Raw genomic sequence first — 71,472 nt, 5'->3', positions numbered from 1 at the left:
AGACTGTATTTTATTTAGACAAGGTATTTGGTGGGTTTGTGCTAGGTAGGGCTGTGGCGGTGAGCAATCTGGCGATTTCACATCGCAATCACGATCTAAGGCGCCCAACATCTACTTTTCCAGGTGAATTGTAGTGATTGCGGTTATTTTTTTTATTTGTCTTCATGCTTCTGTTTCCAAACTTCACATAACTTCATTGACTAGCAGATCTGTGAGATATGAACAAACCAATAGTGTGATGTAGCCAAATAGATGGCTATGCCGATTGGACAAATACCTTCATGTGGCTCTTGGGGACATATTGTAAACAATGCATTTAAGTTGTGAGTACTTGAAAAGTGTTTGTGATTTATCTCTTGGTTTCTGGTAACAGCTTAAACTCAGGTTTTAATCCCCACTTTGAAATTAGTGTAGTATAAGTGCAATATTTTGTTTTAAAGCAACATTATGTTGTAATTTTATCTTAAAATCACAGCTTTAAAATCATTTTGATCTTTGACTTGTAATAGGGTGAATGGTGTCTCTGTCATTACTACTCCGGGCTCGCCGCACCAGCTACTGCGCTATGTAACACTGGAAATCCCGGGCAGGTCATTTATCATGACAACAGTGTAATGCTTTATGGCACTAAGTGTGGAATGTAAGTTCTTGGAAGAAGCTAGGTCTGTCAGTATGGATATCTTGGAAGAAGCTGTGAGGAGACCTAAGAAGACATCGTAGGATTCGAGGAAGAGAGTGAATGAGCAAAAGACTGGGCAAGAGTAAATATTGGACTGGCTTTACTTGTTGGTGTGAGATAAAAGAGCTGAGAGGAAGCAGGACAGATGCCGAGCTGGCCTTTACGTTGGACTAGTCAGTAATAACTTATTGGGTAGCTGCGTTGGGTCTTGTAGTGTTGCTGTTGCTTACGTCTGCCTGTGTTAGCAAAATTGTCGGCTCAAGAATATCAGCCAGAGGTTTCACAGACAGAAGTTTAGTCTTTAGCTGTAAAGCTCAAGTTGATGTTAGCAAACTTTCTAGATAACACACTCGGACATTGGTTACGTTACTGTAAGTGCTCTTGCTTCGGTTGCTAGCTAGCTTTGTTGGCTAGCTTGTCACCCAAGTTTCAAGCAACATTATTAAGTGGAGAGCTGTGCAGGAGCCGGGCGAGCAGGCAAGATAACCAGGCTCAGCAGCCTCTATGCACATGATATAAGCTAATGGCGGAACAGACCGAAGAGGATATTGATGGAGGAAGCTCAAAGGTGAGAAGAGAGTGACCAAGCAAGAGGCTGCTGGACGTTGGCGAGAGTTTAGTGAAATAAAAGGCTGAAAGACAGACGCCGCGCTGGCCTTCTTTCTGTGTACACAGTTGCACTAAAAAGTCTTGTTACACTTGCTTGATGTTTTAGTGCGTTAGCAAAGTTGTCGACTTGCTTGTTTTTGATCATAAGTAATGTAATCAGAACAAATGCATGTGTACTGCTGTCTTTATTTACGGCAGCAGTAAATCGCATGAGAAAGACAGGGGCACCAAATCTTACATAATGTTGCTTTAATGGTGCGAATGAAGAAATTCAGACTATTTCCAGTCAGAGGCTCAGATATTTTATCAATACTAGCATAAAATTGTTTCAAACAATACCCAGCCCATAACTGATTTTCCTTTTGGGAATCCTTCAGCTGTCAGGGGAATTATCATGCTGTAACTTTTAAAGAAACGACGAGACCTTAAAACTGTCAGTACTTGTTATTTTAATTATTGAATGGCATGTACAGTAGACAGCAGTAACAATGTGTCTGAAGACAGGATTTGACATGCATTAGCATGAGTAATGATGAGGAAGGTGGGGTAGGTACATGGTATTAATAGTAACATTTCTCTCCTCACCTTTTTATTCAAGTACACACCTGATGACAAGAAAGTTGATTGTGTTAAAAATATATAATAAATACCACTGTAAATGTGACTAAACCCAAGCTGCAGCCTCCAGTGTATTACTTTCACAAACATTTCCTTTAAACTGGTGTCAGATAGATGGGGGAGAAGTCATTGCATGAATGTGACCAGTGTTTTGAATGACAAACCTTTTCAAAAGCAGAGTGATCACAGACAGGCTGTCGCTGTGTGTGTGTGTGTGTGTGTGTGTGTGTGTGTGTGTGCGCTAGTATGCAGAAAGAGTGAATAAGGGGGAAATGAATTTTGGATTATACATTACACAAAGTGCTCTTTTGCATGAGTTAATCCACCAAATTGTGTACTCACCTTCACAGAAAACACAGCAGTGTTTTTGACTTTACAAAATTTTGCTTACAAAATGTGATAACCATAGCGATAAATAGTGCCAGAGCAGTTGTTTTTAAAAATAAATGCTTGCACATATTTTGACAATGGACGATTATTACTAAAGTTCACTAATTGGCTGTGCTAACAAGCAGAATTGCATGTTGACACCTCTGTAGAGCTGTCCAGCTTATTGCCCCAGTTCGCTGCATGCTTCAGTCTCATCTCTCTCATCAGCCCTGTTTGCAGCAACTGCAGGCAGCTGTTTTCAGCCAACAACAGACACACGAAATTAATAGCCTTTGTTAGCATGTAACAGGTAAGCTCTCATAGCTTTAAAAGGCAATACTATGTCAGGTTGCTGTTAAGTCAATTAATGTAGCTTTAAAAGTTAGATCTCTACTGTCTTTTACTTATTGTTCCTCTGCTAAATTTGTGTAACTTTGTAAATCTAAAGTTATTTCCTTCAGACTTTAGTTAACTTAACACCACACTTCTTTTCAGTACACATTCCTTTTTGTATAGTTTTATTGTCAGACCCTATTTTTGATTCTGTAGGTGACTCATACTGCTTCAAGTGTGATATTGTACCCTTTTTTTTTTTCTTCTTTAAATTAAAAAATGTTATTGTGACTGGTTGCCTACATGTGGTGATTTAAATTTTCATGTCCGACTAGCGATGCAAGCCACCCCTTTTTTGATAAAATGAGTCATGAGTGGAGGTGGGTGAGTCCGTGCCCTGTAGTACGCTTCTTTCTCTTTGAGAAAACCTGGCACTTAGAGAGTGGGAGGGAGAAAGAGTAAGCAATAGAGACAGAGCGAGAGAGGGAGGGAGGCATGTCCTGCACTGGATTACAACCAGTATGTGTTTGGGAGACGGAGAGTACTGCAACTTTGCAAGGCATTGAGCTTTAATTCAACCTGAAAAGGTAGAAAAAGTTTTCTACTAAAGGTTTGCAGATTCAGCACTTTATACAGGTAAGAGAAGTCAACTTTAGGAATAGTATTTTGTGAGTAGTGGGTTTTTTTTTTTTTTTTTTTTTTTTTTTTGGGTTGAGCTGTGTGCAAAAGGGGGTGTGTCTGAAAAAACAAAACAAGTGTAGGGAAGCGAGACAGTGAGAACTTTGGTCCAATTTCTAGGTGTGTCCTTGTAATGAATGTATTGCAGTTAATTCTAGTCTTAAACACACAAAAGTGAACACTGTCCACGTTTTGTCTAGATGCTTGTGTGTGTGTGTGTGTGTGTGTGTCACTCTCTTTATAGTAAACTTGCCCTGAGCTTCCTGACTGAGCTTACATATGCACAGGAAGAGAAGGCAGTGAAAGGCAGTTATTTAGCGATCAAGTGGTTTGGTTTTAGACTCTGTATTTCACTGTGTGTGTTGTCATTGTTTAAACTTGCTTTATTATGTATAAAATCACCGTAGTAATGCGCTCCTTCAGATATCCAGTATTGGAACAAATTTCAGAGCCTCCCAGATAAGTTGTTAGAAGATCCGGATATCCACCTCAGCGGGCCATCTCAGCTGGACCACGTTTCGGTGTGTTGGGTGTGTAGAAGAGCTGTGGAGTTTATCCACATCTGCTGTTTACTTCTGCTGCAGTTATCTGTTTGGCTGCTGATAATCTCATAAGGAATGTTCAGGTCTGATTTTCTGCAAATCAGGGTTTCTCCCGTCAGGTCAGCTGAGTTGCTCAAAGGTTTCTGTCGTGGCTTCACGCATGTGCCTGCATGTCCGCGGCACTGCATGTGTGGAGTGTGTTCACGTTGACATGACCTGATTTGTAGAGAGTATTTCTTGCCCCAGGCAGTGAGTTTAACCATCACTCTGGATGCAACACACTTTTCTGAGAGCTGCTGAAATGTGGAGATTTTGGCAGAGGTAGCAGGGTGTTGATTTATAAAGTAATAAATATAAAGTACATCAAGACTCAACTTCTCCAGCAATGAGATTTTATGATTTTAGTGCCCGCTTTCGTTCTGCTTGCTGTACTTTTTGGAATCCAGCCCTTTTACGCAATCACATGCTCCACATCTGCCCACACATGCACACACCCCATGTCTGAAGGTAGTGTGTTTTTATCATTGCAGGAGCCATCGCTGGCACGGCAGAGCCCAGTAGACAGGAGGAAAGGGAGGGATCTGAAGAGGAGCGCCCAGACCGACTGTCTACATCACTGGCTTGCAGCATGGTGAGCCAGTCACACTATTCTGGAGGGGATGGTATTGTTCATATGCAGTCTGCTGTAGATTCCTGATTGATATTAAACTAGGTGCTGATCTGATTTCCCTGGTAAAATGGCGGCAAGTTTGGACTATTTCACGCATACACAGGAAGTGGCACAATACTCTCTAACAGGCCTAAACAAAGGGCAGAGTGTTGCTACATGTCTAACAGACTGCTCTGCTCAAAAGTGTGTCACTTTTTTACATGCTAATTTAACTGTTTAAGTTTTAAACTTTTATTTTTCTGATACAGCAGTAATATGATTCTTCATAATACTGATCTATCAGAAATACAGAAGCACTCAATTTTACTTAGAAAGTAGTTGTGTTCTTGTTTATTAAGTGCAGGCGCAATTAAAGAAAATGTGTTTGGTAATTTGTGATGAGAAAGACTAATTTTGATTAGTGATCAACCTTGATTTAACCAAAAGGGGACATTCTCCATCACAGAGGCATCAATCACAATCAGTTTGTTTTTGGGTGGGAAGCCGGTGAGGGATCACTTAATTGTTGCTGCATTAGCGACCCCTACAGGTTGTTCTCGGTGCTTACCCAGAGGGAGGGTGGGATCTTTTGGGTTCAACAAATATGCAAACAAATAACTGGATGCAACAATTTAGCCACAGTCAGCACTGAACAGGGATTTGTGGGACACCAATTAAGTGAGTCAAAGTAGATCGTCCTCAGGCAGGATCTCTCTGCACCCCAGTAGTAGTTTCCTCAGCAGGGTTACAACTTTACTGCATTGTTGGTTTCATTAAAGAATGTGCTGCTGCATCAGTAAAAGTGCTGTATAGCAGGTAACAGATGTTACAAGTCTTTGATGGAGCTCAATGGCACGTGTCTCCTGTACAACTTTGTTTTACACATTCAGACCCTGTTCACCTCCTATTCACATGAAGAAGGTCGTGGTAATATGTGACATTTCAAAGTACTGACTGGAATGTAATTGAACATGTTTATTCAGTGAGCGTCGTACTGAATGTGAACATAAGTTAAACAGCCAAAATGTAAAATAAACTGCTTGAGCTGTAGTCAAGTGGTGAGGTGTGTGCTACAGTAAGTAATGAATTGGGGTCAAGCGGCAACCTCCAGATCTGAAAAGTGAAGCCAGTGCAGAAGTGCTTTAAACCTGCATTATTTCTAATGACCAGTAGGGAAGGAAGTGAAAAGTAGGGTAATTTTGTCATTGACTCAAATGCAATCTGAATTCTTTTTGCAACCAGTGGAGTGATTAATGGCAAAAAGGAGTCCGACCGTTTTTCCGGGGTAAGTACATTTTGATTCAAGCCTGTTTTTGGCTAGCAAAATGAACATCCCAAATATCACAGTTAGCGTGACCCAAGATAGCTAACCAAGCTAGTTTTCTTCACCCACTCGTGTAAATATGGTAATGTTTGGTTCCCAAAAGAAAAAAGACCAACTTGAGGCTTTGAAACGATAGTCCACAAACCAATACGTGACGTCACTGTGGCTACATCCACTTTAATACACTCTATGATTGGGATCTGTCTGTTTAACTACTGATTGCCCTGTAGTGGATGTGACTGGCTATTCAACTCAGATAATACTAAAACCATTAGTCTTAGTATTGCCTCAAACAGGATCATGAAAGTAATTGGTATACAAAGAGGGAGAAGTAATGCACTTCTTCTAGTTGCTACTTGCACTAGTGTTTGAGTCGGCGTTTTTCTTTGGGAATGCAGACTCAGATTTTGCTGTATGTGAGACGAGTAGTGGGTTGTCTGATCATGCTGCAGTCGTGGGCCTGAAGGTTGTAATTATACTGAAGCATAGTAAGTATAACATGCAACATGCAAGACTATTTGTGGGTCACAACTCAAATTTCAAGATTTGCCATGCAAGCTATGTATTTTATTTTACAGTAATTATGTGCAGTGTATTTATTATATGTTGAAAATGACTTGACCAGTGTGTACACAGCCTCAGAAATATACATAGACTACAGGGCTTCTCAAATTAGTTGTTCAATGTATGTTCTTCTTCAGTTTTAGTACAGAATATAGAAAATATTGAATTATTGTAATGTGCGTTTTGAAATTAATAGCACACTTATTCTCTGTAATTTTGGGGAGAACCCCAGGCACAGGATGGCCTGTCCCTTTTTACTCTCAGTCAGTGAATGCACAGTAAATGTATTTCAGTCAGGATAGACGGTACTTTTCAGTGAGGGGAAGCAGTGACCAGATGAGTGACACATTTCTCTTGAAACTAATGTGTGCAGCTTTTATGGGACAGAAATAGGAAGTGTAACTAGAGGATGTGTGTCCCGAGGTTCTGGTCAACTGGGTCCACAGAATTCCACCATGGCCGCTTGCCCAGCCTCTCAGCCTTTTTATGGGGGACACACGGTCAAGCTCTGGGATTAATTGATGGCTCTGCTGATGAACAAATAATTTGCCCACCAAGGCACGTAAAATGAGAATGCAGACCTCAGCTAGTCCTGCGTTAAAGTTCAATTGCATGTGTCTGAAAAGCATATTTTCAGTGGCCTGTCCTTGTTTAGTGTGCTGTACTTCATCTGTGTTTGGGCGTGGACAGAAGTGCACCGTGTTGCACGTTGTAACCACACTCAAAAGTGATGTCAGGCATACTGGACACAACCTGGAGTACCTTTCTACATCACTGCAACAGGTGAGACGTTCAGTCACTGGAGATCAGCAAAACACATTTTTGGAGTTAAGTTACACAATGATTGACAGAGGCACTGCATGCGTAGTATTTGTAACATGAATATGCAGGTATTTTTAGAAGTATGATATTAAACTACATTTGTGGGTCATTTTTAAGTTGCTGTGTCGCCACAGCTAATGATATTTCTATCATTTGTTGTTGATCTAAGAGTTTTTAAGAGACATTTGCCCAAGCAGTTTATTCCACAGGTAATATGATCATTGTAATCCTGTCTTGTGAAGCAGCGGCTAATTGCTTCCCAGCCTCAAGCTTTTTCGCTGAAACAAAACGGGAAGTATTGAGTTCATACTGTTGTCCACTCATGCTGGCGTATTATGAGCAGGATAATGCAAGCATGGAAATGAGGACAATGGGGTTGTTTTTACCCTGCCCTCAGTACCCACAATGCACTGTAATGCTACCTTTAGCAGGGTTGTGCGGACGTTTGTGTGCCAGCTCCATGCAAAGATGGCTGTTTCTTTCTTACATAAGTCACTCTGTATGTGTGCCTTTTCAAAACTTTTTCAGACTAGACACCAGAGGCTCTCAATGAGGGTTGTAGTCAAAGCCAGAGGGGTAATTCCAGGTTGTTGTTACTGATTGACCCTGCCATGTCTGGTTCATTTAGTTGTTTTGTTCACTGCTGTATGTGTCTTTTAGAACCTGCTGACCAGAACTACTCTATGCTTGAGATGTTCTGATATACCATTTTTGATGGAACCCCTGGCAGCCAATCACAAACGTGTGCAAAACAATTACGTGGGTGAGCACTTAGTCAATATGTTGGAAAGCCTACATTTTAATGCTTTTAATGCATCATATTAAGCCAAATCCTACTTTAGGCTGAAAGGTCAGAGTTGCCACAGCTGACTGTAACAAAACACTTCTTACATTTAGGACCACCATTTTACCCAAAACATTATTGTTATTGCGGAAAAGTTAGTTGTTATAGGTTATGGCTTGTATGGTTTTAAGTTGTAAAATGCATGGAAACCACTATTTACAGACACCTCTCAAATGTGCAAATATATTCTGGAGAATAGATTTTGGCTCCATATAGACGCCCTACCTAATGCTTCATGTATTATTCATATCCTACTTCTATAGCTGTGTGTCAACATGTAGGCTGACGCTCCGCGTTGGTGACTGGCTGCCCTCCTTTCCTAAAATAAAACCTGAGACACAAGAGGCCAAATCTGGTGCTCACTTTGCAGCTGATTCAGGCGGGGGCTGTGCAGGCTGAGAGGGGGAATTTGAAGCCCAGTATTTGGAATGGGTTGTCCGTCCGTCCCATTCTCATGAACACCTTGAGGGAAATTTTAGCTAGAATTTCAGAATGAACTGGGCGATTCCAGATTCCACACACATTGACTGGAACAACACAATGCGTAAACAATAACTAGTACGGGCTTCCCTCCATCGCCACCTTTCACTTCCTGCTTCATTCTGTATTTCGAGCATCATCGGAATCATGTGACTGCAAACAACATACTGGTGTGCACCCAGCGAATTGTAATCCTGTGACTCCGTGAATGAGTTTCACCTAGAGCACATAAAGGCTTTGCATCTGAAACTTGATAAGGCTTCACCTGCCTGGGATATGACGTAATCTTTGACAGAGCTGCTGGTTTAGCTTTTACAGTATACATTCCTCTGTCTGTCTGTCACTCACCATGACAACTCGCACAATAATTTGTCCGGAAGGATGTTTTAGTAAAACCGATATATTTGGCTTTAAGGCAATGCTCTATTTCACTTCTTCTTTCTGCTCGAGAGTGGGCGGAAGTCACAGGTTTACCTTGTGACATAAAATTGATTCTCAGTAAGGTTCTGCTTGATTTATGGAAGTGCATTTTGTAGCCATATGAGTCCATTTGCTTGATGAGATGGAAGTCATACTGCATACGAGTACAATGTGTTACGCCTCCTGCAGCATAAGGTTCTCCCTTCTAATATACAGACATACTAAAGATACAAATTTACTAGGCATTCACAATAGTGGTGTTTGTGAATTTAGACCTATAAAATATTTGAGTGTGCTGTATAGAATAAAATATCCTAGAAATTGGTAATTATTCTGAGTGCAATATGCTGATGGATGCTATAAAATGAGCAATATCTCACACTGAACAGTTGTACACACTTTGCAGCCGACCACATGATTGCAGCCGACCACATGATTTCTAAAACTGAAGCAGAATAAAAGATGAGCAAGAAATGCTACTTTTTCCCCCTGAAACAAATGTAAGTAAGATGAGTACATAAACTAAAATAATTTGTTAATCAAAAACTACTCCAGCTACAACTAGTATCGGTTTTTGTGAACAGTAGCTAAAGACCAACCGTAGACATTGTGCCTAGAGCGGCAACTGTTGGATTTGCAGGGAAAATATGTTAAAGCCATGAGGTTGAATGATGATGATGTCCTGTAGTTGTTACTATCATCTCTGTATTTCTAATCCACCAGAAACCTGAATTGTCTGTAAATTTAGTACTGAGATCTTTGTGGATGGCCTGCACGCCATCCACAAAGACGATGCTACAATAACATTTTGCTGATGGCTGTCATTTTTATGAAAATCACAGATATCCTTTCTTCTGTATAAATGACCCTCTGTACAGAAACACTGTATAGATAGTTAGGATTATGGAGATACAAAAGTGAATACATTAGTTGTTCTCCTTTTTGTAATTATAAACATTACATACAAAGCTATGTGGTATCTTTAGAGCAGCTCCCGAGATGTGATAAAATGCTGCTAATAATGAAAGTGGTCAACTGTGGTGATTTTATGCATTCAGTGTTTGTTAGCTTGGAGAATACATACCTACATCTACTAGTACAACCAATATACCAGCTCTCCTGTGGACTTCTCTTTCTGTCGAGTATCCAGGCATAGGTAAATGTGTGCGCCTCATCCTCAAATGCTTCAATATCAGGTCACCTTGCTAGCTACAGACAAATGACATTGCACGCTCACCGGCCATCAGTGACGAAGGAAGCTGGTCCCTCTAGGAAGCAGTTAAACGTGTTTCTTTGAGCTAGATTTGAACCGTCAGAGCCTTGATACACCGAACACTGTGGAAAACTTCAAGTGGAAAAACATATTTGGTTTGGACAGTTTCTTTACATGGATAACCACAATAAATCATTACCATTACCTCACTCCTTCTGAAAATCCATGTTCTTAAAATGAGGCTCTGCCATGTCAAAATTATATTACAGCACCTCCCTTAGTAATAATAATCCTATTTTGATCGTACTGCATGTGCATCCAGCCTATGCTGCATCTACTACGTTATACGTGTTACATAATGTGGGGTCATACAGCTGAAGGCGAGTGGCTGTCACGACTCTTCCAGGGAGGAGGTTGGGGTAAGAAGAGGAGGGAAAGGCTGAGTATCCCCCTGTAGAATAGGTGACACTGTAATACATCCAGTGACCCTCCCTGATTTGTAAGCACAGGAAGGTGCTGCAGCTAAGCACTGTTTACTGCAAAGATGTACTGCACTTATGTCGGACAGTGCCAAGAAGACACTCAGAGACAGAATTTGTGTCTGTAGAATGCTGTGTCACTGGAGATCTCCGCATAGACTCACTCTCCTCAACACCCTCCCTCCTCTCTCTGCCACATATTCGCCTCCTGCACTAGAGCAATTGCTGCCAATGCAACGGTTTTGTGATGGGACACTGTCCGACCACTGGATGGGGTCTCTCTCTGTCTCTGTCTCTGTCTGTGTGTATGAGTTTGCTTCAGGTCTTGTCAGGTTGTGTTCAGCATAGCCTGTCCACACAGCTGCTAGCATACAGTGTGTGTGCTTGGCAAAGAGCCACGGTATACTGCGGCTGATGTCAAATGGGGCATGCGTGGCAGTCGGAGCATCTTTTGGTTGTCGGCGGTACGCTCTCGGCTTTACCACCTTGTTGCTGAGGGAGAAGCATATTTATGAGGAGATGTCGGTGAAGGGTGAACAAGGAGGGAGTGGGGGAGGAGTAAGGGATGATGGGGAGAAATGTGAGCATGTGAATGTGAGAGAGGGAGGTAGATGCGCATGCAGAGGGTGGAGCTTAGCATCCGGCGGTTCCCTCTTTATTCCTTTCTCTCCTGCTCTCTCTTCTGGCAGTTTCCCCCTGTCTATTCGCCACAGTTTAGAAGGCGCATCTGCAGCCATTTCATCACTTTTGCTATTTCCTCTGTTCTAACTCAGCTGATCGTGTGGACTGCTGCTCTTGTTTGTATCTTTATGGACTATCCTCTCTCTCTTAGCAGTGCAACAGGGGCTTCAGACACCAGCGTGCTCTGTCTCCCCACTCTGGGAGCGGTGGGGTGGGTGGGGTGGGTTCCTGAATGAGAGCCGCGACTTGCTTGTTGTCCCACAGCACCTCTTGAGAAGGGGGGAACGCGCAAACGGTGGGGGGGAGGGGGGAGAGGGGCTTTAGGCAGAGGGGTTCGGAGTGGACGAGGGGGGAAGAGGCTCCGGCTGGGGGAAGAATGGTTATGCCGGCTCCTCGTGCACTGGTCGTGCTGCTGCTCTATAGGCTGTGTGTCATTCAGGCACAGCCCTGCCTCTCCTCGACATGAGCCTCGCAGGAAGGGTGTCCTGCTCCATGCTCAACTGCTTTGTAAGTCCACAGGCTTTGATATGGGTGTTCATGTTTGTTTGCATGTCTGGTTTGTGAGGGGTGTGCATTAGAGCCCTCCCCTCCATAACTTGCCTGCTTGTGTGTGCCTGCCGGCCAATAAGTGGAGGGTGGGGGGGGGGGGTGTTGGTCGACACACGTGAGCGCTGCGGTTATTAGTAAGTAACTAACATGGACTCCACACTCCACATACAAATAATTCAATTACCTCAGTGTTTTCTTGTGTGTTTGATGAGAAAGCTTCTTTATTACTCTCATCACTCACCCAAAGGGCTCTGAGCTGCCGGTATGTTGAGTGGCCGGAGAGTAAGACATGTTAAATGTGTGTGCTGCTGAGAGCGAGCACATTGTGAGCCACTTCACAGCCTTAGAGCGGTTCACTGCAGTGGAGGATTGAGCAGTTTGTGTTACTGGGAGGTACAAATGATGTTGGACAATGACTGATGTAGAACAGGTGTTCCTCTTAGTTTGCGTCTCGAGACAGAGTGGTGAAAAGGTTGACGGTTTAGGAACAACACAGGGTGGTCTTAGCCTCACTGGGCCTAAATTAGCGTCACAAGTTAACCTCTCACCTTTTTCAGCTGAACGCTAAATTCTTTCACATTTCCTGCCAGCCATCCCATAGTATTGGTCCACTGAATATAATACTGGACTTTCCTAACTTGTTAAAAAAATGATTTTTGTTTTTTTGTGTAGTTTTGCAGTAATATTCTTAGGGATTTATCTAAGACTGTCAAAACTAGCATCTGGTTACAGTAAAAAATACCCATTCAAATTATATGTCTTGAGGTTGAATTGAATAACCCAGACTTTAGTAGTGCTCATTTGTGTAGTACTTATTAAAATGGTTAAAGGTTTACTGAGTAAAACATAGATATATAGCTTATTTTACTGGTAATTTATATTTTATTACAATACTCAGTCTTCTGCCATGCTAACTATGCTGTGAGGCTGGACCTGGGCACAGCAGTAGGGCTACTGCGATTCATCGAGTAATTGGAAAAGATACACTTTTGCTTGGCGCCCCCGGTACCGGGATCAACTGTGTAACTCATATCACTGGACAACCCAAACTCACGGACTAACCAATCGGAGAGCAATAACAACAAACACACAGTTATACGTTTACAAATAAGAATTGTGCCTTACTTTCCTTGATGCGTAGACTGGATGCTTTCTGTTCATATTGCTGTTGTGGTAGGCTAGTTCAGTTTTACAGTAGATAAACTGTACAGAGTTGTTTTCTATTAACTTGAAATGATCCCATACTTTGGACACTTTCTGTTTGCTTCTTTGGCATTGTCTCTCCCTCCGTTTTGCAATCCGCACCTTCAAATTACTTAGATTAAAATGGCGAAAACAAAGACCTAAAACGGAGGACTTTGAAAACGCTGCCGACCCCGTTTTTAAAACTCCGGAGAGCATTTTAGTGCGGACGGGCAAAAGTGGAGGACTTTAGAAACAATGACACAGACACTCATGTTTGGCTCTCTGATTGGGTCTTATAAGTAATGCAAAGCAGAAACAAGATGCTACTGACAGAGTTTTTGATTTGATATTTTTATGAAAATATTTTGTACTGTGCAAATAACACTGATAGCCTACACTTGTACTGTGTATGTTGCCGTATTTACTTGGCGACGACTCCCAGTCTGTTTTACGCATGTAGACGAAGATCAACCGTGATACGCTGCTGAAACGCTGCTGTGGATGGAGATTGTATTCTTTTTAAAACTCCATCTTTAAACATAAATGGGGTAGTGTGGATGGAGCCTTATTCTTGCGTGTGCGTTGTGCAACAGTAATAATCGTCCATGTAAACCAGTGCGCTGTACATAGTTATATGGTTTACGCAAAGTATCACGAAGTTATGTTATTCATTTTGTTTACCATGTTCACAATCTTAGTTTAGCATGTTAGCATGCTAACATTTGCTAACTTGCCTAAATACAGTACAGCTGATGCTGATGTCCTGTGTGTATCACAGCAATCCATCCAGTAGTTGTCGAGACATTTCACTCAAAACCACAGATGTCATCCTCATGGTGATGCTAGAGGTAAAAGCTGGGGAAGTGGTTAGGCTACAATTCATCTTTCAACCATAAGTGTCTGTACAACATTTTGTGCCTATCCATTCAATAGACACCAGAGACATTAGGAGCTGCCAGCATGGCTAAAAACGGTCAGACCGTAGCATTAGGCAGATGGTACAATAAATGGAAATCAGTTAAAATGATGGCCTAGCTATCAGAAATTCATGTCTTGTGCTGCACTGTACAGATTGTATCCACATCCTGTCATTAAAGCATTGCATAATGTGGTGCTAACGTCACAGCACTTTCAACAACAATCGATGTTAATATTGGGAAAGCTCTACTTTAATTTCCATCTCTGTTTCTTCCAGAGAAAGAGTAGATAAAGTTATCATGTGGATCAGGGAGAGTGCAGCTGCTGGTTCCTCTTCTCGTTTCTTTGTGACCAGAAATGGCCAGGCTTTACACAATTTATGGTCTCTCTTTAATGTGTCTGTGGTGCAGCTGAGTCAGCAGTTCTTCTGCGTCAGTGTCTGTATAATTTAGTATCCACGTCCTCTGTTACTTAACTGGACCACAGCTCTGTCAGTCTTCTCCTGTGGCAGAGGGCTGCAGCGTTATGCTACGTTTTCATCATCATCACCATTGTTGTGGCCAACTATGGAAAAACACATCTCCAGTTACTGTTCCTTCTCTCTCTGTGTTTATCTCCCTCAGCGATATGCTGTCTGCATCAAATGGAGCTATAAAAAGCCTAATTGAATTTGGTTAAGATTTTTCCGTGACTCAGATACCATTATACCCTCTAGCTAAATCAATCAAGGGTGTAAGTACAGCCAAAAGCTTTTGGGGATGTGCTTTAGACTGTACACCTTCTTGCACCCTCTTTGGTACCTGTGATGGTCTTAGTGCTCTGCCTGACACCAAGGAGGTAATACCTCTAGGAAATACACAGTAGGTGACACAGTCAGTGTGTTATGACACTGACGAAGCTGTCATAATCACAGCGTCCTGATAGAGGACAAAATACAACAATGCGAGACGGAGCAGGTTTATTACTGAGAAGTATAGCATTTAAGAAGATGACTGGCACTTACCTAACATTTTGGTGTTTTTTTTCTCAGTGTTTTTAGCCTAAAGTTGTTGTCTGTACTTACCTGCACAAAGAACGTCTTTGTTTTTTACTTTCTGTTGCATTTGAATTATAACAATTTAAGCTTTATCCTTGCTTATTTTTTTATGTATATTGCTGTTCATGCTAATGCTTTTAAAGGGTCTTTTATTGTCAACTAGATCATTACATTTGCTGCATATTCCCTTATTTAATAATTTGGTTAAGGGGGACGAGTATCTTAAACATGCCTGCATAGAAAGGTCTGTTCACTTCTTGTGACCGTTACTGCACCGTTACCGTTACCGTTTTTATGTTTCTATGAATTCTGCTTATTGAAAAGGCTGCCCCTGACTTGTTTCCTCAGCTTTTTGAGGAAACTGCCTAGTTATAAGACTAAAATGGAAGTGATCATTTAGAACACGGACGTCTATGAAATATTAACATAGTCTGAGAGAGGACAAGAAGAAAGAAGTGCATTTGAAGATTCGTCATACTCTGCCATCTTTGATCTTGACCCGTTATTCAGACTGCACTGCCTAACTCTAAGAAAAGAAATATCTTTGTCTTGATTGATTTTTTTATTTTATTTTATTCATTTCATATTTGCTGCTTTTCATTCTACTCTGTCCTTGGATTCTCTGTATCCATTCACCCTCATCCTTTTCTCTATGTTCACACAATGTGCCGAGCTGTACACGTTCCCCACAAATTAGCGATGTCACCTCTGCATCATGTCGTGATTCTCTAATCTGCTCAACTCTAGGACCGAGCCCCAGCCAGATTAAGTAAATGATCTGTTGAGTAAAGAGAGAGAATTGTTTCCAAAAGCTTTAGAGAGAAAGGGACTCTGCCTAAAAAGAGGTTGTTGTATCCATGGCAACCAGACACATATTCATGAATACTGTCTTTTTCAATCTCTCTACCTATTCCACCTTTGTGTTGTCATTTCCGTTGACACACATGCAGAAATCTCTGGAAGACTGTTTTTAACACATGGTTTCCCCAGACGATTAAAACCTTATTTTATTGCATTAAAGATGAGCACTACACTTATTTACCTCCACATACACATTATTAACCTGCTGTATCAGGGCTGTCTAGTCAGCTGCTAGCTGATAATATCACTGTTAGGGCAATACATGTTAAGACATTACATGTGTTATCCACTCTGACATTAATAGTTAAGAAATGAATGAAGGCGTGTGTGTGTGTGCGCGCATGCCTGTCAGCTCCAGCCTTTTGATTGCTGGCTGGACAAAGGTGGGGGAGGGTGCGCAGGCTCACAGCAGTGACGAAGCAAAAACGTGTCGGGCACAGGACAAGCTGTGCTCCATCTTTGTGAGTCGGTTAGAAGTGAGAGCATCTCTCTTGTCCTTTAATCTTCTGTAAGCTGATTGTCTGTCTGGTTGTGGACACCAAATATCAGAAAACAGAAGTGTCTCACTGCTCGTGTGTGTTTCTGTAAATGTAATGACAGAGCTGTCACGATCAAGGGTTTTCTGCCATGCGAGGGAACTTATGAAGCTGATATATCAAGGTTGTCTGCAGGAGAGGTTTCACTTGCTAGTCCCAAGTCCTCTTCAAACACTGCTACACTGATGTCTGTGCTTTAATGCAGCTCAGTCTAGGTTTTACTTTCCTTAACAGATTCTGTCCTAAAGACATTCCTATTTCAAAAGGCCTTTCAACACTCATGATTTTAATTTTATTTTTGTGGTGTTTTATTGCTATTTGTTGATTTTTGTTATATTTTGGGAACTGTTTTAACCCCCTGCTACTGTAGCACTTTGAGATTTCGTAGTGCATTATAAATAAAATTTATTATTATTAAACTGCCATTATACCTTGTCAGTGTAGCATCTTCATTCTAATGTTTAAGTAGCATGTTTAGCACCAATGCATCGGTATAAACCAGTCTGTGTATAAGGCCGGTGTCATGGATTTATGGAGCAATACAACATCTACTTAACTTTTAGTCAGCAGTTTTTTGCCTTTTAAAGTACACTGTGTTCTAGCAGACCCCTCAGAGGAGTGCAACATCAGGGCTCCTCACTCCATAAGAGAATTGAGTAAATGGTGCCAAGTATCTACCAGGTAGTGCAGTAAAAGACATATAGGCACTAAGGTAGTGGACTGATTATCGACGTGTGTAAAAGATTGATTGCATGTTCCTCTCAACTGATTAGCATTGAATTTCCCAGGGGGAGGCTTTATAAATTAGCTTTGCCAGTTATTTATGACGGGTGTCTGGCAAGCCACGGTCAACTTTATTCCATTTATATAAAAAGCAAACAATTCTGTGCCTGGATGGCTGGGCAGGAGCTTCAGACTGCCCAGCAACAGTGTGTGAGATCAACCTGTAATGAACTGATCTTCGCAGGATGCCTCTGACTTACGGCCACTGTCGCGGTCCTCCCAGTCTCAGGTGAAAATAAGATAAAATGAATGCACACCTACCTCATCTTTCTGATGCTGAAGGCTGACTTGGGTCAAAGTTCAAGAGATTAGTGAGGCTGCAATGCAGAGGTATTTGGAGGAGTTCAGACAAGTTTACCAGTCTGAAATTGAGGCTCTTAGTGTAAACTGGAGAGACGGCACAGTGTGTTTTTAAATACAGTATTTCACAGTGAGATTTGGTTGAATGCTCAGTTTATTATTCCACATTCACATCATATCGTTTAGACCGTGATGACAAGCAGCTGAGTGGGGGGGGAAACATTTACGTAAGTCACTGGTGTTATTCCAATTAGAGATATCGCTGCAAAGCCACTATTTCTGGCACTTAATACTGGATTTTATTTACATATAACAGTAATACAATTGAGTCAGCTCATTTAAAAGGAGACATTCACTGCTTGAATCTGCTTCTTTTTGTTCATTAACTGCCACAAACATACATGCGTAACAACAAAAGTAGCTAATTTTGGCCATATATCTGGTAAACAGGCTAAATAAAGGCATCATTTAGAAGAAATGGGGCCCACAGTAATACCAGGCAGCACTTAACATTGCAGCATCATTTTAAGGAGTGTAGACACAGTTTGGCCTAGCCTTGGCACCCACCTCCATGGCTGCTGTTGGCACTGCCATTTATTACAATTTATGGTGTAGAAGTAGAAGGTAGGCTGGCTTTGTGTAGTGACTTCTCCTATGAATCTCTCCCACACAGACTTCCCATACCCATAGAAAGCCTTCAATACAAACTCAGAAATGGCAAAGGATTCTCCACTCGAGGACCCCGGTTTAGTCCTTGACACTTGTACTGTGTGTCCTTGCTAGACTCAAATTTAGGGCTGTTATCGATTAATCTGCCAGATTTTATTTTCTTGATCATCATCAGAACCATTTTGTCTATAAAATGTCCTTTTATATCTCGCCAAAGGTAGTGTCTCTAAATGTCTTGTTTTGTTTAACCAACACTCATCAACACTAAGTTTACTACCAAACATGAATCATCTTCAAACCCTCATGTTTAAAAAAACAATTTCTATGATCTCTGCCTGAAAAATAGAAAAATCAGATTGTGACAAGTTGGTGTCTTGTAAAGGAGGGGCTTGTCACTGTAGGAACACTACCAGATAGCCCAATGGGTGGCTTATCAATTAGTTTAGTCACCAGTGTGGACATTTGGATGACAGATGTTATAATTGTAAACATGGCAGGAGATTTGCATGGTGTGGCGTTAGGGAGTTTCCTGCCATTGTATAAAATGTTGCTATGTCGTTTGTCCTGGGAACAAGTCTTTTATTGGCAAGAGACCAACCTTAGTCAGTAGATGTAGTCCACTGGAAAAAAAAAAACAAAAACAGATTCTGCCTCCCTCTGGTCCCCCTTCAGGACTCCATTGCTGTTTTCATTAAGGAACAGCATCGACATACGGCCATACTCGGATGGAGAAGCCAAATCCAGCAGAGCAGTAAAGGTAGCGGTGCTGAGGCAGCCAGAAACCAAACTGGGTTCATCCTCAGTCGCTGCAGAAATGACAGAATGGCTGGATGTAGAATGAAAGATGCCTGCAAAAATCATAGACCTGAATAATGTTAGTCACATAAGGGAGCAGAGTTTCTCTATGTTCCATGAACCACCTCACATCACAGATTAAACCTGGATAAAACTCAAAATTGGAATGACGGTATACATGTAAATTCACTTTATGTGTATACTTGAAGTTATTAAGTGAAATAAATTGTTTTACAAATGAGTAAAAGAGAATAAAGGGCGTGGGCAGGTTCTTCAGTTTCATCATTTGATTGCTTTCTGCCCTTTTCTCTCCTGTAATGAAAGTGTTTGCTCAGTCTGAGAGAGTCACTGGCACTCTTAAGCTGCAAGTACAGGTTTGACAGCCCTGTTTGTGCTTCTCACAGTCTCATTTCTGCTGCTTCTTGAGGTGTTGCAGTCTAATTTTAGCCAACCATCCATTATAAACAGGTATACACCTGATAAGACTGCATTTGGATGTTTAATTTATTAGCATCATTAGAAACGTAACATTAAGTGAGTTTGCATGGTCCTCTACACACTCTTATATAAATGTTTGGTTATTGGCTATCAAAAGTGATCCTGGCAAGGATTTGTTTAAACTCTGGAAGAAGTCAATGTCAGTGCATGACTCATGAAAAGCTGGTGAAGTATGTAAAATGCTTTACTAATCCCAGTATCTTTGTTTGAACAAAGACTGTAACACCCAGTCAAAGTCTACAGGTTTTTGATATCTGATGCCCAGTACAGTCTGTCATTTGCACATGCAGTAACTACCTGCACGGTGCCAAAGCCAACAGAATATAAATATGTAAAAGTTGCATGCTTCATTCAGCAGTATTATTAATGAATCAATGAACAGCTGTTTAGGATTGGCTGGTAAACATTTTAAAATAAGTTTGCCTCCTTGACCCCACAAGACACGTATCCCCGATTCAAACGACATAGTCAATATTTAATCTCCTACGTGATGCCTGTGAGTTAGCTGTTGGAGATTGTGAAATTCCACCTGGCATGCATCTTACATCAGGCTAACCACCCTGATGAGTGCTCAATACAAGAACACTGAGCATGTTAACTTTGAGTGTGATTTTACAGAGGGATTTCTTATTTTTATTTTTTTGCGATGACCCATCCAAGGTTCTTTCTCGTGGTTTGACATTGCAACATTGTTATCAAACTGTATTGGGCCAGGGGCTTGTCTGTGTTCCCACTCTGCTGTGTCGATGATTACAGAAGTATTCATCTGACCACCTCTGCATTGTATTTGTGTCTGACAGGGTGAAGAAGGGCCTCCCAGTCTGGAGTATATCAAGGCCAAGGACCTGTTCCCCCAGAAGGAGCTGGTGAAGGAGGATGAAAGCCTTCAGGTGAGCTGAACACTGTATCAGCCGTTGACAAACTACTGCTCCAGAGCACAGTCCCATCTACTCGCACGTCTGTCTGTGACGTAGACAACCAGGAAGTAGTGAAAAGACCAAGTGTGGCACTTCCAGATCATGACTTCATCTTCAGTCCTGGCTCCTAGCGTGACACCAAAGTGTTCCTCTGAAACTTTTGAACCTTGGGCCGTCTCTGTGTAGAGCGTGAGTGCCAAGGATACCACTGCAAGAGTCACAGTTCGGCAGGCTTGAGGCCAGACACAAAAGGATGGATGATAACACTGGCCTAGAAGAGCAATTTATTGTTCTGCCATCCTTTTATCAGTGTTCAACACAGGAAAAACTTAAGTAATTTGAATGCAGCCTGCAGGCCACACTCCCTACAGATAACTTCTAAAAGAGACACATCGTCTTCAGTATTTATTTAAGTTTAAGGCTTGAAGTTGAAAATGATGACAAAACATTTGTATGTACAGTGTGAAAGGGCTGAAGAAGGTGGGATTCAGTAGTAGTGGTTGTTACATGTGTGGCTGTCACAGACGGGGCAATGACAACATGCCACATGGGTTCTTCTACTCTACATCTTTCTCTAGTTGTCCAGGGTGTGGTTGTTGTTGTTGTTATTATTATTATTAAGCATTACTTTGGCACATTGACATGCTTTCGTGGTTCCAAAGAAACTCTTAATCACTTAATTAATTGTTTATTAAGAAATTTTGGGGTGTTTTGTAATATACTTAATACACAGCTGCATGCCCTACTTACAAGTGTATTAGCTAAACACTATAACCTACAATATTATTGTGCAATATTCATGTTTTACAGTTTTGGCTTTATGAATCTAGAAAAAAAAAATGGCTCTTATATTCCACTGGACAAAACTTTGTTTTCCTTTTTTTAATGATCAACCAATTTCCATTCACCTAAGATTTTACGTGTGGAGATCTGTCTCTGTTATAAGTAGGTAGTTTATTTATTATAGCACATTTTCACAGAGCAAGGTCACAAAGTGCTTTACAATATTTGTAGGGCTTTATCCCAATGATGGCTTCAGAGGATAAAGAACAAGGCGAGTAAAATGCAAATAGGTCACTGAAGTGAAAGGGACTTATAAGTCCATTCTGCTAATGAAGATGCCAGTAGCAAAACTGTGATGGACAACTCGCGCTGTGCACTCCATGGTGTTGTGTTTGTTGATACTGGAGCTAATCATCTGGAGAACTGGACAAAGGGAAGGTGGAGGGATTTGTCCCGCCACTCTCTGTTTCTATTTTCATGGTTTTCAATTGATGTTTCATCTCGGGTTGCAGTGAACTGCAGGGAGGATCAACCTGTTCAAAAATGTTATTTTAAAAATGATTATTATTAAAGGGCTATACGTCAAAGGATACTGTTCTCCTTTCAGTCACCTTGCAACGTTTTCTAGGGTTCTGCCCTCTAACTTCCCCTCCCCCTGCAGTCACACATGCAGCCACTCATTGTGTCTCTGCTTTTGTGTGTTTCTTTATGTGCATGATAGATACTCCCATGATAGTTTCACTGACAGCTGATGTCTCTCACCACAGCTTTCCCACAGGCAAATTATGGGCATTCCCTACCCAACCATATTTAATACCCTGCTGATTTTGCTCCTGTGTGTAAACAAGCTGTGGTGCATGCATGCAGTTGTGTGTGCTCACCCGCTTGTCCTCACAGGCAGGCTGCATGAACCGGAAGTCACGACTCACAAGTCAGAGAGTGTTACTTTGCAGGGCTCGCTCTCTCCCTCTCCCTCGCTCTCTCTCTTTCTCTTTCTCTCATCTATATCTTTCTGCAGCTGAAGGCTTCATAGAGGAAACGTGACACAGTATCTTCTGCTGCACTTGCTGGCTGCCTGTGACTCATGCACCTACTTTTGGAACACAGCTTGTTTAATGCAGCTCCCAGTCTGTACAGCATGTTAACTACAGCACTCTCGCCAGGACCGGTTTGGTCTCTTCCACAGCAGAGCAGCACACATACTCCTATAGCTGCACATCCTCATCTCAGCCATTTCTGCTGCCGTTGAGACAATATTTAATGTAGCTTGGCAATGTCCCTGAATTATTACGAATACAAAACTGCTTTAGATTAGGCTTTTCCCCTTTTTATGCTTTTATCTTTGTTTGGGTGCCAGCTGTATATATGCGCCTTTCAGAGTTAAAACATTTCTAAATGCATGCAAAATTTTACTGTCGGATTTGAGATATTCCACTTATTAAAAGTCCTAGTGCGGGGTGCCAAGGGGCCTGTGGTCTATATTTGGCTCTGTTGGTGTCTGAGTACAGAGTACTACGTGCTCCATTTCCCAGGTTTAGCTGTACTATTTCCCTCATCATGCTTCCTGTCTCGGCTCACGCACACATTTTCAGTTAGAGATGAGCAACAGCAGGTGCAGTGATAAATGTCAGAGGGTTTTTTTGCTCTCTGGACCTACAGTCATTAACAGTCTGATGCCCCGACAGCTTTTGACCTCTTACCAGTCGTCAATATTCCTTTAAAAAAACAAGAATACTTTTGTTTTATTTCAGATTTATTATATGCATTCAGTTTTTTTTGTCATGAGTGGTTAAGATGTAAGCAGATTAAGTGTTATGGGTATATCAATCATGTCCAGCTTGTGTGTAGGCTGTGCTTTTAACCGTGTTGGTTAATGTAGTTTCAAGTAAGCCTGCATTTCTGACATCTTACCATAATCCTCCATCTGTCCTGCTGCATGTCCTCTTTCAACATGCACCAGTGGGTCCTCCTCTGCATGACTCAGCAGTGCATGCTAATGCAGGGTGAGGTAATGTTGTCGCTAAGCAACACTGTTGTCCTCACTACCAGCAACTAAACGACAACAAGACCTGAGCTGTAATTTGTGGTCCCCAATGACTGCACAGCCTAAACTAATATGAGTGCACACAGTACAGGAGTGATGACTAAGAGAAGCCAAAGCCAAAGTGTGTAAATGAGAAAAAACACAATCCTCAATTTGTCAGATGAGAGAGAGTGATGTCCGAGCAGTAAAATATCTCGCAATAGATTTTACTCTTTCACATCAGCCAGTCAAAATTTACCAGAGTGGTCAGTGATGAAATTGAGCAAAGATGCTTCCATCTTTATATGAATTGAGACATCTTTGCAAAGTTGGCAACTATAGCTGTGTGTTTCTTCCACATGGTCGGCTTTTAAATCTAATGTCCTGCCTCGATGTGAATGGAAAAATGTTTTCTATTAACCTCTGTTGGGAACCAATTATCTTAATGTAGGGGTCCAGTTGAAGCCAAAGCCTCCGCTTGGCTGTGCCTGTTTAAAAAAAAAAACGAAAAAAAACAACAAAAACAAACGAGTACAAGTAAGAATGTTAATGGACAGTTTGGGATCCCTCGCTACTGTCAGCACTGGTTCAGACAGTCTCTCTCTCTCAGCTCTGCCTCTTGTCTGCCTGCTCATTCAGGCTCACCAACTGTGCTCACAAAGGTCCTTCTGTAAAAGTACTATGTGCTAATTGGACAGCTACACATGCACTCTGTTTCTCCCGTGTCCCCCATTTTGTCAATGCGCCAATATGATATTTAAGTTTCAGTAACATTATCAGAATGATGCAGTCGATGCTTTTCTTTGAGGAATATAAAAAAAAAATAAAAATAAAAACAATGAAGCCAAACTTCTCTCATGTATCTGTGTTTAATTGTCGTAATACAAACCAGATCAAGAAAATCTTTGCCTGAATAAAATGCAGATTAAATTAAAGCTGCTGGCAGATTTGGACAGGCCCTCGCAATCTCACTCACCACACCACAGATATGCTCACAAGCTTCACAAGATAACATCATCAATGTGTTGAGGCTTTTCTGGAACAGTTTTGAAGTGGATGGGGCCAACCTTCCAGGAGTGGTACGTCACTGCATAAGACTTATTTCCTGTTGCCAGTAGGTGGCGCTATAACTTTGAGTGAATATTGGCACATCAATGTCTTCAGAGCAGGACTCTTATCAAATATGTCAAATTTGGTACAGATTTGAAAACTTCCTGTTTAATGGCTAATCATCGATTTTCGACGCCATGGACACTCACTGAAAGCTCAGTTTGTACAACCTTTCATCATCAAGGCCTTTAGATTGCACAGTGAAAATTTGAAGCAGATCGTATTAAGTATCTAGGAGAAGTTCGATAAAGTACAGACCCTATAAATAGCCCAAAATTACCATTACATTCAAAATGGCCGACTTCCTGTCCTGTTGGGTTTGGGGCATTGCTCCATGAGGCTTTTTTTGTACGTCTGGACATGATATATTTACCACAGAAATTTAGTATATCTCGGTGAAACTTGTCGCTATAACACATTCATTTTTGCCCCATCTGACGTGTGTGACGTTTTGTGAGTTTTAAAGCATTTTTAGGCCATCAAAAATGTGATTCATTGGCAGAAAAAGAACAAAAATTTATAAAAAAGTTATAAAATCTGAAAATTTCTAAAAATCTTACCAAGCAGTGCTAATCTGTAGCTAACTAGCTAACATGTTTTTTTTAGCCAACATTCCATCACTTTGGTCCAGACTGAAATATCCCAGTAACTAGCCGACATTTGATTTGTATAGCCATTCATGGTTCCTTTGGGGATCCCCTGACTTTTCATCTAGCACCACCAGAAGTTGTTTTTGGGGTGAAAATGTCTCAACAATCATTGGATGGATTGCCATGATATTGCGTACACACTTATGTCTCCCTCAGGATAAATTGTAATTATTTTTATGATCCATTAAGATTTCCATCTGGCTCCATCCTGAGGTCATAATTTTAATTTCTCCAATATTGTGGTTTATTTATTTTAGACCAAATACCTGCAAAATTGACATTCCCATCAGCCACAGCTGTACTTTAGGGAAATGCTAATTAGCAAATGTTAGCATGCTAACATGCTTATCTAAGATGAACATGTTAAACATCTTTATTAAATGGAACTAGCTTGGGGAACACAGAGAGAAAAGCTTTAAAAATAGAAGAGTTTTGATGTTATGATTGTGTCTGCTGTCTTGTTTTTGCTGCTTAAACAATCTGGTTGTTTTGTGTCTCTCCAGGTACCATTCCCAGTTCTTCAGGGGGAAGGGGTGGAATATCTAGGCCATGCCGTTGAAGCCATCATTGCCATTTCTAACTACAGGCTCCACATCAAGTTCAAGGACTCTGTCGTTAACGTGAGTGCACGTCACAGACAATAAACACACATACGAACCACAAAAGTAGAGTTCTACTCCAGCCCAACTGGCACAACTGCTGCCACGCCATGCCATTACAGAAGTCAGTAGCAGGAGAGAGTTTGGACACACATAGGCTTTTCTTCTTTCCCCCTTTCCTCTTTCCCCCATATACATTTTATAAACACATAATTGTGCATCAAGGCTAATAAACCTACAAGTATTTTACACAGGGGTACACATAAAGTGGTTTAATAATATCTTAGTGTAGTTGGCATGAAGTTATTTGTACCACAGGAGTGGCGGGCCCTGTGATCTTCAGGCAGGAGAGGTTTAATGTGACATCTAGGCTCCAAAGGCCCGGCCCCCACTGGCACTGGTGTCCACCAGCTCGGTCCTGCTGACGTCAGGCCTTGCTCTAACACAAACAGGCCAATTGTTTGCATTCACTAGCAACGAAATTCCTCCTCCTTCCCAAATAACTTGTCATCTTTTCCAGAAGGATTCGGCTTCTGGAAAAGATGACAGGGATTTGAAAGAGGAGGAGGAGGGAGGAAGGAGGAGGATGGGGAAAGAGGAAGGAGGATGGAGGAGGAAGAGAGGGCAGATCACCAGGATGTTGAGGATGCCTCTTCACCTTGACTTACTTTACCAAAGGAGAGTAATGCGCTGAGTTCAAACATCAGCAGCTAACTGTCCCTATCGAACTGAGTTCCCCCTGGGCAGAGGCCTGCCTTGACCTCTGTATGGATGCCAGCAAGCCAAAACCTCTCACCAACACCCCTCCCTCTGCTTCTAAGCTGTTTTCTTGCCCTTTGCTCCCGTCCATGTTTGTCTTTCTCTCCATGATTTCCATTTGGCTTGGTCATGTGCTGCAACTAGCACACTCCATGAACCACTCAGTTATCTTTCATCTTTCAGCCTCTTTGATGTTTTCTTTCCTTTTTCACTCTCCTTATTGTCTCCTGATTTTTTTTTGGTTTAATAGTTTTTCCATTTCCTCCTGTCTTGTGTCTCCCCTCCCTCCTTCTCTCTCTCTGTGTGCTCCATGGTGTCACTGTGTTTTAGACCTACCCAGGTGTGGACAATGAGATATCTGTGAGTACCATAAAACACCACCCTCTGCCACAGTCTAGACAGCTGAAGTCATTCAGCTGCTCTTCACTTTAAGTGATTACAGCACTCTGAGGACAAATTGTAATTTACATTCAGCTTAGTGGTAATGCTGATTTTCTGTGAAAGCAAATCAATTGTGTGGGCTGACCTTAAGACTTAATTTTTTTTAGAGTACATGAAATAGTATTTTCCTATTCATTCAAGTTGTGCAAAGTGCTGTTTCATAAAGGCCTGTGAAGTGAAGTTGCATGGTTGCTTTTGTCAATCTTAGCAGCGCACCTTTGTTTAACACATCAGTCCACAGGATATCAAAAGCTTAGCAAGCAGAGTAGACCATCCTGTGGACAAAGCTAGGTTTCTAGCTGTTAGTTTGTATAATAACAGTGGGGCCTTCTTCTCTTCTCATGTGGTTGGAGCTGTACTATGTGCATCTAGCCTGGATTCAGTCTGTACTAGACCAGAGGGTGGTAACCTCTTTGCAGATGTGCTGTCCTCTCTGACAGCGGGGGCCATCGGGTTGATTGCGTGCTCTCTGTCTCCCCCTACAGGTGCCTCTCAGGCTGATAGAGAGTGTGGAGAGCAGAGATATGTTCCAGCTGCACATCATCTGCAAAGACTCCAAAGTTGTCAGGTAAGGAGAGGAGCTCACTCACACACTAAAGACATCCTATTAACCCTGCAGGCTGAGTGATGCTGTTACTAACCAGATTAAATACAGAACAGCGCCCTAGTACGCATTTGAATGAAGAATACAATAATTAAATTCTGTCTGGCCGTAACAGCTAATCAATAATTCCAGGTTCAAAACAGTGGTTACAACTCTTACTGTAGTAATAAAATTATGTTCTTGCATTGTTCTAGCTTCTCCATCCTTTCCTCTCCTCCTGAATTGGGTCAGTTAATGATCTTGGTGATTATGGAGATCATGTCTTGTGTCTTCACAGTTACACAGTGCTTTCTCTGCCAATGTAAGTTACAGGGTGGAAATACAGTATTCTTATGCTCAGGTGTTACCAGAATGACAGAATTGTAATAAATAATTGGTTTAAAGTTTGGAAAGCCAAATGTTGTTAATGCATGTTTTTTTCCTGCTTTCTGTTTAGATTTCTCTATTGGTCTGTTTGATTGATTAATTAAATTAAGTAGATTCATTCAACAGAAATTTAATGGAGGTTCATTTTGTAATTGACTGTTGTTGGCTTCATTTATTAAGGAAAAACAGAGTAATCAGCTATGAAAATAATAATTACTTGCAGCCTCTAATGTGCTATGTTTTTTTTATATCAAAAACACTTTAATATATCAATAAAACATGGGTTGAAAAGCCAAAAATAATTATTTTGGCTGTTGCTTTGAAGTATTGATGCTACTGTCATCTCATTTGTAATACTGAATAAAATAAGGACGATGCAGACAGACTTCATGTTTATTTTTATTTGGACGTTTAAAAGTGATTACAGGATGCTGTGTAGCATTTCTTACAATGGAGCTGTTAGGAGATTGCATTTTCTGTGGCTTAATTACCACTAAGCATGCTTGCACTTGCTTAAAAACAGCTTCATGCTTAAAAAAGGACCAAGGCCTGATTTTTATTTCACAGCAGACTGAAATTCTCATCTGTTTATGGACATCTGTAAAAGTTCAAAGTGGAGCCTTCAGATTCTCAGCAGCAGATGTGCCACCGGCATCTTGGTTCCTCGTCATTTAACAGCCACATTACCCCCTTTTAAAGGCAGGAAAATCACTGAGCATCTGAAGAAATTAGGTTTTCTTGTTTTTCTCCCAGTCCCTAATGCATGAAGTTGTAACAAGATATTTTGTTGCTGGCTTCCACTAATCTTTCTAATCTTCACATTTGTTTCTCCGCAGATGCCACTTTGCAACGTTCAAGCAATGCCAGGAGTGGGTCAAGCGTCTGAACCGGGCCATAGCTCACCCTTCCCGGCTGGAGGACCTGTTCGCCCTGGCATATCATGCCTGGTGTCTGGGCGGTTGCGCTGATGATGAAGACCAGCACGTCCATCTCTGTCGCCCAGGTCCAGACACACACACACGACAGCACAAAGACTGAACTTTACTTTATACTGACTTGCCAAAAAAAAATCTCCTTCCGTGCAATGTGTTTGCACAGGTGACCACGTGCGTCAGAGAATGGAAATGGAGGTGAAGAGGATGGGCTTCGACACACAGAACGTCTGGAGAGTGTCGGACATAAACTGCAACTACAAGTATGTCACAGATACTTTACCATAAATAGCGTGACACCTCTGTCACGGCAGATAGAGTTTTGTTGAGCTAACTGTAGATGGTCGTTTAGTGAGTGAGTGGTGGTGTTTCAAAGAGCTTTAGGAGAGCTGTAACAGGAATCAAGCAGGACAAGAGACATTGTAACCACACTGTTGCCAAAGCTGAACACACTGTGTGACCAACAGCTTGTGTGTGTGTGTGTGTGCTGGCACGTCTCAGCACTGTGTGTCAGAACTCTGTCAGGAAATGGGAGTTTTGAATTTGTGCTGAATTACAAGAGTACACTGAACACACAGACATTGTTCACAAAGCCATCATGTCATCATTTTTAGATTTAGTGTGACTTGGGCCAAGTATATCATGATCTCTGATGTCCAGCGTGAATAAACGAAGATAAATTCACATATAAATAAAACCTTAAAACTCCAGTTTTTTTTATGTACAGTATCAAAATAATCCAGTGATAGTTGCATGTAGATCCATGGGTACACTGCAAACAGGAACTGCTAATAGATAATTTGACATACTTTTAACAGTGCCAAATTGTCAAGTCCACAGTGTCAGAGATTTAAAAGCTTTAGACTCCCAGCAATAAGGTTAGTTTTCAGTGGTTACCCTGAGACTCTGAATATCGTGTCAATGTATATCAAAATATCCATAGAAACTGCTCAGACCATTTCTGCAACATAATCCACTTCTCTGCCATTAATCCATATGTTGAGTATGTTCCAAACAATCCTTCTTTACCGGTAAATTGCTAAAAACACTACTTCTATAGTCTACTTACTTAAGCAGAAGTAATACACCATACCGTGTGTGTGTGTGTGTGTGTGCGCGCGCACGTACCTGTGTATTGGACTCTTGTGTCTCCTTTGCTAACTGGGAAAATAAACGCTACATAAAAAGGTCAGTCTGCTCGGAGGGCCCAAGAGAGCACTTCCTGCTGAGGGAGACAGACATACAGGACAACTGGCTAATTAAACAAACCACAGCCTGCTGAGGCCCATGACTCAGCACAGTGTTTCACTTTCCTCTTATCTCTCTCTCTCTCTCTCTCACTCTCACTCTCACACATACACACACACACACACACTGCACATGTATATATCTTCAACATTGTTCTTCCATTCTATATTTATATATTTCCACATTTATTTATGCTGACTGTATGTTTGTCTACGTGTAGCACCGTATCACCACAGCAAATTCCTCGTATGTGTAAAGCACTACTTGGCAATAAAGCTCCTTCTGACTCTGATTCTGACACACACACTCACTGTCTCCCCCTACCTCCTCCTCCTCCTCCTCAGTCAGCAGGTGAATAGAAACTGAGGAAAGTATCATTAGAGAGGAGACCAGAGATAGATGGTGTCGCAAAGTAACACTCTGTGATTTGTTCTCTGCCAGAGCTGCGAGTTCTTGATGCAGTAGTGACCCTGAAAACCAGAGTATTTGCGTATACCTAAAAATGTTGCTTACTGCAACTCAAAGCACTATTTCGTCTTGCTTTTTTTTTTCTCACTCAGACTCTTGTTGCTTGCACAGTTATCTTAAGTCAGCTCTTGTGTGGCTGTATAATGTTTGCAGCAATATAAACTGCATTTAATCTTCCTCTATAAAAATAATGCGTCTTGTCCTCAGGCTGTGTTCCAGCTACCCGCAGAAACTTCTGGTTCCAATATGGATCACTGACAAGGAGCTGGAGAGTGTGGCTTCCTTCAGATCCTGGAAGAGGATCCCTGTGGTGGTCTACAGGTGGGACAGAGTCATACATACAGTATTACATGTTTTCACAGATTTGCATTTTCTTTGATATTTAGACCTGTATTTGTTTTCACTGACTCCAAAACCTTTATTTCAGGCACCAGAAGAACGGGGCAGTGATCGCCCGTTGCAGCCAGCCTGAGATCAGCTGGTGGGGCTGGAGAAACACAGACGATGAGTACCTGGTAACATCCATCGCCAAGGCCTGTCAGATGGATACTGGAGCCAAGGGTAGCTGTGGAGCGCCAACCTGCCGACAACGCGGGGAAGCTCCCGACTCCTGCGATAGTGATTTTGGTAAAGCAGCTAATGTATGGAGATTCCTGCATACCCTGTGCCTCCTAAGAATGCATTCAAACTCAGTGGTTATGTGTGAAAATGTCCTTATGACTCCGAAGGAAGAAAATAATTTCCATTGTTTACATGTCTCATAAATATTCCCTACTTCCAAAGTGCAAACCCACACACAGTTTTATTGTGTTAAGGACCATTAAATCCGCTTATGCTACTTTTCCTGAATTGTTTACATACCCCCATTTTATAATACCAGCATTATAACCAGTTATTACAAACATTTTACTGCCCTTTCAACTGTACTAAATACAGAAAAACAACTTTTTCCTTTTCAAACTCTCTTTTGTTTTGCTTTCTTTTAATAAAATTGTGATTATATTTCAAACCTGATATGACAAATTACAAGTACATTTACAGAGTGATGTGCATGTTTGAAAGGGTCTTTTCACACCATTTCTGGGTGCACAACAAGAGGCAGAAAGTGAGTGGCAGCCCAACACTGACTGAGTGCAGAGAAAAGTAGTCGCAGCCTCAGAGTAATTGCTTGTCTTTCTCCGTGGAAGCTGTTCTCTTGACTTGGAATTGTTACCGAAAGCAGCACTGTGGTTGTGTCATCAGGAGGAGATATTGATTTTCAGTAGGTTAAAAATGGTCAGTTCCCGCTACCTCTCTGATTCCATCCTCTCCCCGGCAGTTTCAATCTCCTAACGCTGTCCACTCGCAAGTAATAAAAATCATCTCTCGGTCTTCTCGCCTGTATGTCCAGACTCCTCATTAACGGGTGGTTCTGGCTGTGATGACAGCACTGTGCCACAAAAGCTGCTGATTCTGGATGCCCGCTCATACACTGCTGCAGTGGCCAACCGAGCCAAGGGCGGAGGCTGCGAATGTGAAGGTGAGTGCGACCAAACAATTGAAAAGCCAATTCAATTAATTGTGTATGGTATGCACACGGTGTGCAAAAGCAACCAACATTGTGTTTATTAGCATTTATTTATCACATTTTTCACAACACTTGCTTTGTCTATTGGCCTGGTCTAGTGATTATGGGCCAGGAACACGTCTTCAAATATGCTAAAGAGGCTACGTAGCTGCTGGATGCGTAAATAGGGCAATGCTTTGCTAACATGTTTGCCATAACAACTGTACAAGGTGATATGTCAGCTGTTGTGTTTGTTCCTCTGCTCCAAAGTGGCCAAAAGAATCAATGAATGCAACTTTAAAACTAACAGCATTTTGACCAGGTTGTGGTATGATGGTGGTTTAGAGAATATAACTGTACTCACTCTGCACAGTACCTGCATTTAATGTGAATATCCAAGTTGACATATGATAAGATATTCGGTAAACAAATTTTTACTACCACCGGTGACTATATCAGTTTTTTTTAGTTGATGGTCACCAGTAAGGAATTCAGATAAATTTACCTGACCACACAATGCTACTGTGCTAAGTGGTGTCTATGTGGTATGACCTTCGTCAGAGTTGTTTATGGTTGTTTGTATTTAGAGTACTATCCCAACTGTGAGGTGATGTTCATGGGAATGGCCAACATCCACGCCATCCGGAACAGCTTCCAGGCTCTGAGGACCGTCTGCAGTCAGATCCCAGATCCAGGAAAGTAAGTCGATCTGTTTGACCTTTCTTTCTGAGCGGCTCTGCCTTCATTTGTGCCTCCCTCTCCCTCCCCCATTTTAATGGTTTCACCTCATGGTAAGACAACACCACGCAGAGATGGGAACGCTGCCACTGTCCAGTCCCATTCCTGCTGGGCTGGCCAGCTGTCTGTCTGTACACAGTTACGGTGGATATGTGTGTTATGTGTCTCTGTTTTTTCCAGGGTTTACATAAATGTGTTTTTTACCAGCTGTGTGTGTGTTTTACTAGTGTGTCTGTATCAGTGACAATGTGTGTACTACGTGTGGTTGTATGTAAAGTACATAGGTTAATCCTGCTGCTATGACGTCACACCGTCTTATTTTAAGGCTTGTTGTTATTCTGATGGAGTTGTGTAATGACACAGGGAGGCCTCCAGAGATATAGGTCAGATGTTCTGCCTCCTAACCCCATCAGCCTAATTAACCCAGTCTAAGTTAACCCTGAGTAACCAAGGTTTATGTATGTATACAGTATCGAGGCTCCAGGTCTCTTCCTCAGTAGGGACAGGTTCTATATGCTGTGGATTTGTAATTATCTAATCAGTCCCCTCTGTGGTTTCCAGCTGGCTTTCGGCACTGGAGAGCACGCGTTGGTTGCAGCACCTGTCTGTCATGCTGAAGGCAGCTACTCTCGTGTGTTCAGCGGTGGAGAGAGACGGCCGTCCTGTCCTGGTGCACTGTTCAGACGGGTGGGACCGCACACCCCAGATTGTAGCCCTCGCCAAGATCCTTCTGGACCCCTACTACAGGACATTAGAGGTGAGAGTCCAATTTCACACATGAAAGTCTGTTTGCAGGTCATTTGGGAATACTACTGCATTTGTATAAAGCCTTTTATGGCTCCTGAGGCAGCTCTGCAAAATCTGACAAATTACCTCAAGTGATGTCACTTGAGTCAGCGTCAGTTGGAGCTGAGGACTACACAAACAAATCTGGGAGTGTCTAGTTAGAAAGAAGTGAGTTTACCCAAACCTCTGTTGCCCTCTCCTCATCTCTGCTTAGGCCTAGCGGCTTAATGCTACATTAGCTGCTACTAGCATCACACCACCAATTCTCTGACTGAACTATTTGCAGTCAAGTTGTTTTGTGGGTAATGTAGGCTCCAGGTATAGACAAGGAAGGAAAATGTGTGGAATAAAACGGATAAAATCCAATGTTCTGGTGCAATCTTGCCATGTAATATACATTCAGCAAAGACCCCCGTGTCGTCCACAGGGTTTCCAGTTGCTTGTAGAGACTGAGTGGCTGGACTACGGCCATAAGTTTGGAGACCGCTGTGGCCACCAGGAGAACGCTGATGATGTGAGCGAGCAGTGTCCCGTATTCCTGCAGTGGCTGGACTGTGTTCACCAGCTGCTCAAACAGTTTCCCTGTCTGTTTGAGTTCAACGAGGCCTTCCTGGTGGGTGGTCATATGGCACTCTTTACTTCTCTCTGTTTTTCTAAAGACTCTATACATTTTTTTGTGACAATTTTCACCAATAAACCAAAGGTGTGAGACATTTTACTAGGCATTACATGAAACCATCTTTGAAGACAGAACACATGTAATGAAGTTAATTTTTATAAAGAAAAAACTGTAATTTCATAACCAAAGCTAATCTTGTTGTCAAATGGTAATCAATCAATCAGCTGGCATTATGAAACGCCTGACTTTGTTTTCGTCTTGTACATGTGTCCAGGTCAAGTTGGTGCAGCATACATACTCCTGTCTTTATGGCACCTTTCTGTGTAACAACGCTCGAGAGAGGGAGACGAGGAACATCTACAAACGCACCTGCTCTGTCTGGTCACTGCTTCGCAGCGGAAACAAGAACTTCCAGAACTTCCTCTACATCCCAAGTCATGATATGGTACCTGCCACCTTTTACAGTGTCCTTACACTATTATTCTGCTATTTATGATTTATTATAGTAGAACCACCAGTTAAATACGGCAACTACTGGCAAATAACTGAAAGGCTCAGCGACTAACTATAGGGTAACCTCCTATAGTTAGTCGCTGAGCCTTTCAGTTATTGAGGAGAACGTGACTTGCTTAAAGGCACAGTGGTATTTAAGGACCGTAGCATGAATGCTGATTCATGCAGTATGACTGCATATTCTCTTTCATCCCCAAACTCCTTCATTAAAGAATTAAAGCAAAAGCTCAAGATTAATCCCATGCCACCCTGATACTCTGAATGATTTCTAAGAAGAGCATAGAAATAATACATCACAATGGAAGAACATCACTGACTGAGTAATAGGCACCGTCATTTTTGTATATTGACCTTCTGGGACGTCCTTGTCACCTGTTCATCTGCCAGGTGCTGCAGCCAGTCTGCCACACACGGGCATTACAGCTGTGGACAGCTGTCTACCTGCCCACCTCCTCCCCCTGCACCGCTGTGGACGACTCTATGGAGCTCTATCTCCCCCCGAGTGTCACAGGAGACGAACTCACCTCCCGTTCCCTGGACAGGTGTGTTTTACATGCCTCACTGTCTCTACTTACTGTTCTTAGCAGTCCCTGAATGGAGATTTACATTAATTCAAAATCATTGCCTCATGTATTTTTGATTTCCAGGCTTCCCAAGACCCGCTCCATGGACAACCTGCTGTCAGCTTTTGAGAACGGGGTGCCCCTGACACGCACGTCGAGCGACCCCAATCTCAATAAGCACTGCCAGGAGGGTCGCTCTGCACCAGAGCTCTCACCGGCCGCGGAAGAAACCCCTGCAGACATTTCTGATGAAGTCATACCTGACACTGGACTGGAAAGCAATGAGGGGGAGCCTCAACATCAGAGTCCTGCCAAAACCCCAGAGGACGGCCTGGGGGCAGAGAGCTGTGAAAACACACTGGAGGAGCCCTGTCTCACCACACAGCCGCTGCCCTCTCTGCCCCTTCCCCCCGTCAATCTCAGTAAGGACGCCACACTCGCTCACACTCTCTTCCCCACTCCTGTCCTCCAACAGGCTTTGCCTCAGATCACTAACCCTCCACTCCCACCTCCGCCGCTGGAGGCTGAGAGCCCCTGTAGGACTGCTGAGAGCCCCACGTCACCCATTCATAAATCAGAGCCGTGCTTGCCTCTCCCCTGCAACGGCACACAGCCTGCAGTAAACACACCCACCTTGCCACTTGATGGCCAAGCAAACGGCCTCCCAGAATCTGCAGGCCTGCGGGCTCTGAAGCAGCTAACCCCGCTCCTTCCCATGGAGGACTCCACCGAGACTCTCACAGGTGAGGGAGAACTCCCCCCCACTCTGTCTCCCATAGTGAGCCAGGATCTTACCCAGAACCATTTTAATGATGAGGAGCAGCCTGAGTCACACCCCCACGTTCAACCCCAGAAGGAGAAAGAGGAAATGAGGACAGATGTAGCGAAAGGAAGCGAACGTATGTTAACAGTTGCAGCAGCTCCTGTAGACTACACCCAGGTAGCAGCTCGCCATCTGATCTCCCAGAGCCAGCTCTCAAACCTGTCCCTGTTCAGCTCCCACTGGGAGAGCGTCCAGGGTCTGGTCCAGTCTGCCTGCAACAGTGCCAGTCACTCTGGCTTCAGCCGGGCCTTGCAGCCCAACATTTACCAGAGCCGCCGGCTTGCCAGTAAGCTGCTCCGCTCCCAGGGCGTTGCCGTTGCCAATGGGTCCCAGTGCTGCCGCAGAGAGGCTCTTTGTTGTCCCAGCAGCCCTCTGCAGCCTGGATGGCTGTCTGCTGCCAGGAGTGCAGGCTACACTGGCCTGTGTGGGCCTGCTGCCGCTGCCCTCAACAGCTACTCCCTGGCAGGCCATCAGCTCCTTCCAGCGTCATACTCTACGCCCTCCGCTTCCGGCTCCCCTCCTCCACCCCAGGCCCCTGCTTACCTCGATGACGACGGGCTGCCGGTGCCCATGGACGCTGTGCAGCAGAGACTGCGGCAGATCGAGGCGGGCTACAAGCAGGAGGTAGAGGTGCTGAGGCAGCAGGTACGACAGCTGCAGATGAGGCTGGAGAGTAAACAGTACAGCACCCCTCCCTCGGAGCCAGACATCGACTACGAGGATGACATTGTGAGTAGCTTTTTCCAAGATGAGACAGCCCACTGCTAGAAGCTTTTTTCTGTCTGCAGTGTTTGTAAATATTTACTTTTGATTATCCTCAGGAAATGTTCTCTCTTCTCCCGTTCCTGTCTGTCTTTTGACCTTGACTTCTCTCTGTTTTCAGACGTGTCTGCGTGAGTCAGACAACAGTAACGAGGAGGATTCTCTGTCGACACACAGTGAGGACCGTCTGTCTGAGGGCAGCTGGGATCGAGTGGAGCCCAAGGACACAGAGGTCGGCATCCTGATATATCGTCTAATATAGTTTCTGTCTCCACTTCCTCACCTTCCTTCCTCCCCTTCACCTGTATGGCTAGGGGTACCTCTAATTACAGCACACTGTTCTGATGAGAGATGTCTCTGTCTGTGTTTGTTTGTGTAGGTCACGAGGTGGGTGCCCGACCACATGGCCTCCCATTGTTTCAACTGTGACTGTGAGTTCTGGATGGCAAAGAGACGTCACCACTGCAGGTGGGGCTTCACCATGGTTTTCTTACATTAACAGAAGGACACAAAAAAAGCAGGAGAGTCCCTTTTACGCTGAAAATAGCTGAGTCATTTACATGTTCAATATTCCTTTTGCTTCTCATTGTTTCCTCAGTTGTTGTGGGGTACTGGCCACCAGATGCTCTGTGGTTTTGGGATATTACAGTTGTGTTCAAAATAATAGCAGTCCAACATAATTAACTAGAACAATCACTGTTTTTGATAGAAATTATATTCCTACATGGCAAATAATTCACTAGTAGGTGTAGTAGAGTAATAGAAAACCAACAAAACCAACAGTCATGGAATGCATGCTGCCAATTTTGTGTAACTGAATCATTAATTGAAAGAGGCAGTGTGGAGCTCAATTTGTGAGGTCATTCATTCTATGAAAAAGCAGGTGTCAACAGGTGGCCCTCATTTAAAGACAAAGGCTGCAAATGTTGTCCATGCTGGTTGTAGTGCATTTCTCTCGAAGTAAAATGGGTCGTTCCAAACATTGTTCAGAAGAACAGCGTACTTTGATTAAAAAGTTGAGAGTGGAAAACGTATAAAGTGCTATGTAAAAGTGTATCCTTACTTATTGTGTGCTTTCAACCTTCAGGAACTGTGGCAATGTGTTCTGTAAAGACTGTTGTCATCTGAAGTTGCCCATCCCGGACCAGCAGCTGTATGACCCAGTGTTGGTCTGCAACACCTGCCATGACCTGCTCCTGGAGTCCCGCACCCGCGAGATCCGCAGCCAGCAGCTCAAGAAGGCCATCGCCACAGCCTCCAGCTGAGAGAAGCGACGTGTAGCATGGCCTGCCTCGGCTCTGTCCTGCTCCTTTTGGACTGATGAGCCGAGCACCCTGTTGTAACCCCAACCTGCTGTGGTTTTAGCTGCCGGGGGGGGGGAGAGAGGGGGATGAATTGTTACTCTTTGGGAGGCTTGGTTTGGAAACTGAGATGCACTTTGAGACTGTGTGAGAGGCGTTGAAGAGGAAAGGGGATGTCTGAGATGGAGGCATGTCAGCAGGGGAGGTTTTCCTACAGAACCAAACCCCTTCTGTTCAAAGACATTTTCAGCCTTGAGCACTGCAGCGTCCGGCTGCCTCCGTGTGGCTTGGTCCTCTAGCAGTGCCCTGTACGAGACACATCTCCAACCTGTCCACCCCAGCAGAGTCACCCACCTTTAGTACCAAACACCTGCACCCTCCTTACGGGACACTGTCTCGCACTTCAGAGGACAATCGCTCACCCTTCCACATGTCGGGGACTCCAAAGCCTTTACCTGTACTACTGGAGGCTTTCAACTTTAAAAGAAAAGATTTGCTGCTACAGTATTTAAAAGTCTAATTTTGTATTCTTATTTTGTGCACTAGCTGTATTTGAGGGAACTTGAGACCAAACTTGAGTAAAAGGGAGAAATCTGCTGTTTACTTTGTCATCGCATCTTTTTCTTGGAGCCTGAATGTAAAATGTGATGGGTAACTGGATCGAGTTTATGTTCATGTTCATTTGGTGGGTCGTATATGTGTTCATTGCTGCAATGTGTTTTAAAAAGTTATGTATATGCACAGTCAATGTGGTTCTGTCTTTATCATTGCTTTTCTCCAGTATAGCCATGTTACAACATTAAGGCATTGTGAGGGATGTGTGTGGACAGACTGATACAATGCTGCGTGGTTGTTCGTTTTGTTGGGACATGTGCTTGATATGTTAAGAGGAAGAGAACACAACAGTGCTCGGAGACTGCAGATTTGCATTCTTCTGATGTGAGAAGAAAATGTTAATAGAAGTTGCTGTGGGTATTCTGTGATGTGACAGAGGGAATCTCCAAAAGGCTTTCCTGCTGAGATGTTTGTGAATGAATGGCTCGATGTCCACATAAAGCTTGCTGTCCATCTGACTGACTGCTCAGATTGTTAACTGGCAGTAAAGGCTGCTCTGGAAAAGACTGAACAAAGTGCTCAGAGTTTCTCGTTCTGTTAAGGGGAGGTTGGCCACAATCCCCTTTTTAAAAACAAACAAAAAAAAACTAATGTGTTTGTGTCTACTGGTTGTTCCTTGAGAAAATAGTGCCATATTTTGTTTTGTCTATTTTTAAAGCCTTTTCTTTCTTATGGATGGCAGCAGGTTTCTAATTGGCCACCTCTCTGTATGTTTCAATGGTACAGATAGTTAGCTGCTTCATAACACTGAGACAACTAAATATTAACAGATGGGTTCAGTTTGATAACAAGGCTAACTGTTTCAGTGGATGATTGGATGTCACTGAATTAGTTAACCTGTGTGGCTATCCATTGGTTAATATTCTGGATTTTTTTTCACACGGTGTTCATCCAGTCAGAATCTTTAAAGAGGAACTCAGAAATGTAACATACATAGTTATCTGATCCGTAGTGGTGGCTAAAACCTGTCACTTAATGAATAATTGTTGTAAAGAAATGCACTGTAAAAGTTAAATCCCATGGGTTAAAATAAAAGATTATATCATGGATCTGTTTCTGAGCTTGCTTACGTGTGTGTAGCTCTGGAAAAGTATTTAAAGGGTCTCGAGATGAGTCCAGGTGTGCCATTTGGATTCTCATTAGAAGGACCAAAGCGTTTAAAAGTGTTGATGGCCGTCTATCAGGAAATCATGGGTCTGGAATAAATCATAGGCGACAATGTGTGTTGAAATCAACCTATACATTAAGAGATTCAAATGCACTGTAAACTTAAGTAAAGGATCTAAATACTTCCACTGAAGTACATGTACCAATACAACAGGGTAGAAATACTCCATTCCAAGTAAAAGTATAGCTTTCAAATCCTACTAAAATAAAAGTACATAAGCATTATCTTAAAAAATGTAATTAAAGTATCAAAAGTAAAAGTACTCCATGAATATATCTGAGCAGTTTAGAGGGGAGATGTCTCTTTGAAACATGCAAACAACTCCTAGACATCTGACACACAAGAGGTCACAAACCAAAAAGGTGGTTTAATCTTCAACAACGTGTTTACTTTTATAATCTTGCCAAATATTGTTTTATGTAAAATTTTAAACTAAGAAGTAACTTAACCCCAGCTGTCAAATGAATGTAGTTGATGAAAAGTGCAATATTTCCCTCTGAAATGTAGTGGAGTAGAAGTAGAAAGTAGCAGAAAATGGAAATACTCAAGTATCTGAAAGCTTTATTACAGTACTTTAGTAAAAGTACTAATGGTACTGGTAAATGAGCTGATGGAGAAAGATGAAAGCAAACTTAACTGATGGAACAACCTACACAGCACAGGAGTGACAGAAAGGTGATGTGAATATAAACTCCCTAAAACCAGTGTGCTGGAGTACAGAGCCAAATCAATGAAAAAATATGCCACTGTCCAAAAACTGTAGTTTTGGTTACATTGCCAAGTAAGGTGCTAAATGTGAACACAGACCAACAGATGGACCAATGGTGGGATGTGAAGGATTAACAGACAATATTCTTTATTAAATAGTCTCACGTTGTGTCAGATACTCTGTGTTGTCAGTTTTGTTTTCTGAATCATTTTGCAGAGGTTACTGAACATCAGAGGTGGACAACATCTGTGGAGATGAATTCTGAAGTACTTGTTCTTTACTTGAGTATTTCCTTTTAGTCCACTACATGTCAGAGGAAAAGATTCTACTTCTTACACTACTCATTGTAGGTAAATCTTATTTTAACACATGATGCACTGATTTACAGTAAATTAAATGACCCAGCAGTACATAAAGTTAAAGTTAGCTCGCCCTCGACCAGCTTGAACATGAAAATGCTGCCTACATGTTAATGCACTGGTAACAATAATAACTATTATATAATATATAAGAAAAAGAAGAAGAAGAAGACTGACAGTGGCCATTTTGCATAATAAATGTCTTCACTTCTTATTCCATTGATTTGTGATGGAGTATTGTTCTATTTTTGTATTACTACTTTATTCCCCCCTAGGCGTGGTTTGATATGTATAAAAATGCTCTGCTTTGAATAACAAAAAAAGTTGAATTCACTTATAATAATAATTTGTCAAATTACATCTACACCTTCTTCCTCACTGAAACCTCCGCAATGCAAATATTGTTCATTTCAACAGGTGAACTGCTGGATACAAGATGTCTATTCTGAGTGAATGTGCGTTGGAAGTTTCAATTTTCCATATCACACGTCTGTAAGTTGCATGCTGGACCACAACTGGCTTCCAAACTAGTGGTGATGGTTTAAATTCCTCATACATAACATGTTAAACTCAGATTTAAGGTGAGCACAGAGAAACTTCCCCCCTTCAGAAGAATGTGAAAACATCCTGCTAATGTCATACTCTGCACAAATAACACAGTGAAGCTCAAACCTCTAAATAAGGGAACAAGAAGAAAAACACACTCTTCAGTGGAGTAAAGAATCTGAAAACTTCTCCAGAACTGGGAAGCACATTAATGGGAAAAAAAACACCAATGCTTTTCTTCCATTTGTCCACCAGATGGAGCTTTTTTATCAAAGAAAAAAAAACACAAGGAGGTAGCAAGACCAACACTTTCAGCAGATCAAATCAATATATCTTTGGATCACAGTAATGATTTCTTCATTTTGTTTCATTTCAGTCATTTTCTTTCTGTGAACATGTGTTGAAAGTGAAGTTGATTTAGGAACATATGAGGCTACAGAGGTGAAACTAACACCGTTATACTATACCTGATGTTTTTCCCTAATGTCCACACACACACATACACACATGCACTACATGGGGAAAGAAAATCTATATGAGAAGAGACATTATCATGCCAATATCCCATTCCTGGCAAAACTCTTCAAGAAGAAACAACGCAAGCTAATTTCATGATTTTTAGGAGGAACTTCCTCCAATGTCCCTCACTGTACTCACTCAGCATGATCAATAATTCAAGCTGAGGGTATTCTAGGTTTCCACTCGGTGAATGAAAATAAAGGTGACAGCTCCAACTTTTCTGTGGAAAAGTTGAAGAGAAATGTTGAAGGTTTTTGCAAAGCTTTGCACTGACTGGACAGGTTTTCTGGACAAGGTGAACTAGGCTGGAAAATTAACCTTTTCAAAGATTTCACTTGATGTCCTCTTTTAGACATGTATGTGTGACCTGCCAGTGTGTCAGTCATTACAAACGCATGCTGTTCAAAAGCACAGACCTATTTTGAATTCTAGTATAGATCAAATGTAACATATGTCAGTGTGAATGTCAGGAAAATACAGTGGTGGTAAGTCCCTAAGTCAAATTTTGAGATTTTTGTACTTGAGTTTTTCTATTTTATGCTACTTTATTCTTTGACTCCTCTACCTTTCAGAGGTAAGTCTATTTACATTTTAGTCCACTACATTTTTCTATAGTTACTAGTTACTTTTCAGATGAAAACGCATGATCAGTTTGTAAAATATATTGCATTATTATAGATTAGTTATAATCAGCCCCACCTTCAACAAGGCATAAGGTTATTTATTTGTCATTATACAGCACAAGGTTGTGTAACAAAATTTTTTTTGTAGTCCCTTCAATCTAAGTGTTGGGTAGTTCGGGGTAAGACGCCCCCCCTAAGCTCAATGTCTATTTGCTGACACATAAAATAAGATTTGGTAGGGGTTTTGTATCTTGGAGATGGCAATACTTAGAGTAACATAATGTAAAGTAAAATAAATGCTCACAGTCGACAAATTAATTTGAATTTAATCAAATGTAAGTTCTAAGAGAAAGGCATTTTTCCCACCTACTGGGGTAAGATAAGAACATATTATTATTAAGTAAAATAAATAGCTACAGTTGAAAAATGTATTTGTATTTAATCAAATGTGTTTTTTAGGAAAAAGGCATTTTCCACATTGCCTTAAGTTTTTAGTTTTCCTATAATTTATTTCTCAGACTGTTGAATAGTGAGGTAACTAGGACCTAGCAGGATTAGCAGAAAGTCTGAGGTGCAATATGCTCTTCCCAGCTAGCTAGCAAGAAATGTGATCATATGTGGGCCTATAACCTCAGAATTTTACCTCAGACTTTCTGATTGTAAAGTTGCTGGTTGGCTAAAGGGGCTGTGTCTAAATAACATCTAACTTACAAACAATCAACCATAAAGGGGCAAGGTGACGGGGGACGAGGGGGAAGATGTCTTACCCCAAACATACTAGCATTTTTCTTCTTTAACCAAAAACTATAAATCTCTTGCTCTCTAAACAATTTCATAACTTATCTCAAGGCTCTCCTTAATGTAAATATATATAAATAAAAATTAAACACAATTTCCTTTTAAATTACATCTTATTTTGAATAACAAAAAAATAGATCACCTTAGGACAGAATGGCTCTGATTTAGTACAGTGAGACTAGGGGTAACCAGAAGAAATGTTGAGATAAAAAAATTGTGACATTTTTTGCTAGAATTACCTTAGGGGGGGGGGGGGGGGGTGTCTTAACCCATGTTACCCTATGTTAAAATATAGTAACATATAAAACAGTATAGTTTAGTTGTATAGTATAGTATAGTATATAGTTAATTATATACATTTGAAGGCCTACATGTATGTATTCACCCAAATTCTGCAGTGCACTTTTTGAATTTGCATCTTAGGTGAATGTAAACTGCAGTAAAAGGGGATAATAAGGTGTCATCTTCGCAATAAAAAGTCTGACATTTGGGAAACAGTGTACATCTTGACTGAGTTTCATCGATGTAAAACACAGACTCATCTTATCGGAGTCATGGGACAACTTCACATATTATAGCATCAATGATGATAATAATAATAATGTTAAAATTAAATAATAATATAAAACTGACAGGGGTCATTCTGAAAAATTTGTTTACTTTACTTACTGACTTACTGAAAATATTTGACTTCAAGACTTTTATTATTTTACTAGTGTGCTACTTCTACTTAGGGAATTATGCTAATAATCCTAATATTATATAATATTAATTATAATATATATTAATACTTCTTCCACCACTGACAAAATGATACCCAAACATATTTGATTATAAAAACATGGAATATTTTGTTTGAATATTTCTGTTAAACATCATGTAGCATCAAAATGCTGATACAGAACATATGGTTCTGACAGTGTGAAATACAATGATTATTTGAATCTTAATTTTAATGGAACAAGGGGACTTAGGAGCAACAGAGGTTCAGTTCACTAATGATAATGTACACCTCATATAACGCTGTTTCTTTGCAGTTAATCCTCTGAGAGCCACCTTGAGGGACTTGAGAAGCGATGAGCTGCCCGCATGATGATTAACTCCATCTGATTTCCCTCACAATTATTTCTCAAATCACCAGGAAGTGATTCCCAACCACACCATGGCAGTAATGACTTCATTAGATTTGGGCTCCTGCACACCAGGAGCCCATCGATTGGCCCTATCATTGGAGCTCTTATCAGTGTAGAGCTTTATTAGAGACGGTGGCCAAAGGGGGAGGGGCCAGCCCTTCTTTCCTGTCGGGGTATGGTGATAAATAAGTATGAGACCCCCTGCAAGAATGCGATCACATTAGAAATAACAAGTCCTTGTGTTGCCTTCCCTCGGTCGAGTCAGAGACGCTCCGAAATGCAGCATCTAATCCTGCCCGTTCTCCTGGCAGCCATCTGGACAACCTGCACAGGTTCAGGAGGTGAGTCTGTTTTCATCCATAGCAGGAAAATAGGTGCTTTTATTTACTGTACATCTCCTACAGAAATGGTCGTCATCTAATATTACAAGGAAAGCTTTTTTCATCCTGTCTTTTAACGGCTTATGTCTTTCTTAAATGTCTGGTGAAAATATCTGAGACTATATTACATCTAAGCACGCAATTGATTATTAATATATTAATTAATGTGAGCTATTTCGTTTTAGTAACACAAAACAATAAATATGAAGTGAATTAATGCAAAGGTAAGCTTCTCAGTGAGACCAGCAGGGTGAAGTTGGTTTTTACCATTTTTTTCCAACCGTGGCTTTATTCAGATAGAAAGTTTTGCGGCATCCCAATAATCTAAATAAGATCGACATCCAAAAATAGATTAAGAAAGATGCTCTACAGTGGGAAAAAAGCGGAGTCACCAAACAGCACCTAGTACCAAAACCGCCCGAATTGCGATCTCTCCGCGCGTGCACACATACACCTGCCCTGTCCATCACACTGACGTGGAACCGGCCAGTCCTCCATGTGTCCGACATGCTCATCTACATATTGCATTTTCACTGCTGAGCAGAGCTCCCTGTTCAAGGGCACTGACACACAAGACGCACAGATCCAGTATCAGGTGTGCCAAAGACAAAAGCAGGCAGTTCGGACCGCGCTGAGTGCCTCTATGGTTCGGACAGCCCGCTGTCTCTCTCGCTCTCTCTCTGTCTCTCGTGCACTTGCTCAGATCCATACTGAGCCAATGACAAACGTTTGCGTCCTTGGTGCCGCAGAGAGAGGCGTCTGACTGCGCACCGCCAATGGTTTGGCACCAAGACTCTAATGGAGTAAATTATCAGTTATTAGTGACAGACTAGTGACTGAAATGAACAGGATTTTTGCTTTTTGTCACTGGTTAACGAATTAATTCCAAATACATCTCTTGTATCTGTCTTTAAAATGTGGTCGGATTAGACTCTAGGTTGTAATTCATTTTGACGTACTCGGAAGTCAAATTAGGCTACGCCATTAGATGCAACCATTTAGGATGAATAAAGAAAAGAGTACGGTTTCCTGTATCAGCCCACAGCTGTTTGTCATTCGTGCGCTTTTAATGTAGTCAAAAGCTCTAAAATATCCCAATAGCACTATTTCGCTGATTTGTCTGTGAAGATTCTCAGACTGCCAGGTCGTAGTTATCCAAGGAGGGTTAAATCAAGGGCAACTGGATCGATCGAAGATAGGCTACTTGAAAACGTTTCGCCTCTCATTTAAGAGGCTCCTTCACTTCTAACAGACTGACAGTGTTTAACATCTGTGGTGTCGTTATAAATGTTATGGATACGTTTGAGATGGTGGATGAACAGTGCTCCTTCATTCAGTGTCTAGGACGACCATCGTGCGCTTATCGTTGCACCCTGTGGAGCAGCTGCAGCGCGTGTCTGTGTAGCTGTCCCTATATTTCATGCCAAGGACCCGCAGCTATTCAGTGGATACAAGTTTTGTCCGAGGCGTCTGCATGAGAGAAACATTTTGGTGAAAAAGGGAGAACCTGAGAGGACAGTCAAATTCGGTATTTTCTAATTTGTAGGTTGGTGGAAGTTTTGGACAGAAAAGAAGAAATGCCTCCGCTTCATCTCGAAGTTGGAGAGCCATTTTGGTGCATGGGGGTTCCGGGATTGGCAGAACATGGCATAGTCTCAATCTGTCCTTTTCTTTTGAGCCGTATTTTTGTGTGAACCGCGGCGTCTGCGGCGCTCAGTTTATGTCTGGCTCTACATGGCGCACACAACACAATGGCATGAAAAGATCCGTCCCCGCGTCAGCGTGTGTTCACATTACGTTTTCACTCTGGTCGACGTGCAGGCAGACGTGGCCTATTTCCTCTCGCTACCTTTTGTTTATTTCATGCCCGTTTCCTCAGTTTGCTGTCTTGGCAGAGCTCTCAGCTCAACTGAAGCCCATTCATATTGTTCATTTGCTCTTCGCCCCACTAGCCTAAAGATCAAAGACAAGCGCCGATTGGTCGAGAATTGTGCGGACAGAAATCTGATTGGCTGAGATCAAAGCAAGCGACTATGAGCCATAAAAAGATGTTTTTACTTAAAGGCAGTGATGGGGGAAGCATTCATAGTCTTTACTTTTCTGAAATAGCTTAGTGGAGTTGAAGTATAAAGTGGTATGAAATGGAAAATACCTAGAAAATATATATTTAAGTACAGTACTTGAGTAAATTAGTTACATTCCACCATTGCTTGCAGGAAAAACACAAGCAAACATTATTCGGCCATGACTGATGACTGGTTTTAGTGTCACAGATTTAATTGGTAGGCTGTGCCTTATGGGACTCACACAGCTATGGCACTGAATGCTCCTGTGATAAAATACATTTTAGCTGTGGTCTCACTGCAAACTTCTGAGGACTTCTGAGGAGTTTTTTATATACCACCAACCTCGAGTCAATTAAATTAATCATAATCCTCTAATGACCTCAGAACCCAGGATGTAGTGGCAAAGTAATTAGAAATTTCTGAGTTATATGCAAATACTGCAACTTTTTAATAAAAATTAAAAAGATAAATCTAAGAAATGAGCATCTCTCTATTTACTGGGACCAGTATGCTGAATGATGTTTGCCTCGGCTTAATTTTTTTTTAGTACCCATTATCATGCAGAAAGTGACACTATTTCACAGCTACTACCCAACCTTGAGTTAAGGTTTGAAATGAATCATAATCCTTTTATTCCCTCAGCACCCAGGATGTAGTGGCAAAGTAATTAGAAATTTCTGAGTTATATGCAAATACTGCAACATGAATAAATATTAAAAAGATAAATCTAAGAAATGAGCATCTCTTTATTTACTGGGACCAGTATGTGAATGATAGCACTTGTAAAAACGCCCCGAACCCCCATTTTGAACACCCAAAATGTTTTCCTCCCTGCTTCGTTTATTTTCAGTATCATTATCATGCAGGAGCAGGAGGAAAAGGCTTACCAACATGGCAAAGAAACCAAGCACTGACTTCCTTCACAAACACCGGTAGAAGTCCTCATACCAGCCTAACAACAAAGCCAGAGACCCTCCCCATAGTTTTTTTAATGGCATGTGTGTTTTTCATAAATATTTGATTTGTGAGATAGCTGCAGATGTTTGTCTCTGAGCATGGGGTGGAAACATGCAAACCAATTGTGAAATATTAATAAACCCTCTCCCACATAAACATCTGAGAAAGGAACCTTGCTGATGCAAAAGATTGACTCTGTGTTTATTCTGATAATGGGGAAAGATAAAGCCAGCTTTTTTGTGAATAGGAAGACAAATCCTGTGTATAAGGGGTTTTTGTATGTCCGGAGATAATAGCTGACTTAAACCGATAGGAGAACAATTTCCTGTTTGCAGTAAGGAAAAAAATTAACTATTAATAAAAGGATATGTTTGTAAATACACATAAAATTGTGAGTGTATACGTTGAACAGAAACATCCCATTCTGCTCTTACAATAGGCTGAGGCTTTTTGTGTCACCAGAAGGTTAACAATGCAGGGAATTGACTGATTCGTTGGCATCAAGTGTGTGTTTTATGTTCTTTACATGGAAGCGTGCAAGCTCCAAGAAAATGAAAACCTTTTCTTGACTAAATTGATTTGCTTTTCTGTGTTTCAGATTGGTGCTATCAGTCCCAGTTCACCTGTGATCATCAGTGCAATGGTAAGCTTATTTCAAAACAAATTAATATATAATAATAACTTTATTAACATATCACTTTTCAAAAGCAAGTAACAAAGTGCTTCACAAAAGGCATACAACCAATAGATGTAAACAATTAAGATGAAAATAAAGAGAAATTTAACAAATGAAATTAAAAAGAACAAATGCATTGAAAGAACAGCAACCAATTTGAGCAAATGCAATTTTAAAATAATGTGTTTTTTAGGAGAGATTTAAATGGTTATGAAGACCTGGCTAGTCTGATTGCAGGTCGTTCCAGAGTTGAAAGGCCCTGACTACAAAGGCCCGGGCTTCTTGGTTTTTAGCCTGTACCTGGAAATTAGACATTATAATAGAGACCTACCAAAGGATCTCAGGCTGTGCTCAGGCTCCCATAGGGTTAGCAAATCAGAAATACAGAGAGCAACCAAATCTCTACATGCCCTACTGTATACAGACCTGTATTTGCATCATATTGAAAATTTTACCTAAAGGTAACATGTAGTTGTTGAAAAGTAAAGGACCAAGGACTGATCCTTGTGGTACTTCATGCATGAATTGGGTAGTGGAGGACTAACAATTCCCTACAGTCACACAAGATCAGAGAGAAAGGAATAGAAAACAATCTAAAACTCTACCCAGTATGCCTACCCGATGTTAAGACAGTCAATTTAAGTGGTCATCTGTATAAAAAGCTGCAGGAAGATCTAAAAACAATAAAAAGCTGTCAGCTGCTAAAAGAAGATCCTTATGATTACAAACCCTGATAAGTGATGTCTCAGTGCTATGACCTGCACTGCATCCAAACTGAAGTTTATCCAAAAAAACATTGAACAGAAATCAATCAGTCCAACTTGCTTAACTTAGATGTTTTTCTTGTTTTAGTGCCAGACTTGTGGAACCACGCCAACAGCAACTGTGCAGGAAAAAAACAGTCACCCATCAACGTCGTCACCAGAAAGACTTTGAAAGACGAGCGACTCACTTATTTCAAGTTCGGAAACTACCAGCAGATATTCAAAGGCACCATCAAGAACAACGGCCACTCAGGTGGGTATATTTTCCATTAAGAATCAAACAGCCATCAGTGTTTTAGAGCTGTTGTGTTAACTCTTTATGCTCTCTATGTGTGTGTCCACTCCAGTTCAGGTTGGAGTTCCTCACCTGAGCACCATCTCAGGTGGAGGCCTGCCTACCACCTACAAGGCTGTGCAGTTCCACCTGCACTGGGGCAAAAATGGAGGACCCGGCTCTGAACACACCATCGATGGGGAGCAGTATCCCATGGAGGTACCTGAACCTTAACATACAAAGCACACACAGCCTGTAGTCAGCTGTTCCTGTCAGAATGACAGTGGATGAAGAATGACTGATGTGTTGATCTGGATCACATGAAGGCAGCTGGATAGATATACATGTCATTTACATTAAAGGTGTTAAAGAGGTGGTATTATGCTCATTTTCAGGTTCAAAATCCTATTTTATTGACTAGCCACTCAGCAAGCATTATGAAACGTCATTTCATTGTGACGTCACAAGAAAGGGAAGTAAAGGCTAGACTACAAACGAGCTGTTTTCAGGCAGTTCAGAGCAGAGTTTTCTGTGGGAGATGGGAACACCCTTTGGGCATTTTCACTTTGCAAACCTGTTACATGCACAAAAAAGATATATAACTCAATAAAGGAGAGGGAAAAGGCCAAAAATCATAATACCACCTATTTAAACAGGCACATATGACGTCTTCAAAACAAGAGATCATGTTGCACTGTTCATCTAGTGAATTCATATCATTCATGACACATTGTTAGATTTGTTAATAAAGCTTGTTTTATCAGTCCTTTAAAACATGCTTTTGATGAAGAGCAGGTTAACTGGAACTGATATCGGTATCAGCTACTATTGTTAGAGCATGAAATCTACTATACAAACGTTGCAACTGTCATAAACTGACAAAATCGTGACATTTTTGTTGGTCCCGTTTACAATAAGAATATACACACCATGACTTTATGAAAAAGTGATAACATCAGCAATATTTTCTCAACAGCTGCACATTGTTCACATGAAGCACCATTACAGTGACCTGACAACAGCACTATCAGACCCAGAGGGAGTTGCAGTCCTTGGGTTTTTCTATGAGGTAACCATTTAGAATCCTTCATTGTTGAAATCCAATTTCTATCACCGAACAGACCTCAAGCTGAAATGAAAAATTGCTGAAATGTGTACATTTCCATTTTCAGAGGTCCAACAGTGCAAACCGAAAGTATGACCCCATCATCAATTCTTTGCGAAGCATCAGAGATTGTAAGTATCGAAGTTCAATATAACCGACTAAAAACATGGCTGCACGGCTAGTGTTGCTACTGTTTAATCTGTGGCCTTTTTGTTTTCAGATAGCAATACATCTGTGCTCACTGTCTCCCTGGCACAACTAATCCCATCTGAGCAGAATTTAACCACCTATTACCGCTATAGCGGCTCTCTGACTACCCCAGGGTGCACTGAGGCTGTGATTTGGACTTTGTTTGAGAATCCCATCCCTCTGAGTATGGATCAGGTTAGGATTTGTTTCTTTTAAATTAGAAGAATGCAAATTTGTATTTGTTTTTCAAAACAATATTTTCTTTCTTTTGGTTACAAGGTACAGTTTAAGGTATTCCATTAAAACCACACCCATTAAAAATGTTTTCCTGAACAGTATTTAGAGCCAGACCTGGACTTAAGTAAAAGTACTGATACAACATTGAAGAAGAAAAAATAAAGTTCTGCTACACAGCTCATGTTTTTGTACAATTCTTGTAATTATTTTGTGAAATATGATTATTTATAACAATCATTACAATTATTATTAATTCAAGTACTTCAGTACTGTACTCAAGCACAGTACATGAATAAATGTACTTAGTTAGGTTCCACCCCAGGAACACTGCATTTACAGATTTAGTCAAACTGTCAAACTGTCTTGATGATCTCTTTTCAGAAACTGGAGCCTTACCTCTGTGTTTATCTTCTATTCCTCCAGCTGCAGGAGTTCTTTGAGCTCAAGTTTCATGATGGAAAGCCGATGGTGGGGACATTCAGGCCTGTCCAGCCACTGAACGGTCGACAGGTGTTCCGGTCAGGAGGAGCGATGGTCCTTGCCAGCTCAGCCCTCCTTGTGGCCGCCATCGCCACAGCCTTGGGACTGTCGCGACCCAACTAGAGCGGGGCATCCCATGCTGCACTGCGACATCCATGAACACAAAATAAGTTCTGTATCACTCCTCAGCTGAACCCTGGTTTTTTAACAAGTTCACCGCATGGATTCTAAGATGATCGACCACGTCGTAGTGCAGGCATGACTCATCTGACAACACTCTCTCTTACAACACAAATGACAAAGGTGTTCTCGGAATGCCTTATGAAAGGTGTTGTAAGGGTTATGATAAACATTCATGCATGCATAGTGAAGCAGTAGGTCTTATATCAGGATCATGAATGTGCCATAAAGCAGGTTACCAAGCATTTGAAGTGACAACTGAATTCAATCACCAGATCCCTTATCAACAATACTTGGGTTTCGTGCCCTGATTTTTCACGGCATCATCCTATAAAGATCAGCACACACACACATGCTTGTAAACTTTAGACCTCACCCACCTCGTCCAATGTCAGGTAAATTTAGTCTCTGCTAATGTCAGTGCGAGTTGCCGATGGCTTGCGCTCTAAGTGCCGATGTCAGCCCCATGACCTGGCACGTGATGTGTTGTTCTGTGTTGTTCTGTGTTGTTCTATTAATAGCAGAACTGAGTCACAAAAAACAAGCTCCATTTCCAAGCCAGCGGTCAAAGGAGTCAGCAGTTTGGCTTTTCTTTCCAAGTCCAGGAGCACACAGTGCAGCCGTCAGGTGAACCCTCCACAGCCAGTCAGTCAGCACTTGGTTAGGGAAAGGTGGGAGGGGGGTGAGGTCTTGCCTTGCATAGCATGCTGTTCTGACAGCAAAACTGCAGTCTATCCCCCTGCAGCTAGAGGCTACTGACACCTGAGACAAAGATGAAGATGCAGAGATGCTAATGCTAATGGTGCGTCACAAAGCAAGTGGCAGCTTGGTTTCAGGGAAACGGGGAACAGGAAGCGTCTGCAGCGTGAGGAGACAGCAACACTATTGAGAATCAACCAGCACATAAAATGTCACTTCTCTCAATGCCGTTACTTTTTAATGTATCTCAAACACTCGCATGAATTTGCATGTCTTGATGTTCCAGATGTTTATTATGAGCTACATATACATGACTTCTGGCGTGAAGCTGCACATGCAAATCCGTGCTCGTTAAACTCATACACACACGTCAGTCACTCCATTTCACATTTTTGACCTGTGAAGTTCACTGAGCTTATCTTGAGAACATGTGACTGTGTTCATGGCTTGTATTACAGATGCACTGAATGTTATCGACTGTGAATTACAACCCACTGAGTTCTCCCTCATTTATTCAGGAGGACTTGTTATGTATTCTTGTGAGAGATCTGTGCAATTTTCAAGACAGAAAGATTTGCTGTGATGATCGAGCAAAGAATCTGTATATATTCCATTGTTTCAGAAGGCATCAAGTTATATTTCTATGATGTGTCATTGTACACATGTATTTATGTACTAAATGTGTATATTGATATGAGACAGACAGTTATTGTTATTTATGTACGCAAAGTTTATATAGTACTGAATGCAAACCGATATATGAAGCATCGAGTTGTTCATGACCAATTGACTTTACTTATGATGTTCATGTGTATGAGATTGTCAGGTTGTAATGCTTGAAATTGTCATAAATAATATGGAGAATGTGTTCCAACAAAATAATAAAACTACTTATATGCCTTTTTAATGACGGTCTCTTCTGCTTGCATGGTCACAATTCAAGCTATTTGAACCGATCAAAACAGCATTCAGCCACACTGTCAGTCCCGCCCCTGCATCTCTGCACTGTGAAAACTGATATTAGAATACACTCTGTTGGCTCTGTTGTTTGTCTGCTAGCTCAGACACACAGACAAGCTTCTCACTTTCCTGTCCGATTCCCCTTAAGTCTGTCAGGAGAGTCTGAGAGCGCCCGTGGAGCTCAATCTCTTAATCCTTTTCTAATTGACTTCATGTTATAGAGGCCACACAGCTCACTATCAAAGCTGCACGAGGAGTAACACATTCACTCTAAAATCTATGAGACAACACACACCTCTCTTTTTCTTTACAGGCCTCCAAGACAGATTGCAGGTGCTTTTACAAACTTCCTCCCCTTTCAAGTTACCCCCCCTCCCCCCACACTGTCATTAAAGAATCAAAAGGCTTATTGTGATGGACAGGCTTAGGAAGACAGCAGCCTCTCACAGAGCCATGCATGGAAACAAAGAGAGGGTATAGACAAAAGCTTATATGAAAGCCCTCCGTTCATTCCCCTGCTCAGACTTCTATTGCTTCTTCAGTCAAGCATCAGGAGGGACAGAGGATCAAAGGGTGGATTCTTAATATCTAGCAGCAGTATCTTGGTCTTCTAAACAGGACAGCACCCATAAAACCTCACTGACTCCTACATCTCCCCTCAAATGACCCACATCCCTGGGGTACATGGGAAAAAGGACGGCATTCTCCCCGGGAGAAACCAGAGGCATCCTCACACTGAAACACACACAGCAGCCCATCAGATAGCCAGTTGCAGTTAAAAGTCACTGGGCCGGTCTTTGTCCATGTGGTCTAGAGAAAAACAAACACTGTCACCTTTATGGCCTCTCTATGTGATGTCCTTATGTCCTGCATCTCAAGCTTGAGATGGAAGGAAGACGCAGTCTGCTGATCAATGATAGAATGTGTGAGTCTCTACGCCAAACTGTCACAAAGAGATATTTGTTGCCTAATCAACATTGCTCTAATCCAATTGATGCACCGGCTAACCTAGTTATTGTGCTGTCAGTGAAATAAGTCACAGAGGTGTCTGCCAACTGTGGCGGTCATGAACATGTAACGTTAGCCAGTGGTGAAAAATAACCCATCTCTTGTTCAGTAAATTGGCAGCAGTGAGCCAGTGACTATGGCCCCATGTGCTCTGTTTTTACAGGGATAAGAATCTAGAGGAAGCAATAGAAAAGGGCCAAACTTTCATTTCCCCTTAAATTAAACTCAGGAGAAATAGGCTATGAGCAGAATGTTGCTTTGTCCTTCAAAGTTTAGCACACAATGGCTTTCATTCAAGGAAAATGACACAAACACTGTAGGGGACCATTAACCACTAATATCTTTTTAGGAGCTACTTATCACAGCACAGACACTGTTGCAGCCATTAGCATACATTTCCCATCAGTGGGGATAATATCCTGTCATTTATACACAGCAGCTGATATCGGTTTATATCCAGCGCTGTGTGATAAACGATTAGAACGAATGTGAAGCGACTTAGAGCCTTTTGATCTCACTGTGTAGGAGAATGTGTTCATCACTGTGTTTAAATAGCCTTTAGAAAAGCTTCAACAACACTTGAGTATCAATTGCAGGGCAGGTCAGAGGTCATTGTGGTCAAGATCAATACAACAGTCCAATAATGAGCTATGATGTCTTTAGTTATGAGCCTGGTCTGGATCCTGATCAGTCCTCCGGCCCTCTGAGGTGTTCCAGGAGCACCGTGGCATCAAGATAAGAGACGCCGAGATCAACTGCCACTGAGGTGGCTCACTGCTGCTGGTGGCGGACCGATGAAAGCGGGGTCAGTAAAGAAGACAGACCTGGCACTGAGGCCAGTCTGTGAGAGTCAGCTAAAGTGATAGGTTAACCACTGTAATCCCTCTTAGGAGTCGCAGCTTTGGGAAAGTGATCTGGATAAATCTGGCCTGCTGTAGACAGTAGTCCAAGCAGGGATGCACTAACAAAGACCACGCCATTTGTGAGATATAATAGATAGTTTATTCGGATTGACAAGAGGTTTCAGGAAGGATAGGATGAGGGTATTTTACAGCGGGATCACTAGGGGTTGAAGAGAGGGATAAAGGGGTCATTTTCATGTATGTGAAGGAGGGCTGATTATAAAGTATGGTTTGTTCACATAGCACTTTTCAAAACAGCAGTTTGAAAGTGCTTTACAGTTAATAAAAAATGCAATTTGTAAAACAAAAACAGATAATCAGCAATAAAAGCAATATAACAAGCAAAGCAATGCATGATAGCTCACAACATAAAACAACAAGTGAAAACTGCAGTTTATAAAATGGATGCAGATACTCACCTATGCAAGTGTTTTTTTTTAAAGTTTTTTTAAAATGTGGTACAGACTGAGCTTACCTGAGATGTATGAGTGAGGGGTCTTGGGGGACCTCCCACAGGAAATGTTGATCTTTAAACACTTAATTTCCTGCACCAATTTATGGTGGAAATGTTTTTATTTATGTGAAACACAAAATTCAGGTGGCACGTGACATTACAAAATATATAAATATAACAGAATATAATGCAGTGCAGCTCTCAGTGTGTTGATTTCAGATGTGTTTCTCCTGTAGAGCAACTTTTCTCACGTAATATCATGCATGCTGAGGCAAAACATATGTAGGCATGATCCCTCCTCTTTTATCATGTTCAAAGGGAAAGAACAGAAAACTTGGCAAAAAAGAAACTGTGTCAAGAAGTTGTTAAAGTTACTGATTGGTGCATATACATTTTTGGGTCATTTTATAATCAGTAGCTTGTTTTTTATAGCTTAAGTTACGTTTTTTGGACAATGCACATTTGTTTCTTCTATATTTTAGTTGCATTGCATGTTTTCTTAATGTGCAAAGGCATTTTTATTTGTTATATAACTGCAAGCTATATTTCCGAATGTTTTTATGCTTTAAAAAAGTGATAGGGACAAAATAAGCCATTTCAAAAAGTGGTGGGGACATGTAACCAGCGTCCCCAGTGTAAATGACCTAGGGTTGTAAAACAGTAGAAGTAGAGTTCCCCTTTGTTTTGAGCCTGGTCCATGGGATATTTAAGAGCAATTGGTCCACATATCTTAGTAATCTTGGTGCAGAGTGTTGTGTTAATAACTTCACTCTAGCCACAGCAGCACCAATCAGCCAGTTTGTCAATTTATCAACCTTTTTCTGTCTCCCCTACATCACTCCAGCAGATCCTCTCTGGTAATTATGTAGATTTAGCACAGTTCCTTCGGCCATCCATAATCTACACTAGCCAGCCGAGGGACTGGCAGACGAACTTGGGTTCAATGCAGTTCCGCTGTCCTTTACCTTCTAAGTCAAAGGGTTTAAGTCCTGCAGAATTGGCCCTTGTCATTTCACTTTTCCACGACATTATCTGTTCAGCCTTTCCCACACGGAGATCTGAGCCAGACAATTACCTCGCTCATGCCTGCCACATGCCTGTCATGATTCTGGTTTTTGGGGGTTTTGTTTCGTATTTCCTGTTGTTATTTTGGGAAGTCCTTCCTCTTGTGTCTTGGTGTATTTCACTTCCTGTCTCTGTGTTTTTTCGCCTCTGGTTTGTTTGTCATTGTGTAATGTGTGCGGTTTTACTTTGATATGTTCCGCTCCTCTTGTTTCTGGTCTCTTCCCTTTATCACCTCTCTCTTGTATAAGTCTGTGTCTTCTCATTGTTTGTTTCATTGTTCTTCAAGTGTACCAGCCATTTCTTCAGTGTTTTCCTGTGTTTCTCCCTTTGCCTGGTTTTGTGTGGTTTTGGATTGGCTCTTCAAACCGTATGCCTGTAACTTTTGGTATTATTATTAAACTAAGTAAACCAAACTGGCTATGGTTGGGACAAAATTCCAAATGCTATTACCTGCTAAATGCCTGAGGTGTAGACTCTTTGAAACTTGGTCTGGGCCCATGACTAAGAGTTCTGTTTTGTTCGTATTCAGCTGTAAACAATGTGATAAATGTAGATTTTTGATGTCTGCATAACAATGGTAGGCAACAATCTCAAACTGACAAATAATTTGATTAAGGAGGAGCATTTACAAGCTGAACAAGATGGGAACAAGGACTGAACCTTCTGGAACACCACACGACATATGCATCGACAATGAGATCAAATCATCAATAGTCATTTGAAAATATCTCTCTGTAAGATATAAGGGAAAGATCTAATGGCAGTTCCGTGTATGCTAACCCAGTAATTTTGTCTATCCAGCAAGATGGTTTGCGTCAAAGGCGGCAGACGAGTCTAACAGCACCCAAAGGCACTGATGGCCAGAATCTGCATTCATAACAATTTTGATAGTGACTTTCAGCAGAGCAGTTTCTGTACTATGCAGTTGGCAAAAAACAGATTAAAATGGGTCGCAAATCTTATTACCTTCTACTATTTTCAGTAGTTGTTTAACCACAGCCTTTTCAATGAATTTTGAGACAAAGGGTAATTTAGAGATTGTAATATGAGGGAGTGTTGGATCAAGGTCAGGTTCCTTTAAAAGTGGCTGAATACAGGCTTGTTAGAAAAAGTCTGGGAACAAACCGGAGAACAGAGATTCATTTACAATAGATAGAGAAGACAAGGGGCAGTGACTTTACCTCTTTGAAAAATCTGGGGGTAGGTGCCGAGGCTACAGAAGAATAAGTGCATGTGTGACACAGTGTCAAGTAGATTATTCAGAGAAATAGGGGTATATTCACTCTACAATGTGGGGTAGGCGTCAGAAGAATTTATAAATGAAGTAAGGGGTATAATAGAGGCTTTACTACCATTAACCTTCTCAACAAAGTAAGCTAAAAACTTATAACAACCTTCAACAGAAGTGGCTGAAACAGTTGAAGGAGCAGGGTTTACATTGGTGTTAAACAGAACTCAGGGGACGTGCTTTTGATATGAGGTTCATAAAACACACAAGTCTCTGTTATTTGATTAATAAATTAGAAGCAGACAATAACTCTCATGTGAAGGAGGTGGACTATGTTGGCTTTCTTCCACCTTTGTTCTGCTCTTTTACATTCTCTTTTTAGTTAGTGAGCATCATTGCTTACCCAAATTGGATGGATTTGACTAGCACCTTGACCTCTCCCTAATGGGAACCAAGTAATTTAAAGCTGATGATCATAAAGTATTAAACTGATCATCATTTACATCATGAGCCTTAGTTAAATTCTCACAATGGGCAGAGAAAACTGAGGGAAAATTACCAGCAGATCTCATTAGACTTTATTGTCCCCAAGGGGAAATCCGTTAATTAAAGATGCAAGAGTGAGCTGTCTGTTTTGGGGAAGGAGCAGCTACTTGAAGGGTGATATCGATCAGAGACAAAATCTTTCAAGGTGAGGGAGTTAACAGATAAACACATAGTAAAAACTAAATCAAGAGTGTGTCATCGCTCATGTGTAATGTGATACATGGTGTTTCATGTAAACAAATACAAATCAATCAGTGAGATCATCCACGTGGATATTAAAATCTCCAACTAATAAAGTTTTGTCATAGCTAAGAACAATTAATGAAATAAAATCTGAGAAATCAGTTGAGAAGCTTCTATTGGGTTTAGGGGGACGATAAATAATAATTCAGCAGACAGGAGTATCACAGTTGACTTTGAACATCGGCACCTCCGAGCTAGGACATTTCTCCACTGAAATGAGGCTACAGCACAAATGCTTCTTAAGAACCACAGCAATCACTATTTGGTTAGTGACAGTCACTGTGCATGGGGACGAACTCCAGATCTAAGCCAGTGCCTGGGTCAAGCACACTAACTGAAGAAATAAACTTAACATACAATACATGTTTTTGATAGCGGGGGAAGCAGGAAGCAGCTAGCTGCTTTTGGAGCTTAGTCTGTTGTTGGAGAAAATCACTGATTAGATTTTCAATGGATGCAAGTTGAGGCCGACTGGTTCCACAGGTGGTCACACCACAACTGCAGGGCTGGACTGGGGCAAAAAATCGGCCCTGGCATTTTGGTCCAGGCGGCCCTCAACAATTGGTCGGACATTCCTCACCAATACACCATCATTGCAGTCCTCTTAAATATACTATAATATTCCCCCAAACCACTATAAAGCTGAGTTGTAAGTTCCATGGATAAGTGTATCAGTGCAAGTGGATCAGTGTGCTCATTCGCACTCATTTACTGAGTCCCTGGTGATCAGAGGTGGCATGGCGCACACAACTCATGCTCAAGTAAAATTAAATTTCACAGCAGCGTGGGATTAGCCAACGCAATACTTACAAAATAATGGCAGCCATCAGGACAGTTAGCCAAAGTTGAGACTGCATTAAGGCTACATAAACAATGTCAAATAGCTTATGCTGTGTTCTTTGGCAGTGAGTGATCACCAGCAGTAGGTGACAGTCTCACTTCATGATGTTACAATTATATTATTAGCATTGACCTTAATTGAAGTAATCATCATTGTCACTATGGCATGGCACACACGTGGGGTCACTATCGGTTGAAAAGTGGTGGGGGGACATTTAAGGGCTCAGATTAGGGGTGTGAGGAAACAGCCTATGAGATGTGATGATGCACAATATTGGGATCATGAGAACAAGACAAGAATATACTCTAATAGTATTTAGAGTAAAAATTACTGAAGAAATATTCAATAGGTTGGGCATGGGGCCCTCCCCCAGAAGATTTTGAGCATTAAACACTTAATTTCCTGCATTCTGGAGACATTTTCTGCACCAATTTATGGTGGAAATGCCTTTATTTAAATAAAGGGAAACAAAATTCAGGTGGCAGGTGACAAATCAGAAAATCAAAATGTTATAGAATAAAATGCAGTAATCAGTAGCTTGTTTTTTTAGCCTAAGTTACTTCTTTTGAACACGGCAGATCTGTTTATTCTATCTTTACATTGCAGTGCATGTTTTCTTATTGGGCAAATAAACCTTGCTCATAGCATTTGTTTCTCATTTAACCATTTGTTATTTAACAATTCTTGTTGCAAGCTTTTTTTTCAGAAAACTTTTAACAAATGCTTTCAAAAAGTGATGGGCACATGTCCCCAGAGTCCCCAGTGTAAATGACACCTATGACCCTATCTCCCTGTTCCCTCCCTACCGGTTGAGCTACTCCATGCTTACCGCTTCACCTCCATTCAAAGGGTAAAGGGTACAGATGATCCCGGCCCAAGGCCCAGGGGGCGCCCATGCAAAGGTCAGTGGTTAACCCTTAAATGGGTTCAACTACGACACTTTACTTACTGTCTTACATGAATAACACAACTTTTTAGATGTATTTACATGATAAATAAATGTATTATTATCATTAAAACATATTTCAAACATGTCATAACCCACCCCTTGCTGTTATTGTGAAAATGGTACAGTCGAAACAATTGACCATTCGGATGTGCAGGACCCTCAAAAAAAACTTTACGCAAACACTGCAGCCTGTCAGGGGCCCAAAAAAGAGAAAACAAACAGAGAAAAATAAAATCATAGGGAGGCAATGGCCAGAAGCACCATGCAGCCTATGTCTTACAGGCAAAGGTGAGCTAGCTGTTAGGCAGACTAGCAAAGCTTTAGCTAGCTTAACTTTTAAGTAGTGTAACTGCCAACTCTCAGAAATTGAGCGTAAGACTCACACAATTGACAGTTTTCACAAGCTCTTATGTTACACATCAATTTTCTCACACAGTGAAAAGCAAATGTATAACTGATGATAATGAGTCGGGGCGAGAGACTCCACCCAGCTGATGCAACACCGGCGTCTCTTATTATTATTATTATTATTAATTATATGTAGCAGTTTTGCTACCATTAGGCCTATGCTTCACACAGCTGCGGGAGTATTTTGACCTGACCTTTCTTTTCTCCATGAGAGGGAAGAATAAGGTTGCAGTTGTGCATGGATCATGTGTAAAATTCATTCAGCCAGAGGGAATGATCACGAACCGTTCACAGCGTGTTGGTCATACTAGCGACACATCCCATTTTAGGTACCGGAGAGGGAGTGGGGCGCAGGAGCGTACAGGGCCAAGGACAGGAGGAGCAACAGTGTGCTGCGGACAGTCAGTGATAATTCCCTCTGGCTGGATGAAGTCTGACGCTCCATGATCAATTATGAAACAGAAATAAATAGAAATGAATGGCAAAAAGCATGCTGTCATTATTTTAGAGACACCCCTAAAATTTCACAAATCATATTTTTTGCAGAGCTCATGTCTTATTAAAGGGAGATAAGCTCCCCCTGGCTCCCCCGTGGTTCACACCCTGACTACAACTATTGATGGAGCTTGTTAATTTACAGATTTTAACTTATCCAACATGTAAATCAAGTCACTCATCAACATGGAAAACATTGTAGACTTTGTAATAAGGGTTGACAGTGTTTCACTTTTCGAATGACTATCACTGTGTGTTTTTGATGCTAACCAAATCTTCTCAATGGCTAGGCTGAAGCAAAGTTCTCTAATATTATGCGATCATTTGAGTCATACAGCTATGACCTCCCTTTAAATGACATGGGTGAACATTTCAACAAGCTTGTCATGAGCTTTAAAGGGATAGTGAGTGATTGTAATCCAATACACTTTTTGTTAAATTTTGCAAATATTTCCTCACAGTTAAGTAGCTCTCCATTTTGTGCATGCTCTGACAAAAAACTGGTTTTCCTGCACAGCCCTGGCTCTGTAAATGGAAACCAAACAAAGTGGTGTGGACATTCCCTACAACATTGTTCCAACCAATGAGTAACAGGTGGCGTTAGTGCTCGAGGAGTGATGAGAGGAGGGGAGAGAGTTCTATACATGGCACATCTGAATGTACTGGACTCCAGGCACTGTGAAGAAGAAGAGAGGCCAAGAGACAGCCAAAGAGGGAAAGGTCTGAAGTATAAACAGAAGAAAGTGATATGACCAGGCAAGGGTGAAGGCGTTTTAACGCTGGAGAAACCTCAGAGATTTGAAATTTAGGGGGGGGGGGGTTCTGAGGGAGCAATGAAGAGAAGGGTGTAATTGTTTGGCAGTTGAGTTCAAATATCAACAATCCTCCTGCAGATACACTTACTATCCCTTTAAATGTTAAAAAGGGGTTGACTAAAAGTGTCATTGAGATCTTAGAAATCTGTCGAGTCGAGCAGCTGAAAACAAAATTGAGAAAAACGAGGCTTTAAAGTTCACTGTAAATACAAAGAAGCCACAATTGCCTGTAAAGCAATACATCTGGCAAGTAAGGATCACTTTTCCAATTATTATAAGAAAATAATGGAAACTCTAGAATATCATTCTCCATTATTGACCAGCTACTCAACACTGCCCCCACGCGTCCATAGTTATCTGCATCAAACTGTCAAGAGCATGCATTGTTCTACAATAACAAAATAACTTCAATTATAGCAAGTATTGCTGCTGATATAAACACAGATGACCTCAGCAAACCCTCTAACCCTTGGTCCAGACCATTGAAAAAACTACATTGTTGCATTTTAGTTCTGGTCTGGTTCCTGTTCACACTGACTTTTTACAAATGAACCAAGAGGCGTAAACATGAACCTCAGTGTAAGTTCAACCAGGAAGACCATCCTTAACCGTCACTCATTCACAAGTCTCTCTTTCTTTCTAACGCACTCTCCCCGCCCCGCCCCTAACAGCTGCTTGGAAGGCCCAAGACAATCCTTTTCCCGTCAGTCTTGATTCATTTCCATCCACCGTCAACAATCCTGTGTACAGGTGTTGCGGGGGGGCTGGAGCCAATCCCAGCTGACATTGGGCACAAGGCAGGGTACACCCTTGCCAGTCCATCGCAGGGCCACTCATACTCAAACGTAAGGACAATTTAGGGTCACCAATCAACCTAGCCTGCATGTCTTTGGATGGTGGGAGGAAGCCAGAGCACCCGGAGAGAACAAGCAAAGTCCACACAGAAAGGCCGGGGCAACTGGGGTTTGAACCCACGACCTTCTTGCTGTGAGGCGACAGTGCTAACCACCGCACCACCCGTGCCCCCCCTTGATTCTGTTATTTTATTTTATTTATTTATTTACCAGGGACAATGCATATTAATCAACTTTGTAGTTAAACTTCAATCTAAATAAACCGGAGTCAGCTAAAAGTTTTTTGGTTGGCACCAGAGTTCAACTGACCACTTTCAGCCCAAATGAACTACACTAACTGAGCAAATGAGTTTGTTTAAATGAAACAGGTTAGACGTGCTTTTACACAGAAGAGGGACTTTGGAATTTGTCCCCCATCTCTTACATTGGAATCACGTTAGAAAGGAATTTCTTCACAGCCAGTATGAACAGGACGAACACTTATGGCTACCAAAAGATTTCAATGTACATTTAGGCATGTGAGTACAGTTTTAACAAAGAAAATGTGAAACTATCCTATAAAATTGACTTGTAACTTGGTGGAACTTTCCTCAGTTTCATGAACCTGGATCTGTGGCAAGGGAAAAAAACTGGAAGGAACTGTAATTTTGTCAGCATAGACACACAAATTCTGTCCATGAAAAAGCACCCTGTTCCATTCACTACATATTGATAAGAGGGTACTACATAACAGAAACAAGATGTAGTGTGTGTGTGTGTGTGTGTGTGTGTGTGTGTGTAAGCCATCCTGGGTGACTATTAGTCTGAGCATGTGCAGCATTGAAAAGAAGCTTTATATTCTCTCCTTTTCTTTCAGTAAACCCTGATTATTTAAAAGGTTACACACAGCCCATACACATTTCAGATAAGTGCATTGTCTGAGAGCAATAGCAAAGATATAATAAGTTTAGCTCAAGAAAACCCTATCAAAGTAAATTTGCACCCAAGGCCAAACACAGCAAAATAAACAGGAGAATATCTGTCCTTTATATGCACACAGTTAACTGCGAGGAAGCTGATATTTTTGCACTTTTGTTGTGAAAGTGACACTCCATCGTAACCTGAGTGCATACTTGGGCCATGGTGGCGTCAATCAACAGGAAGAAGGCTCAGGCTTCTGAAAGAAACAAAGGTATCTTAAGTACCAATGCTCACAAAGAGCCAGAGGTAAACATGGTGAAGTTGTTCTATTTTTTGACAACAATGATATTTGAATACATTGTTCTGGAGGCACAGGCTAGTGCATTGGGTGAGGGGTAAAAAGAGAAAATTGATGTGAAGCCTTATATTGACCCTACATTTCCAGCTGAACCAGATTTATGCTGGTTTTCCTGAAGAACTGCTGAGAAATGAGAACTATGATCACGTACTGATCACAAGTGTTAATACAGAAAATTGTCAACAACCAAATTCATTTTGACTTCAATGTGTAGAAATCCCTGCCAATTCTGGGTCTTCAAGACTCGGTGCGTGCTTACAAATTCTGTCTAAAGCCTATAATTAGCAATAGTCGCCAATTGAATTCCCAAATCCCAAATCCACACATGAGGATGTGATACTACTGCAATTTGTGTTCTGGCTGGCAGCACACCCTGTTTACCCGGAGGAAGTGGGGGGCATTCTCATTTTCCATTTGTTAAATTGATTTTCATGAGTCATTCTGACAAGTCACAATGACAGTGGCAGGCTGCTGCCTTCTGGTACATCACGACAAAACCCCCATCAGCCGCCTCCCATCCCAATCCACCCCTGGCACTCAGCCTCATAACCACCTCTCGCCCAAGTCACACAGCTCTGCTGCTTTTTGAATGCAAATAAGACCACGGAGGGGGGATATGTGTATCTTTGGTATCTCGGGGGGGTATCTCAATATTTTTCCACTGAATCAAAAGTATGTCAAATTTGATTCAGAACTTGAAATAAATAGCGTTTGTTCTTTTCAAGAAGTAATATTTATATTTTAGAAGGAAGGAGACACAGCGAGCTACCACATACAGACAGACAGACAACTGCAGGATGAAAGGATAAGAGACAGGAGACGGAAATGTCCTTGACTGTAGCTATGCAGAACTCTGTGCAGTTGTGCACAATACCAACTGGTGTGAAAATACATAGCTTGGGACACGCAACAATAACTTTCAGTACTCATGCACATTGTTTTTCTGAAGCTAACAAACTGCCAGTCAGACAAATGAACGCGCTAGACATGGCTCAAGAGACTGTTCAGTATTAATTTTAATTAATGTTATATCAGTTATCACTCGCTTAATTTAAAGTGTTAATGATAAATTATTTTTTTACCAGCCTTACAACAGTATTTAAAAGCTACATTGATCTCTGATGTATCACTAACTCTGATGTGAGACTTACTAGATGAAAGTGTATATACTCCCTAATGTGTCATGCATGCATTTCATTCCAAAGGTGAAGATAAGTGTTGATCAGCATGTAGTCTTGTTAGATAAAGCCATGGTTTGATTACAGTTTTATCGGCTGCAGCAGAGAGGAAGGTCAGCTTTGCTGAAAATATACTGTCTTGTCGTGTATGAATCTGTGTTCAAATGTTTTGACTGAAAGTCTTACGTGAAGGATTATTCTACACATGTAATACATGATTGATGTCTAAATGGACTTGTTACTTTTATACTGTTCCTGTATACTGGTGATGTAATGTATAATGAATGAACAGGGATGATCGGATTTATTACATTTATCTGACGCTTTTATCTAAAGCGACTTAAAATTGCTATATGTGTTAGGGTTCACACACCTCTGGAGCAACTAGGAGTTAAGTGTCTTGCTCAGGAACACATGTGGATTTGAACCCTGGTCTCTTACACCAAAGGCATACGTCTTATCCACTGCCCCATCAGCACCACACTGTAACCAGCATATTGTTCCTGCAGGGTACGAACTTTGCAACTGTGATTTCTGTTTGACTTTGACTGAAAAATCAATATCCATTGAGTTGTCACAATTATGACATAGTTAACTAATTAATTGCTCTCCTTGAAAAGACAGTTTGCTGAATATGGCATTGCCTGTGTGCCTTGAAAGTGAAAGTGATTTAGGGAGAACATACACTTTCACTTTTCAAGGAGAGCAATTAATTAGTTATTAATTGGTCAACACCCCTCACTATGGTGTAACTTACACACAGAGCCAGCTCCAGGTTTTATCACCCAATACATAGCAGTTAGACATTGGTATGTTGAAATGATATGAAATAAATATATTATGTTACAGCCTACACAGTGTTTGTGAACTGCTCCTGTACTATATGGTACTTACAGAAATAGTGAGGTCCTAGTCCTCCTGCTAGGGGGGTTGAGAGTAACAATAATCATTAAATATATACCAATACATAAAATGCCCTTTAAAATAACACATCAAAATACTGTAAATGTAATTCTTATTTGCAATAAAATACTCACTTTTCTTGTTTGCAAATGTCTTTTCTGAACTTCCACAGTGACCTGGTATTTTGAATAAGTGCAGTTGTAATTAAAAACCTGCTGCAGGTCAATGGGACAATTGAGTCATCTCTCCACTCTGTGGTAAAGTGCTCAGACCTTTCCAGAAGTTGGTGAAATATCTTCCATATATTGTTACACCACCTCACCACCCTTCCCAAGGGAGCCATGGCTGGATTAGTGGCTCTGTGGCTGCCAAACCCATTCACAGGGCAGGCCGAGCAAACCCTCACCTCTGACGCCTTTAAAATCGAGGAAGGAAAGAGGAAATATCAAAGACCTCCCTTTCTTTTTCTTCCTGTTAGAGGACGTTCAGCGTGTTGTCATTAGTGTCATGGTGACCCATTAAAACAAGAGGCAACTTCCTCATCAGGCCTTCGTTTCACAGCTGAAGGAGGTTCAGGGACGCCTGTGTACTGCATTTTTACACTGAATTAGACAGGCACTCCTGTTTCAAAGGGAATGCACCGGCAGGATTTGGAGGATAGCATTACTGAGTGTTTCTGTGGCCAAGTCAATCATTCACACAAACTAATGCACACACAAGTGCACTGCATGTATGCATACAAGAAACTAATGATGACGGCCGTACTACTGTGTGTACAAACACAGATGTGCAACTGCAGATGTTGTGGTGGTGATGTGATGTGAGTCTGACACCCATGATGTGTTGTTATTTAGACACATATGATGTGTCAAACGATTTTATCACCACAAATCAATCACTCACACTCAAGTCATCCTGTCTGTCCTGCAAGCTCTTGGCAGGTGATTCCTCTGCTGTACAGTTTGGGACACTGAGAGCCTCTCAGATGTCTGCTTTAAGTTCATTCAGCCTTTTTCCTGCTGGCTTGAAGGGGACATGGGGCTTCTCTTTCCCTTGCAACTGCTGACTTTGTTCTGTTTTGGAATGAAAAGCAGAAAACTTTTCAAAGGAGTCTGCACACACCACACAGGGTGAAACTCCTTTCTCCATTTCCACCCTTTCCACCCCCAGCCGCATCTTTTTGTTTGCCTGTGTGATCAGCTGCAAGTGAGTGTCCTCATTCTGCCCCGAATGATCTTGCACAGATGACAACTTTTGTCATCAGATAGCTGCGTGGCTGTTCTCAGATCACACAAACCCAATAAGACATCGAAGCCTTGGGCATCTCTTACTGGTGTAAAGCAGTGCCGGTATAAAATTAATTTGCACTGGGGGAAGAACGAAACGTTCCTGCAGGAAGACATTAAAGCAGTGAGTGAGAATGCAGTGATTTTACAGGAGACATACCCTCAGAACAGATAGCAGATTTGCTTGACTTGACATGAGCTTGTGTTCCATCGTGATCACTTTGCAGTTTCTATCTTTAATCTCATACAATTGACAAACATGGAAAAAGATACAGAAAAATATGTATTTTACCATGACTTATTCAGAAGATAATCATTTCTAAAGGGACTCACCATCCATCCAGGGGTGAAGCTCCTGCACTTTTTTACAGTATACTGCACATACAATAATGCGTGGATGTACAGAGAAACATACATACACAGGGCCATACCAGGACAAACAGATTCACATCCACAAGTGAAATTCATAAATAACTGCCATTCACAAACATATTAATATAAAGGTATACAGCTGTTCTGGAGCAGTTGTCGTGGAAGAGTAGATGTTGAAATTTCCCTTTTTCTCTGAGCACTTATGTGATGAATGTGATGAGCAACTGAATGGACTTTATAGTGAGACTATTTTGTCAACTGTTGTTTCCCAAGTCAATCTTGACCTTTGATTGTCATAAATAATATATATGTAAAAGACAATACTGAAAACTGCACATTCTGAATTAAATAATGGCGCAATTTTAGGAAAGATTGATTGTCATTTTATACTTACACCACATCAGCAATTAAACAACCAATAAAACCGTTTGGTGGTCACCCATACAAAAATAAATTTTCTTTTTCTGTCACATTTAATATTTTCCCACAGTCATGCCGGCGTTTGTCGAAGCATGTTTGGGTTTTTCTGGTCCTGAATTCTCTCCCAGATGAGCGGCTCTCAAAACATCGGGCCCTATATTATTAATATTTATCATTCACACATCCTGCCGTGAATTATTCTCCTGAATGGGATGAGATTTTGTCACTAGCTGAAAAATTAGATGTTGTTTATTTATAAAAACAGGGGCGCCACGGTGGGGGAAATTATTTGTGCCTCAAGCGCCCTGGCCACGACCTTTGACTGACATGATGATATCATCATTGGTAAGCAATGGGTTTTGTGTCAGTAAACAGAGCAGCGAATTGTGCAACGGTTGTGCACTATCTCTGATGAAGTAACTTTGTTGTCAGTGATGCACAAGAGGCCATGTAGAAAGACCTGAGGCATCTTAAGAAGCTCATTAAATTTCAGTTTCACTATAGATGGAATTCTTAATTAGATGAGCTTAATTGCCTGTGAGACAAGGAACACTTGTGTTTACCCACTATTCTTGGCACCTCAGGGAGGCTTCCAACCTGCCCTGCAGCTTCTGGTTCTCCAATTAATTTCCTAATGAGCCCGATTATGTCAGCCATAAGCTATTAAGAATTCAATCACATGATCATTTTTTAGATTTGTGCACTTCACTGAGAAATACACCTCCATAGGCTGCAAGTGGTGTTAGCTGGGACTGTGATGAACAATAACTGAGAGCACTTTCTGCACTCTGTGGCATCAGCTTGTGAAATAAGCAGGTCTGTACCATTTTCTAATTGTTTTCTAATTGTAGTGGCTTTATTAAAAAATAGGGTGGCAATGGTGCATAGATAAGATGCTTGCCTTTGGTATGGGAGATCTGGGTTCAATTCCCACTGTGCGACATCCACCATTGTGTCCCTGACACAAGACACTTAACCCCTTGTTGCTCCAGAGGCGTGTGACTTCTGACATGTATAGCTATAGTAAGGCACTTTGGATCAAAGCGTCAGGTAAATGTATAAGGAATCATTTATTAATGCTTTATAGAGCACTAATACACCTTAAAAGCATAGCTCTATGGATGGTGGACTTTGGTGATACCCTGACTGTTCCTAAAGTGCCATGATGAGGTTGACATTTGTAGTTTTGAGTGAAACGTCAAGAAATATGGGATGGACTGAGTTTGGTTCAGACATTCATGTCTGAAGGAATTGTAATACTTTGGTCATTATCTTACATTTCATCCAGTCCCACAACCAGATCAAAATTTTAATGTGTCCAACACTTTGGTTTTTGACCAAATACCTGCAAAAGTAATGATATTTTCATCAGCCTCAGCTGTACTTAGTTTTAATTTTTTAAATGTTTGTATGCTGTTTAAATGCTAAATTAAAATGGTGAGCATGGCACTGAAAGTGTAAGCATGTCAGCAAGCTGATATTAGCATTTAGCTCCAGAACCACTCTGGCTTAGTACAGCTTTGCAGAGCTGCTATCATACCAGACTGTTAAGCTATTAAGTTCGGACTTCTTCAGATACTTGGCTATCTGAAGTCCACACAAGTCACCACCGATGCAGGCTCGGTATAACGGGCGGAGCGAGAACACATCTGGGTATTTGACTGTACTTGGCTAGATGCAGATTTTTGAATTGGAACAGTACTTGGGCTGCGACTGATGACGTTTCACAAGTCTACAAGTACAGACAAGAACGCAGATTGAGAAACAGCTTTAGTCTTGTTGAGATCAACATTTGGGTTGCCAGGTTGTGAAAAATCCTTCTGTTGGTGTATATCCATCTGCTTTGCCTTTTTATGTAGCTCTTTAGTTAATTATGCATAAAGACACTTCCAATAGACTAGCCATCCCGACCAACATCTATTATTAAAAACATTTTGACATTCAAGCTGCAGATGAATGAATTAATGTTATGTAAGACTCATTTATTACCAGCATAACATTTATAACTACAGGACTGGCATATAAAGTGAGATTTGACCTTTCATAAATATCTTAATGACTTTCTAGTAAGTCATTACATCTGCAGTTATAAATGCCAGTAAATCATCAATAAAGAGTCATGGGCTTTCTAATAAGCCAACAAAACTACTGCAGTAAATGAAGGATGGATTTTGGACCTGTCCAACTCAAATGGTCTATCCAAGGGGCCCTTTTGATTAATTAAAGCGCTAAATTTAACAATTAAAAATAAATTTGCCCGAGGAGGATAGACAATTCACAACCTGGAAACTCAAAAAGTTTTAACCCTTACCTAAGTCATCAGTTACAATTCATAAACATTATAATGGATGTCAAATTAGGATATAATACTGGCATGTTTAAGTCACTTGAATCTTGCATGCAACGGCTAAGAAAATGTTCCCCATTTACTATAAGCATGAGACTATAACTATGCACGACCTGCCCACATATTACCATCACAGAGAAACAGTACAGGGTTTGACACAAAGGTGATTTTCCATTTTTACACTCACCCAAACATTGTCTCTAGTGTTTGTTTTGTTGCAGATGTATGGCGCATAACTGAACTGTCGACCTCAACACACAGGTCTCAGACACACTGTGGAAGGAGGGACCAGGGCAAGACCCCAGCTAACACAGGATGACATAAATGATGAGTCTCTATAGGGGCGCAGGGTGAGAGACAGTGACATTACACACACCCAGCCCTTAAGGGGGATGTGAGATAGATGCCCAAAAATGTTGTTTGTTTTCAGGGGGAAGTGGATGTGTTAGGCCCCATGTACAGAATACTGGAGAAAACA

At 41.4% G+C, this 71,472-nt stretch overlaps 2 protein-coding genes across 5 annotated transcripts; both read left to right on the top strand.

The window, feature by feature from the left end:
• The first annotated feature begins 11,766 nt into the window (after window positions 1–11,766).
• mtmr4 (myotubularin related protein 4) lies at window positions 11,767–39,647 on the top strand. Of its 4 annotated transcripts, none has more exons than XM_038707809.1 (19): window positions 11,767–11,811; window positions 20,235–20,324; window positions 25,421–25,537; window positions 26,606–26,635; window positions 27,202–27,284; window positions 28,523–28,689; window positions 28,785–28,881; window positions 30,542–30,655; window positions 30,762–30,961; window positions 31,725–31,853; window positions 32,468–32,579; window positions 33,180–33,375; window positions 33,832–34,017; window positions 34,298–34,468; window positions 34,924–35,078; window positions 35,184–36,651; window positions 36,806–36,916; window positions 37,064–37,152; window positions 37,772–37,949. In XM_038707809.1, the coding sequence occupies exons 1-19, from the start codon at window positions 11,767–11,769 to the stop codon at window positions 37,947–37,949; spliced, it is 3,738 nt and encodes a 1,245-aa protein (XP_038563737.1). The 4 variants fall into 4 exon arrangements, with proteins under 4 accessions (XP_038563737.1, XP_038563739.1, XP_038563736.1 ...); XM_038707808.1 differs by lacking the exon at window positions 11,767–11,811 and adding an exon at window positions 20,011–20,094 and having other exon boundaries at window positions 37,772–39,647; XM_038707811.1 differs by lacking the exon at window positions 26,606–26,635 and having other exon boundaries at window positions 37,772–39,647.
• A 4,994-nt stretch (window positions 39,648–44,641) lies between these two features.
• ca4a (carbonic anhydrase IV a) lies at window positions 44,642–53,358 on the top strand. The gene is made up of 8 exons (XM_038707506.1): window positions 44,642–44,796; window positions 48,457–48,501; window positions 49,387–49,551; window positions 49,646–49,791; window positions 50,549–50,641; window positions 50,745–50,808; window positions 50,898–51,061; window positions 51,527–53,358. Exons 1-8 carry the CDS (start codon window positions 44,733–44,735, stop codon window positions 51,704–51,706), a joined length of 921 nt encoding a protein of 306 aa, XP_038563434.1. The 5' UTR covers window positions 44,642–44,732; the 3' UTR covers window positions 51,707–53,358.
• Window positions 53,359–71,472: the final 18,114 nt, after the last annotated feature.

Source organism: Micropterus salmoides, unplaced genomic scaffold, assembly GCF_014851395.1.
Source record: "Micropterus salmoides isolate LMB-PRFRI ecotype aquatic unplaced genomic scaffold, ASM1485139v1 Ms_hic_scaffold_9, whole genome shotgun sequence".
In the NCBI taxonomy this organism is placed as follows: Eukaryota; Metazoa; Chordata; class Actinopteri; order Centrarchiformes; family Centrarchidae; genus Micropterus; species Micropterus salmoides.
Note: the sequence above shows the minus strand (reverse complement) of the source record. Positions and strands in the feature narration are given on the sequence as shown.

Bases quoted from the DNA above. Each gene is read 5' to 3' on its own strand.
- mtmr4 (XM_038707808.1), top strand. From the start codon at position 20,026: ATGTTAACTTTGAGTGTGATTTTACAGAGGGATTTCTTATTTTTATTT. The intron at 20,325-25,420 runs GTGAGCTGAACA...GTGTCTCTCCAG, and splicing joins AGGAGGATGAAAGCCTTCAG to GTACCATTCCCAGTTCTTCA. The intron at 30,962-31,724 runs GTAAAGCAGCTA...CTGTATGTCCAG, and splicing joins CTCCTGCGATAGTGATTTTG to ACTCCTCATTAACGGGTGGT.
- ca4a (XM_038707506.1), top strand. From the start codon at position 44,733: ATGCAGCATCTAATCCTGCCCGTTCTCCTGGCAGCCATCTGGACAACC. The intron at 49,552-49,645 runs GTGGGTATATTT...TGTCCACTCCAG, and splicing joins CAAGAACAACGGCCACTCAG to TTCAGGTTGGAGTTCCTCAC. The intron at 50,642-50,744 runs GTAACCATTTAG...TTCCATTTTCAG, and splicing joins TCCTTGGGTTTTTCTATGAG to AGGTCCAACAGTGCAAACCG.